This window comes from Urocampus carinirostris, chromosome 19 (assembly GCF_059441175.1).
Source record: "Urocampus carinirostris isolate Australia breed hairy pipefish chromosome 19, RoL_Ucar_1.0, whole genome shotgun sequence".
In the NCBI taxonomy this organism is placed as follows: domain Eukaryota; kingdom Metazoa; phylum Chordata; class Actinopteri; order Syngnathiformes; family Syngnathidae; genus Urocampus; species Urocampus carinirostris.
Window position 1 is genome coordinate 11,158,087 of NC_142367.1, and position 52,345 is coordinate 11,210,431.

General features: G+C 39.3%; 3 protein-coding genes, 1 long non-coding RNA gene and 1 other non-coding gene across 6 annotated transcripts; 2 read left to right on the top strand and 3 right to left on the bottom strand.

The window, feature by feature from the left end:
• The first annotated feature begins 8,539 nt into the window (after positions 1-8,539).
• LOC148347289 (plexin domain-containing protein 1-like) lies at positions 8,540-25,416 on the top strand. 2 transcript variants are annotated; one of them, XM_088322915.1, is made up of 13 exons: positions 8,540-8,804; positions 15,922-16,070; positions 19,018-19,161; positions 19,249-19,318; positions 19,385-19,507; positions 19,574-19,692; positions 19,751-19,850; positions 22,166-22,261; positions 22,322-22,403; positions 22,462-22,522; positions 22,578-22,722; positions 24,523-24,671; positions 24,738-25,412. In XM_088322915.1, the coding sequence occupies exons 1-13, from the start codon at positions 8,741-8,743 to the stop codon at positions 24,861-24,863; spliced, it is 1,428 nt and encodes a 475-aa protein (XP_088179041.1). In that variant the 5' UTR covers positions 8,540-8,740; the 3' UTR covers positions 24,864-25,412. The 2 variants fall into 2 exon arrangements, with proteins under 2 accessions (XP_088179041.1, XP_088179040.1); XM_088322914.1 differs by having other exon boundaries at positions 22,166-22,403; positions 24,738-25,416.
• Positions 15,004-28,902, bottom strand: LOC148347290 (uncharacterized). The gene is made up of 4 exons (XR_015847807.1): positions 28,858-28,902; positions 28,745-28,795; positions 24,715-24,859; positions 15,004-16,043 (listed from the first exon to the last, which is right to left on the bottom strand). It is a non-coding gene; the product is annotated as an uncharacterized LOC148347290 (long non-coding RNA).
• On the bottom strand, positions 28,427-28,498 carry trnac-gca (transfer RNA cysteine (anticodon GCA)). The gene has a single exon. It is a non-coding gene; the product is annotated as a tRNA-Cys (tRNA).
• On the top strand, positions 28,883-37,543 carry LOC148347292 (LIM and SH3 domain protein 1-like). The gene is made up of 7 exons (XM_088322917.1): positions 28,883-29,136; positions 31,962-32,056; positions 32,133-32,217; positions 33,518-33,625; positions 35,271-35,340; positions 35,443-35,516; positions 37,207-37,543. The coding sequence occupies exons 1-7, from the start codon at positions 29,068-29,070 to the stop codon at positions 37,378-37,380; spliced, it is 675 nt and encodes a 224-aa protein (XP_088179043.1). The 5' UTR covers positions 28,883-29,067; the 3' UTR covers positions 37,381-37,543.
• On the bottom strand, positions 37,439-50,384 carry LOC148347293 (kelch domain-containing protein 1-like). Its single transcript, XM_088322916.1, has 13 exons — positions 50,102-50,384; positions 48,845-48,915; positions 47,441-47,558; positions 47,254-47,366; positions 47,096-47,186; positions 46,178-46,276; positions 45,986-46,060; positions 45,187-45,245; positions 45,000-45,112; positions 42,858-42,924; positions 42,313-42,397; positions 40,078-40,157; positions 37,439-37,742 (listed from the first exon to the last, which is right to left on the bottom strand). The coding sequence occupies exons 1-13, from the start codon at positions 50,198-50,200 to the stop codon at positions 37,613-37,615; spliced, it is 1,200 nt and encodes a 399-aa protein (XP_088179042.1). The 5' UTR covers positions 50,201-50,384; the 3' UTR covers positions 37,439-37,612.
• Between the last annotated feature and the right edge of the window lie 1,961 nt (positions 50,385-52,345).

Consider the following 52,345-nt stretch of genomic DNA (forward strand, 5'->3'; position numbering starts at 1 on the left):
ACAATACACATATGTGGCTCTATTTATACTGAAAAATAAACTCAATTTAATATGATAAAGCCATAACAATTCAAGGTGCGCTTGTGTACATCACATCCTTTTACGTGGCCCGCGGGTGCTTAAAATATCCGAACGTTTAAAAATAAACGGGTCCAAAGAAAGCTTTGACGAAAAACTTCCCACAATGCCTGTTAATTACAATGTCAGTATTTCCGTATTGATGCAAATAAGTGAATTTCAGAAATAAATGATCTTAGAAATGTTCAAGAAGATTTTAATTTACATACAAGATTAACATGTTCCCGGATCCTGCTTGTATCTCAAGCTAATTTACCCTATACGAAATAACTGAAATGTTAAGTTTTGGTTGTGGTGATAATGAACCCATGTGAGGGAGACAGGTCCACAAAAAAGGACGGTATTTATTAACAAAATTCAGGACCGATCAAAGAAGCGGCTACTAAACAACCAACAAAATGTTCACACAAGAAACTAAAAACAAAAAATAAACTTGACAAAGTTCAAACTAGAAAAACTGAACTGGAAATGGAAACTGCAAGGAATAAAGTAACAAAGTAACAAACAAACATGGCGTGGAAGTGAAAATGACACAGAGGAAGAACTCAAAATGACCCGACAGTGCTGAACAAAAACGTCTTTTTAAAAGGTTCAGGATGACAGGGCACAGGTTTATGATGATTGGACACCCGTGTTGGGGCGCTGTAGTGGTGAGAGGTATGCCAGACCTTAGCATGAAAACCAATTAATTTGTTATTCGCCTCCTAAAATAATCCAAGAAAGGCTTCTCCTGCTACTGGTATCCAATCCATGGAAAGCAGAACAATCTGGATCATGTGGGGTGTTAGGAATTACCTGTTAAAATGTACCGTTTACCAAATTGTTCGAATTAGTTATCTGACTCCATTAACCGAACACAACCTATATTCTCCTAACAATGCGCGCTCGTTTCTTGATGGAAAAATGAACAAGAGACCGGCATTTCCACGCGGGGGCAGATTTAATTTCTTAAACAATTTAACTAAGTGAACTCCATCAAATTAGCCGAATTAGCCGAATTGGTGTTGCTCGAGTCTCCGTCAAGCATCCTCTCTCGATCTTTTTTTCTTCTCCCGGCCCACGGGTTTTTCCGCAAGCTGGTGTGCCGGCTCCTCCCATTGGCGCGCCAGCGAATCCCCACGTGGGCTCCACCTCCTCGCCTCGATGTCTGGAACCCGAGCGTTTCTGCGTCACCAGGGCCCCTTTTGCGTCGGGAAGTGCTGATTATCATATCAGCCCTTCGTCCCAGTTCCCGCTGTTTCTGTAGACATCATTCTTCACCAGGTTGCATTGACCTGACCCACAGCACAGCCAGTGAATATCTTTTGCATTAAATGTAATTTGTATTCGATCGTACAAAATCCTTTATAGTCAAATGTATGCAATCCTTCAGGGGGAACAAACCTATTCGCCAAAAAACTGGCGAGAGATAGACGCAGCCACTTGCCCAAGACGCACCACAGGAGGTGGCGCTCCAACAACCCTAGCGATTAAGGGATCCGTGGACCGTGGAGGTGGATTTTGCTTGTAAGACATCTTGCATCTCAAATTTCTCGTAGCTCGTATATTTAGGTACAGTATCACTGAATTTAATGTCTTACATATTACTATATACTGTATATGTCTAGTGACATTTGTTAAATGTAACTGTAATGTTTTCGTCTTGAGTAATGAAAAAAATGTATCAGTGGTGGCCCATGGGGGCCTGTAAGGCCTTCTCTGCTGGCCTCGAAATATCGGAATCACAGAATCATGTAATGTTAATTATATTTTATCCATCATTAATGATCAAATAATTCCAAAGTGTGCAAATTGCTTCTCCCTGGTTGTGCTACTTCCAATTGTATGCTTTTATATAGAAGCATTTAACCAAGCACATTTCAATCATTAGTTGTTTCTAGGCTAAGAAATAAACTCAGAGGTTTTCACAAAAAATCCTGAAGCCCGTATCCCGCAACACCAGTCTAGGAGGAAACATGATGTTTGACCAATCAGATTCCGAGTTGAGCGCCTGATAGCTAGCGTTAAGAAACGTTACCGGTTTTGCAAACTAGGGGACAGTAATACTCCAAGACAATCGTGCCAATAGACGTTAAGTATGAAGACACTGAGTTGTTGTTGAATTAAAAGCAAAAGGTAGGACAATTTTGAAGCGGGCAAAACTTTTCCAAGTGGGAAAAGGTTTTGGTCCGGCACTTTCAGCCTCAAGGTAAGCCCTACCCAATCCGAATTTCGAGCCGGATCGGGCTGAGCTTCTCTTTCGCTGACTTTTATTTTCATTATCCACCTGTCTGTCATGTCCTGCATGGTCGCCATGACACCCAGCTGGTCCCGCCCCTTGACACCGGCTGACACAGATTGACTTAATTGTGTGTGGGATTCCTAAGGGCTCGTTTTGGGACTGCCCGTTGCGATACCATTGTTTTGTTTGACTCGACGAAAAAACTGTTTATGCCCGTTTGTTCTGAGTTACTGCCTTTCTTTCTTGAAGACCTGTTCGTGCCCGTTTGTTCTGAGTGATTGCCTGTAAGTCTCTTTTTTTGTCTTTGGTCCCTGCGTGTTGGACAACTTTTAGATAAAAGTAACAGATCGTAACGCAAATGAGTTCACATTTCCTGCCTCCTGGTCCGTTCCTTGACAGAATGGTATGGTCAACTCTTGTGAACTCAGTGAACGATCCCAACCCAATTTGGGGAATACCGGGGAACGCCGTTTGCCTATCGCCTAGTGAGGTCCCCGCCTTTCAGCTGCTGATCGAGCGAGGTCAACGCATAGGACACCAGATGGAGCAATTCGCTCAGCGGGCTGAGCGTCTGTCGCGTTATCTGTATGAGTTGTCCGAGGCGCCTGTCGGCCTCAACGCCGCGCCTGTCGGCCGACCTTCCATTCCTACTTATCTGTCTGACTCTCCTACTTGCCTGACCGACCCCCCTGCTTGCCTGTCTGACCCCCCTGCTCGCCTGTCCGACCCCCCTGCTCGCCTGTCCGATCCCTCTGCTCGCCTGTCCGACCCCCCTGCTCGCCTGTCCCACCCCCCTGCTGCCAGTCCGACACCCTTGCTCGCCAGTCCGACTCCCTTGCTCACCAGTCCGACTCCCTTTCTCGCCAGTCCGACTCCCTTGCTCGCCAGTCCGACTCCCTTGCTCGCCAGTCCGACTCCCCTGCCTGCCTGTCCGACTCCCCTGCCTGCCTGTCAGACTCCCCTGCCTGCCTGTCCGACTCCCCTGCCTGCCTGTCCGACTCCCCTGCCTGCCTGTCCGACTCTCCTGCCTGCCTGTCCGACTCTCCTGCCTGCCTGTCCGACCCCCCTGATCGCCAGTCCGACCCCTCTGATCGCCAGTCCGACCCCCCTGCTCGCCTGTCTGACCCCACTTCTCGCCTGTCTGACCCCCCTGCTCGCCTTTCTGACCCCCCTGCTCGCCTGTCTGACCCCCCTGCTCGCCTGTCTGACCCCCTTGCTCGCCTGTCTGACCCCCCTGCTTGCCTGTCTGACCCCCTGCTCGCCTGTCCGACCCCCCTGCTCGCCTGTCCGACCCCCCTGCTCGCCACTCCGACTCCCTTGCTCGCCAGTCCGACTCCCTTGCTCGCCATTCCGACTCCCTTGCCAGTCCGACTCCCTTGCTCGCCAGTCCGACTCCCTTGCTTGCCAGTCCGACTCCCTTGCTTGCCTGTCCGACTCCCTTGCTTGCCTGTCCGACTCCCCAGCCTGCCTGTGCGACTCCCCTGCCTGCCTGTCCGACTCCCCTGCCTGCCTGTCCGACTACCCTGCCTGCCTGTCCGACCCCCCTGCCTGCCTGTCCGACTCTCCTGCCTGCCTGTCCGACTCTCCTGCCTGCCTGTCCGACCCCCCCTGCTCGCCTGTCCGACCCCACTTCTTGCCTGTCTGACCCCCTGCTCGCCTGTCCGACCCCCCTGCTCGCCTGTCCGACCCCCCTGCTCGCCAGTCCGACTCCCTTGCTCGCCAGTCCGACTCCCTTGCTCGCCATTCCGACTCCCTTGCCAGTCCAACTCCCTTGCTCGCCAGTCCGACTCCCTTACTTGCCAGTCCGACTCCCTTGCTTGCCTGTCCGACTCCCTTGCTTGCCTGTCCGATTCCCCTGCCTGCCTGTGCGACTCCCTGCCTGCCTGTCCGACTCCCCTGCCTGCCTGTCCGACTCCTCTGCCTGCCTGTCCGACTCCCCTGCCTGCCTGTCCGACCCCCCTGCCTGCTTGTCCGACTCTCCTGCCTGCCTGTCCGACTCTCCTGCCTGCCTGTCCGACCCCCCTGATCGCCAGTCCGACTCGTCCGACGACGACCGCCAGCCCGACTCGTCCGGCGACGACCGCACCCGCCTCTCCCCGTTCCTGCGTTTTCGGAGGAGGGAGCGGGGTTGTCCTCATCGGGAGCGTCGACCCATTCTGTGGTGCGAGGTATTTATTTTCTTTTGGGACCTCAGGAGCTGCCCCTTGAAGGGTGGGTTCTGTCATGTCCTGCATGGTCGCCATGACACCCAGCTGGTCCCGCCCCTTGACACCAGCTGACACAGATTGACTTAATTGCGATTCTTAAGGGCTCGTTTTGGGACTCCCCTTTGCGATACCATTGTTTTGTTTGACTCGAGGAAAAACCTGTTCATGGCCGTTTGTTCTGAGTTACTGCCTTTCTTTCTTGGAGACCTGTTCGTGCCTGTTTGTTCTGAGTGATTGCCTGTAAGCCTGTTTTTGTTTTGTTTTTGGTCCCTGCGTGTTGGACAACTTTTATTTTCCAAATAAAAGTAACAGATCGTAACGCAAATGAGTTCACATTTCCTGCCTCCCGGTCCGTTCCTTGACACTGTCATTGTTCTTTGTCTCTGTGTATACCGTCTTGTTTAACCTGTTACAATAGACAGGCTTTTTGTGTCACGCGACGTGGAGCACTTCGCGCCCACCCTTCGCCTCTCACGCAGGCTTATTGCCGGCTCCCGGAGCAGACCAAGGGTAAGCCATAATTACCTTTCCTCTACCCGAGTCCCCAAAAATAAAACAGGATATTTCATCCCAAGAGCCAAGAAGAGATCCGCAGGTTCGAGAGCTATCTCCATTTGGGCCCCGGTGCTGTGGAATGCTCTTTCCCCTGAAATTCGATCTGCAACCTCAGTGGAAATGTTTAAATCCAAGCTTTAAACATAATGCTATTCTATAGCATATGAATAACCTATATTTTATGTTGCCAATATCTGTATATTTTTTGTTATTGCAACATCCATTGCAGCCCAGTCTTCCTGGAAGGGGGATTATCTTATGCGCGGTCCCTTCTCAAGGTTCATGTTGAGGTTTTTGAGTTTTTCCTTGCCCTCGTGTAGGTTTTAGATCAGGGGATGTTGTAATAATAGTCTGTGGTTGGCAATAATCTGTGGTCTGTGCATCCCTTTGAGACTTTTTGTGATTAAGGCTATACCAATATGACTTGACTACAAAGAGCCAGCTCATAGAGCTGGTCTATCACAAGTGTCACTTTACATAAAGGAGTAGTTACATTTATTTTACTTACCAATTACATGTAGTTATATTTATATGTTATATCAGGCCCTGACGTGGCCCTCTGTAAAAATAAGTTTGCCAGCTTTGATGTTCACTGAAGATAATTGGATCAAAAATCTACCCCAAATCAAAAGATTTTTAGTTTTCTATAAACAAGAGACCTGGGTTTGGGTGGTTTTAAATAAATGGCTGATTTTAGGTTGGATTGTTTTTGCTAAAATTGGGCAGTTTTTACTCAACTGCTTTTCGAGTGTGATGCAGATTAAATCTAGTTTGACTCTAGAGACGTGTTTCTAAATGATTAGGGAACAAATTCTTTTCAGATGTGTCATTCAAGTGCAAACAAAACAAATCTGTTTGGGTTTTCTGAGCAAACATTATGTCACTGGTGCCGGTCTTGTTTTTGTAATCTACCAAAAGAACGGGAAGCAACTGCACAAAATATTCAAAGGTGTCAGCTCTCTTTGAAGGACATAACCTGTCTTTGATTTGATCCCCGGCATAGGAACGCCGTCTTTTGTCTCGGCCTGTTTCCAATCAGGGAAGGCCAGAGTCCCGCCGTAATGGGAAACAGTTCCCCGACTTTCAGACGGGAAAGGCGGCACGGGTGACGAAGACAAAAGAGGGCAAAGAGGAACGTCGCAAATCAATGAGGTCTTCCGTCAAATTTTTGGATGACGTTTGCCAAGAAATAAAAGACAGATTTGCCGCTTCATTAGCTCATTTGATGTTGCTAGGATCGTGGTGCTATCATCTTGATGTATGCCATTTTTTTCACCATGCGTTTGCCGATTTTAAACAAAGTCCCGAAAAAACTTTGGCATTGAGTCTCAAGTCCTGTCAAGTCATGTTTATGTGTATAGCCCTTTATCAAAAAGAGTCTCAAAGGGCTGTACAGACCACAGACTATTGCAAACCACTGACTATTATGACACCATCCCTTGATCTAAAACCTACACGAGGGCAGGGAAAAACTCAAAAACCGCAACATGAGGAAAATGAAGAAACCTTGTGAAGGAACCGCACATGAGGTAATCCCCCTTCCAGGATGACCAGGCTGCAATGGATGTTGCAATAACAAATAATACACAGATATTGTCAACATAAAATATAGGTTATTCATATGCTATACAGTAGAGGTGTGTTTTAAGCCTAGATTCAAACAGTTCCACTGAGGTTGCAGATCGAACCTCCTAGGTTGGGGCCCGAATGGAGAACGCTCTGGAACCTGCGGATCTCTTCTTGGCTCTTGGGATCACTAGTAAACCAGAATTTTCAGAGCCCCAGTGTGTGACCACTCGATGGCCCTGTAGGGTCTAATGCGATTGAAAATCAGTGGCACAGAGCACAGCGTAGCAGCAAGCTTCCAGACGAACATGGTATCAACCTGAGGTAGGGATTCCACTATCTAAAATGAATACAAACTTCTCGAACTATGACTTTTTAACACATATTAAAATTGGTATTATAGTTCATTAATTTCACCAAGTTTTCAAATCAATGTTTTTTTTTCCTAAATAAAAGTTTTTACCACTACTTGGAGGCAGTAAATTTTACACAATGCCCTTTAGAAAGTATATAGGGTTACGCTCAATTACATTTTTCTCTTTTATCAACGATTAGCCATTATGACCTTGTATGATCTACTGTGTACTGTTTAATGTTAAAAGAACAACAGAAAAAAACGGTAAATTCCGGTAAGACATTTTTGATATTTATAGCATAAAATAATAATAACTTTTACAAATTTAAAATACAATTACCTGTAAATAAAAGATTTTTAAATTACATATTTTTATTACCTTTTCTCCCCATTGATAAAGCTAAATTTGGATTTAAAAGTAAATAAAGAGTGAACAACCAATACTTTAAATTAGACAAAGTAATAGATACATATTTGAAAAATAAATTATGATAAATATAAAAAAATTGTAAATATTGAATATATAAAAAAATGATAATAAAATAATCTGTTATTTATTATCGACGATGCAAAAATAAAAACAAATGCAGAAACAAACAAATAAAACTACGATAAAATAATTTAAAAAGTAAAAACATTTCAAAAATACATATAATATTGAAAAAACGGGACTCAAATTCAAGACAAATACTGTAAGTTGTTTGAAAAATACAAATAAATGCATATAGATAAATACAAATAACATGTAATACATGTACTATCTAAAATAATTTTTAAAAAAAATCGCAATTATTGAAAAATACGGTAATGACTGTAAATGTGGTCTATTTCACAGACCAACTCAATAAAAATAAATACAAATAAAAAATAAAACTTTAATCAAATAAATTGAATTTGTCAATATATATATGGTATTTATAATATAATAAATAATAATAGAATAAGGACTCAAGTTCAAAAATAAAAATACTAATAAATGAATAAATTAAATTTACACACAAACAAAACAATCTTATTTTTATAGAATAGATCAATTATTGACTCCATTTCAGGACAAATGTTGTGCTTCATGAACTGTGTGTTGTTTGAAAAATATAAATTAAAAAAACAATAAAAAAAACTACCGGGAAACATTTGTTTAAACTCTAAAATATATGTATTGTATTTTAAAAAAAAAAGGAATAATGATAAAATAATGATTCCAATCCAGGACAGATGTGGTCCTTCATTAAATTTCTGTTGTTTTATAATAAAATAAAATATGAATAAACAAAAAACAAACTACTGGTATATGTAATGACAAAAAGAATAATTAAACTCTAAAATATATATATTTTATAAAATAACATAGAAATAATGATAAAATACTAATTCATCATTAATTAGGACAGATGTTGTCTTCATCACTTGAGCACACTTACATCCAAAACATCCTCACGTTTGTTTTGCTCCACACAAAGGGAGCTAGCCCCTCCTGAACTTCAGATTTTTTTGAGCCCAGGAAAAAAAAAAGTATAAATATTTCCCTCTTGCAAACAGCAGAGAGAAAGAAAGCGGTGCAGCGAGAGAGAAAAAAGAGAGAGAATCACCTCATTCACTCGCTCGTGCAGTTTTTTTCGACTCTCCTGCTGTCATGGAGCCGCCGTCCCAGATGTTCCCCTGAGGAAGCGGTGGGCGACGCTCAAAAGCGCTGAAAAGCCGGAGAACCGAGGAGAACCGAGGAGCGCCGATAGGGTTGCCACGACCAGGCGGCTGGAGATGAAGCTCGCCGGCTTCCTCCTCCTTTGTTTCCTCCGGGTTCAGCTAGGGAGAACTCAACAAGGTAAGACCGACTGTGCTCGTACATCTACGCATACTTCAAGAAATTAGGGTGAGAAAACCACGACATCCACTTTCTCTCAGCTTAAAGTTGACATTTTTAGATTATTTCATCTCCAAACCAGCTAATCAAACATTAAGCCATCAGAATAATCCAAATTCTAACTTCAAACCCCTTGAATCTTACCCATAGCTCTTCCCTAAATCAGTGTTTCTCAATCTGTGCCACGAGCACCAGGTATCAATGCAGATACTAGCCTTTTTTAAAGGTATCGCAACCAATAGCAGTCAACCTAAGCCAATTGCTCTTCTTATTATGATTGCAATTTCCCATACAAACCATATAAACACAACAGCGACCTATTTGTTCACAGCAAGATGTAGAATTAAAAACAAAGATAGATTGGGTAAACAAGTTTCTTAGTTCTTTCCGCACTTGCAGTGAATTAAGTGTTACTAATTGTACGTGGCAGTGCAGGGTTTGGCAGACTTCATCTTCTTTAGCAATCGATGATGTTGTCGTCTGCTTCCAGTGATCGAGACGATCTGGATTAGAGCCGAAATGGACAAGAAAAGATCAGTCTAATTTAGATATAAACTTTTTTTTCATTACAAGTATTTTATATTCTTCTTCTTATTATTATTATTTTCCATCTTCTTGTTTGTGTTGTTTTTGTTCTTGTTCCTCTTTTCTTTCTTGCTCTTGTTTTTCTTTTTTCTGTTCTTCTTTTTCTTCTTCTTTTTCTTGTTGTTGTTCTTCTTGTTTTTCTTCTTCTTCTTGTTTTTTTTTATTGTATATTGTTTCGGTATTAGGATGCTCAAGATTTGATGAGATTTGGCATAAGTATCAGGATGAGGAAAATTTGGTGGTATTGGACATTTCAAAAGCGCCGAAGAAATAAATAGTAAATAAAGTTACCTGTTGAAATATTTTACAAATATATTTAATTTTTTTAATACGAATTTAATTGGATGAAATATAAAAAAACATACAATTAAAGCAATCAAATACAAAAAAAATATATTTTAAGAAAAACAGATATAAATTGTTAAATCAAATATGATTAAAAAAAGCCTTTTTTAAACAATTTAAACATTGAAAAAAAATCGCAGAAGTGAATTGAAAAAAATAAATTTTATTCAATGTTTTAAAAAATGTTTTTGGACAATTTCAATGTTCCAAAAATAAAACAACAAAAACATTGAGAAACACTGCTTTAAATCTATAAGGGATCCACCCACCAGCCCCATATAAAAATAATGGGCAAATGAAACCTAAATAATGTGTGTATATTTATGTATTTATATATTTATATACATATATATATATATATATATATCCTGGCAAAGGTGCCCTGTGTACTACTTATGTGCATGTGGGTGCACGTCCAGCATGTATTTCTGTTCTCCTTAGAGATGGCGTATTTTTAGCCAGACCTCGTTCTTCTGCTCCTCCTTCAACAAATCACGGTTGCTCCACTTTTTTTTTTCCGGTCACCCGTCACATTTCCTGTGCATCAAAATGATAAATTGGCGATTAGAGATCGAAATCTGACGGCCAGGTTTATTTTTTGGTGTCAGATTTGTCCCTAAATTTATATATGGTCAGATGGATTCACTCATTTAATGCCAAAGGTTTCCCTCAAATGGGAATTTTTGCCATTTTGACTTCTTTTTGAAGGCCTACAGAAAATGTGGTTCTGTAACTATGAAGACATGGGACATAGCAAAAAAAGTATGTTTCTACTATAGTTGTTTACTTTTAGTTTAGTAAACAACAGTTGAACATTGCTTAGTTTCTTAAAAATACTCGGTTCTAAGAAAACGGCTTTTTGTGAAAAAGATGTTTCAAGTCAAGGAATGTTTATTTTTCAAGTCCTTAATCACAAAGAGTCTCAAAGGGCTGACCACAGATTATTGCAAACCACAGACTATTATTACAGCATCCCCTGATCTAAAACTTACATGAGGGCAAGGAAAAACTCAAAAACTTCAACATGAGGAAAATGAAGAAACCTTGAGAGGGGACCGCACATGAGGTATTCATTTGAAAGCAGAACTTTCACTTTGGTGCTTTTGTTTTTCGCATTTGTAATACTGCCAATATCTAAACAATGCTTTTCGTGAACACAAGAGCACATTTTATTGCAAGCACACTGAACTTGTGCATGAATGATGGGAGAACTTTTAAGCGCCCTATGTTTCCGGTGACATGTTCATACGATTTCCTTCACCACGGCGATAGCGTTTTTGCGTACTTGCACAAAATGCCATACCTCTCTGCCCACACGATGATGATAAGACTTTGCGTTATCTTTTTTAGAGAGTAAAAATATCTGTCTGTACTTTTCCAAATATTCGCTTCTCTCACACAATGTTTCAGTAATTATTCACCCTATGGGAGCACCTATACACTTCAATCGCTGGATACAAGAAGCAACACTAAGAAGTGGGGGCTCCCTCGATGCATGGACAAGATATGATCAAAGCCACTCCTGCCACACTAATGATGATTTTTCAAACCGAAATCATCAGACTTGATACTTATTGACTAGCTGTGTCAACTCCATTATAATAGTTTTCTTGAAAATAAAACAAAAAAAACATACTTTCACGTTTAAGCACATTATATATATATATATACATATATATATATATATATATATATATATATATATATATATATATATATATATATATATATATATATATATATATATATATATATATATATATATATATATACACACATTTAAAAAATCTTTAAGATGCAATTTTTTCATGGACATTTTAAACAAAACACTCCAAAATGTACGAATATGATTTCAATAGGAAATCAATTTTTATTGACGTATTCTTCACTTATTATTTTGTAAAATATTTACTTAGATTTTCAAGTTCTTGTTAAATGATATTCTTTTTTTCATGAGAGATGATTTATTTTAATTGTTTTTACCCTTTTACTTACTTTTTTACTTTACTATTGATTTTTCTCTTTTAATATATATTTTTCCTTCCTCTATCTATTTTTTTTCTTTTTTCTCTCCTTTTTTCCTTTTGGCCATATATACTGGTATATATATATATATTCAGATTCAGATTCAGATTCAGATTCAGATCTACTTTATTGTCATTCTAGTACACGTGTATACAGAACGAAATGTCGATGCATCTGACCCCCACAGTTTCCTTGAATGTACAGATATAAATAAAGTTGTATTGTATTTTGGCTAAGTATAGTATTTTACCATAGTGCCGATAGTGCAAGAAGAGTAGCTAACCAGATGTGCAAAATGGGCAGTCAGGTTAACAAGTCAGGTACACAGTAACATTAACACTGTAACAATAACGCTGTAATTACAATAGTGCAGAGAGCAATGTGCAAGGAGTGGCAAGCTATAAAAAACTGCCAGTAGTGCAAAAAGTCAGATTAGCAGCCGTTTAGATTTAAGTTAACTATATGTTAGATTGACCATTTAACAGTCTAATGGCCAGGGGGACTAGACTATTGCGGAGCCTGGTGGTCCTGCACCGCACACTGCAGTACCTCTTCCCAGAGGCTAGCAGAGTGAACAGTCCATGATGGGGGTGAGAGGGGTCCCCGGTAATGTTCTTAGCATGGGATAGGCAGCGCTTCTGGCCAATGTCCTGAATGGAGGGAAGTGTAGTCCCGATTATTTTCTCTGCTGTCCTCGTTACCCTCCTCACACTACCCCAGTCGGTAGCGCTGCAGCCTCCACACCACACAGAGATACAGCTGGTCAGGATACTCTCTATGGTGCCCCTGTAGAATGTGATGAGGGAGGGTGGGGGCAGGTGGGCTCTAAATATACATTATTATTTTATTTTTTGGGTTGTTATTTTTTTGTATAAAAAAACTGTTATGAATTTTAAAGATGGTCATTTCTCTATGAGCCAACAAATGTGCTAAATCTCCACCAAAATTGCATGACATTCCCATTTTTGTACCACCTGATTTCCTTTTCAGGGACCCCATTTTAGTTTAATATTTTAATGTTTTAAAATTTGGGGAGGAGATTAAAACAGGGTCCGTACAACTTTTTCATGGCCAAGTTCAAACACTTTTAAAAGGGACAGCGTGTAAAATTTAGTGCTTTTCGTGGTGCAAAAAAATCCTTCATTCAGTATGAAAAAACATCAATTGGAATAATAGGCAAAAGTATATGAACTATCATACCAATGTTGATTTTTCTAAATACTGATAGGTCAGGAAATGTGTATTACTTTTACATCGCGGAATCCATCATGTTTGCCTTGCATCTTGTTGCTACACTGTGCTCATTGGCCACTGGTTTTCATATGCATTAGACAATACATTGCCATCTAGTGGTCAAATATACAATGTACCTTTAAGCACTTTCAAAGCCAATTTCTCCAGAACATCTTAGTCTCCTCTTCTGTTCTCTTCGTCACGGCTCTCACGGGGCGATTATGTTTCACATGACAACTCCATACAAACTAATGCCAGCTGCTGTTCGTCACGGGGGAAGAGAAAATGCAATAGGCTTGTGAAGCTACCAGAGCAGGCGTGACGGCATCATTTTTAAGCAGACTTGATTTATTTTTCTTCATTAATGTGTGGTCCATCAAGTCAGACTGCCGAGAAACATGGCAAACATTTCAAGCATTTACAAGCAGTTCACAAAAATCCAAGCGCTTTTCAAACTTTGAAAACACAAAATTAAAATTCAAGTACTTTCAAGGATTTTAAGCACCCGTGCAAACCCAGTTAGGGTGATTATTTCATGTGCGGTCTCTACTCAAGGTTTTTTCATTTTCCTCATGTTGAGGTTTTTGAGTTTTTCCTTGCCCTCATGTAGGTTTTAGATCAGGGGATGGTGTCATAATAGTCTGTAGTTTGCAATAATCTGTGGTCTGTGAAGCCCTTTGAGACTCATTGTGATTAAGGGCTTTACAAATAAAGATGACTTGACTTTTTAAGCTTAATAACCCGTATTTGTTTTTTGTTTTTAAACAATATCACACCAATTTTTGAGTTTTTTATGTAAAACAAGGGAGGTAATAAAATCAAATTCCCCTATTACAAGACTAAAAATCAGAGCCCAAAATCATAACCATCAAAGTTTTGTGTTGATTCTAGCTTTCATTTAATAGTTTATTGTTGGCCCGACAGTCTAAACATTTTGTAATCCAGACAAAATGACATCCTGTTGCGAAACGTGCAAAACCAAACCCCAGCAATCCCCCAGTTATAAAAAGAAACGAAAACAGACAAATAAACGTGATCCACATTCCAGTTTGTCTCTGTTATGAATCAAGCTGCCAGTTCTCGTGGTTTCCGAGAGCACTTCTTGACATCTTGTAACAGATCACTCACTTTTTTATGACACAATATGACGCTAGCACACTAGTTGCTAGCACATTTTTCCCTTCCCCGCTTTCACCTCTTTTGAGTGGAAATGTATTTATCATGCTCTGATTTTCCTAACAGCCGGTGGGGACATCAGCTTTTGTTTCAGCACAGATGTTTGGCTACTCTTTTCTTCCCCGAAACACTTGTGAGGCCCTCTAAAGAAGGAAAATGTAATCTGTTCCAATAATAATTGTACTAATTCAAACTATTTTTGCCTTAAAATACGTTTGTTAAGTCCTAATTTGCCCCGGACAAAATAAAACCTACTCATAAACTTAAATTTGTGATCAAAAATTGAGAAAAAATGGCTTTAAAAAAATTAATTAGATGATTACGATTTTTTTTTTCTCGATTATGTCCAACCAAAATGTCGGCGACCCAAATTTGGTTCATAGGCTCATTTTTTAAACTTGTGTATGTGTATGTGTGTGTATGTGTGTGTGTGTTGTACTTTAGGCCTCCACAAAAGTATTTGGCGAGATTTCGTGTCAAGGCACCCCAATAAATATCAACAAAATCAATCAACATTTGCTTTCGTGGGGTCTCTAATGCTTTCTGGCGGTCAACTTGGGTACTGCAGCCCCCAACCACCAACACTCCAAGTATTTAAATCCAATCCTCTATCGTCTTGGCAACAATGGGCCATTTTGCATAATTTCCCGAATTTATGCACCCCACCAAAAAGATTAAATTGTAAAAAAAAAAAAAAAAGGGTTACTTTTCTTGACAAAAAATAGATAAATAAAAGAGGCTTTTTTAATTAAATCAAAACTTTTTTTCATTTTTGTTTATTTTTTTGATTGTTTTTTGTTTTTGTTTTTCAAAACCATCCCCCTCCAAAATGTACAAAAAATCCCCCGAAATGATTCTTTTTTTTTTTTTTTTTACTAAAAACGAGATGAATAAAACAAGCTTATTTTTGGGGGGGGGAAACAATTAAAAACAAGGTCATTTTCGTTTGTATTTAAAGAAAAAACTTGACTGATATTGTACAAATAATTCCCATCAAATGTTGCTATAAAAAAATTCTCGAACATCAACATCCTGATGACTAAATGCGGTCTTCTTCCAGAGGGTGGTGCTCTCCTTTAATTTCTTCTTAGACAAAACGATGGGCTAAGTTTCTTCAAAAAAAAATCCAAAAGTTGGTAAATGTTGTCATTTTAAAAATGGGGGGTAAATGAGTTATGTTGTAGAAAAGTTTGATTTTCTAAAAAGAAAAATAATTCATATTCTCCAACTTGGTGCAAAAAAATGTGTCTTTTGATGAAAAAAAATACTCACAATTTGAAAAAAAAAGCAGTTTTTGATGATATATTGAACACAAAAAAAAAAGCCTACTCCCGGTATTATGAAACAAGCTCTAGCTAATTTGTTGTTTACCACTCTTCCCAATAAGCCCTAAACCCCTCCTGAACTCCGCTTCGCCCCTCTTTTCACCGTACCTTCACCCCTGCCCCCGCTGGGGGGCGGATGAGCCTCGAGTGTCAACACGGAACGTTTATTATTCTTATTATTTCCGGGGATGGACCCAAAGTTGCAACAATGAAACTGTAAACTGATATTTTCTATTCCAAGTTCAGTTTCTGGTGCGCCCCATTGGCGGGGGTGGGTACTACCATCAAACTCATACAACCAAAAGAAAAAGCAAACCTATCAGATGCTGGGTGCTGATTCAAAAAAAAAAACAGACGACAAACTTGTTGGTTTATGGCCACTCATGCAGACGCCGAGAGCGAGATACCCCCGGAGATGTCGGCTTTGCTGAGGAGCGGTCCCCGGCAATCCAGAGTCATCCGAAATTCTCCACCGGCGCCACAGCAGGGGGGCAGACTGGACATCACCTTCCTGCCGGACAACATGACCCATGTAATGGTGAGGACATGATGATTGGGAACATGGAGCTTCCTGAAGCTTTGTAATGCACTTGCAATTATGTTTCACTCCTCTAGTTGGTTTAATTATAAAGGTTAGTGCTATGAGAACAATTTTTGCCCTCTAGGGGTGTCACAAAATATCACAAGTGCTTCGTGAAGCTTCGCATCTTCATTTGTATAACCCTTAAAGGGATACCCAAATTCTAAAACGTACAAAATGTGAGAAAAAAGTGCATGTTTTTTGCATGATTTCTATATACAGTATATGTCATTGCTATATTTCAAATATTTTCTGAGATAATGCATTTTAAAAACAGTCTGTCTCTTCTTTGACTTCCTGAGCTCTGTGAAGCACACCAGAATCCTAGCAAGCCAGTAACCATACTGGTTTAAATGTTAATTAGTCGAAAAGGTTTTAAATGTTTTAAGCCAAGTTTTGGTAGTTTTCGTGGAGAATGCCTGTCGCGGGTGGATGCAGCATTGGTACAACAAAGAGCAAGCAGCTAAAATGGGGCGAACTGGCAAAAATAGCACACAGAAAGCTAACAGGGGCTAAACAATCCGGGACACGGCAAGATAGCTGGCTGCTAAAAATGGCTAACCGGAACCGATCGGCAGAAAAACAAAAGGCTTGCCAACCACAGGCATGCAGAAGGCAGCCAGGGTGACAGAGAGCTAATGACAAAAATCAAACCCACCCGTCAATATACCAAATGATCATGGAAGGCTAGCCGGATCCTATAGATGCCTAACCGAAACCGATCGGCGGAAAAAAATCAGAGAGCTGGCTGACAGAAAACATGCAGTAAGGAACCCGGATACCCGCTTTGAGACTGGGAGGTTCGGGTTCGCGCCCCGGCCGAGTCATTCCTAAGACTTAAAAAGTGGTCGGCGGCGCCCTCTGTTGGCTGCGGCTGCATCGGCTCGCTACAACGGGTCAGGTGCAATCGACATTTCGTTCTGTGTACATTGTTACACAGAATGACAATACAAGGAAATTATTATTATTATTATTATAACCACAAGCCAACTACAAAAATCTACCACAGCAGCAACAAACACAAACTCAGCCGGGAGAAAATGAGCATGGCAGGTAGGCCATATAGCCTACAGCTAATGGGACTAGTCTGGACAAAAGAAAACCGGAAGCCTTCGGGAGCCTGCACCCTAACAGTGGAGCTCGCTGGACAATATGATTGTAATTGCAAGACAGGTGGCGAAAAACACAAAAGGAAAAGTCACAATCACATACCTAAAAGGAGGAAAAGGCAAAAAAGGAACGCACGCTGTTCAAAACGGCAGGTAAACCTACCGCATGCACCTTGTGATGATTAAATGATGCATGGAACATTTTGAAACGTATCTACACATTCTGTGCCTATCAATTTAATTACAAAAAGTCTTGAGGGGCTTTATTTTGTTTCACTCCTCTTGTTGGTTTAATTATAAATATTACTGCAATATACATTAAGAACAGTCTGTGCAATCTGGATAAGTAAGATAATATCAAAAAGCTGCAGAAAACGTCATGAAGCTTAATGAAGCTTTTCTGAAGCACTTAATATTTTTTGTGTGCCATCTAGTGTAGTGAGAAAATATTGCAAGTGCTTCATGAAGCTTCACAAAGCTAGCATTTATGACATTAATAGCTGTGGGCACAGTTGAGTAGTCTGGTATTTATGCTTTTTGTCCCACTTTTGTTTGATAATGCAAGTGGGTCTTTCGGCTACACTACTCGCAAATGCTATTTAGCAATGCTAACATCTAATACAGCTAGATGCCTTGCAATTAAAACTATGCCCTAGGGGATCTCCAACTCAATTGAGTAGGGAGCTGCTGAAGCTAGGGTGAGGTTGGCCCAGATGGGATTTTCCATAAAAACCGTGATTAAAACATTCTTTTGTTTTTAAAGGGACAGTGTTTTATATTTCCCCACCAGATGTCGCTTTAATGTGTAGTGCAAAACAAAATGAGTCCAAGGAAGACTTCAAACTAGGGAGGCTGAAAGTGTGCGAAATTTTTACCCAGCCTTTCACAAAGAAAGACAAAAAGAAGGGAATCTTTTAAAGGAACAAAATAAGGAAAAAGAAATAAGAAGTGGCAAAAAATGAAAATGGAAACAAAAAGAGAAGTAGGGGTAAAGAAACCAAAAAGAGGGAAAATGGGGGTAAAGAAACACTAAAGAAAATAAAGGAATTAAAAAGAAAAAGGACAAACTGGAAAAAAAAAATTTCCTATCATTTTTTATGTTTCTCATTTTTACATTTTTTTCATCTTTTTTTCATCTCTTTTTTTATTTTTGAGGTTTTAAATCATGCCCTCTCTCTTTTTTACTCAATTTTCTTTCATGTTTTGTTCCTTTTTCTTTTCCTTTTTCTTTTCTCATTTCTCTTCATTCCCAAAGTAATGAGGTGCGTTTTGGTCACATCGAGTCTCCATAATCTATCTACTTTCATTGTGCTTTTAGCACTCGTTTTCTGTGGCAAGATAGGATACATATATATCTTTTGGGTAAATAATACACACTGTCCCTTTAACTTTCATATTAAGGCAAGGGCCTCAAACTATCATCCTGGGGGCCGCAACTGGCCCCCAGGCTTTGAGTTTCAGACCCCTGCTCTAGGCGTTTTTTTGTTTTGTTTGTTTTTTTAATTTAAATCGTGTGAAAGTTTTTGACAATGTAATACCGCCCGCCCCTGTTAGTGTTAGCATCTAGAATTTGTGACACTAATGTTAGCAATGGACCAGTTGAGTACATCTGGTATGTATGCATCCTTGTCCCCTCCTGGTTGATAATGCTAGCGGCAGTGTCGGCTACACTGCCCGCTAATGCTAGCTGCCGTGCAATTGAAACTGCTCAAAATCAATACCGATGGTGCACAGAAAATGCTGATATTTGTTTACTGTCATTGATGTGCATAGACATAAATTATTTTTCATTACAGGATGACTCGCACCGCTACTATAGCTGGCAAAGTTTTGGCCCGGACGACGGTCGCACCCGGAACCTGTGGGTGGACCTGGACTCGCTGCACAGCAGCCAAGTCCGAATCCACGGCATTCTATCTAACGCGCACCGACAGGCGGCGGTAATAAATCTCCAAAGTTGGCGGTGATTAGCATCCGAAAGGACATCAAAACGAGAGTCCTGATGACTAAATGCCGTCTTCTTCCAGAGGGTGGCGCTCTCCTTTGATTTCCCGTTTTACGGACACAACTTGAGACAAATCATCGTGGCGACTGGAGGTAATAGTTTCGCCGGTGGTGTGGAACCTCAGCGACCAATTCCGAAAAAACTTTTTGTTTCCTGAGGTTTCATCTTCATGGGGGAGATCACCCACCGCATGCTAACCGCCACCCAGTATATTGCCCCCCTGATGGCTAATTTTGACCCCAGCTTCTCCATCAACTCCACTGTCAGGTATTCGGATAACGGTAAGCACGGATAACCGAGCGCCTCGGGAGTAAAACAACGTTAAGATGGAAAAATTCTGCGTCTAGGTCATCTCTTTGTAGTCCAGTGGGACAAAGTCCGATTAAAGGACCGAGAGGCCGAAGGAGCGTTTACGTTCCAGGCGGCGCTTCACCGAAACGGAACGGTTGTCTTCAACTACAAAGAGGTGCGTTTGTCGTACTACTCATCTTCTATTCAGAGATAACACTTTTAAGTGTGTCCAGGTCCCAGTGCCGGTCGAGAGGATTAACTCTACGGAGCATCCGGTAAAAGTGGGAATGTCTGACGCAATCATGGCGTACCTCCCGTCGGCGCAGATTGCAGGTAAATGCTAAGAGAAACTAGCATTAATGATTAGCTAGTAGAGTCAACAACAACAACAAAGTTAATACCAGTGGCTGTCAAGGGGCAAAAATACATACGAACCAGACATACTCAACCATGCCCAATGCTAATACAGTGGAACCTCGGTTTTCGAACGCCTCTCAGTTCGAACAAATCGGAGTCTGACCAAAAATTTCGAGAAATTCTTGCTTCGCTGTTCGGTCAAAAATTCGGAGTTCTAACGCCGGTAATGCGTGAGTGCGTACGCTAGAGTGCGATGCTGAGCCGCGTACGGGTGTAGATCGCCCCCACCCCTCGTGACCAACTGTTATCACGTGCGCACTTGCCTCTTTTTGCTTTCGCTTTTTATATCGGTGAACGGAGTGTTTTAGCCCCTAACTATGCCTCCGAAGAAGGTCGGTGCAAGCAGGACAGGTGAAAAAAGAAAAGTTGTTTGTACAACTATTGCCTTTAAGAAAGACATAATAGCCAAATATGAAAGAGGAGAAGAAAAAGTTGGAGGAAGAGATGTCTTCTGGGGAGGAGGAAGCAAGAAAGGATGCCCCGACGTCCGACATTAAACAAATGTGTAACAAATGGGCCGAGTTACAAAATTTTGTCGAACTCCACCACCCCGATGAAGCTGCAGCCACCAGGGTCATAAATGACTTTAATGACAATGTCATGAGTCACTTTAGAAAAGTGCTAAAAAGAAGGCAGAAGCAAGTTTCATTAGATCGGTATTTTAAGAGAAAAGAGAACAAACAATAATTTTCCTTCCTCCTTCATCCCTCTCCCCACCGTCAACCTGCGCCTTCTGCTGACCACCACAAAGGTAAGAAATCCTGTTCATAATTCTTTATCCATTTTATTTTTACACGTTCATGTTAGCGTAATGTTTCGTACGGAAGATTACAATAACGCATACGTACAATTAGCCTGGGTTAGCTTTATGATTACGTTGAACATTCAGGTAAACATTCAGGGTGTTGGAACTGAGCCCAAAATTCTGGGTGTTGGAATGGAGTCCCCTTTCCAATGAAGCGCTAGCCACTTGTTGTAGAGACCCGGGTGCTAAATGACTTGTAAACAACCTGATTTTTTTATTTTACACGTTCGTGTTAGCGTAATCTTTCGTACGGAAGATTACGATAACGCGAACGTACGATTAGCCTGGGTTAGCTTTATGATTACGTTGAACATTCAGGGTGTTGGAACTGAGCCCAAAATTCTGGGTGTTGGAATGGAGCCCCCTTTCCAATGAAGCGCTAGCCACTTGTTGTAGAGCCCCGGGTGCTAAATGACTTGTAAACGACCTAATTATTTTATTTTTACAAGTTCATGTTAGCGTAATCTTTCGTTCGGAAGATTACTATAACGCGAACGTACGATTAGCCTGGGTTAGCTTCATGTTTATGTTAAACATTCATGGTAAACATTCAGGGTGTTGGAACGGATTAAAACGATTTACATTATTTTTAATGGGAAAATTGGTTTCGGTGATTGAACAAATTAGTTCTCGAACAGGGTCCTGGAACGGATTATGGTCGAGAACCGAGGTTCTACTGTATCAGTGTTGAGGGTGTTAGCTGCTAATGCTAATAGACCTAATCAACTGTGCTCACAGCTAATATTATTGTCAAAAATGTCAGACACTAACTCTAATCAAAGGAAAAAAAGAAAGCTTGTGTTGCGAGCAGCCAATGCTATTGGCTAAATCTGGTTTGCTGGAAGCTAGCTGGTCATGTTAGTGTCGCAGACAGGGTGGGGGGTTACTTTAACTGGATTACTTTCAATTACTTTTGGATTACTCCGATACCAAATATGCTAATAAAAGACAAAAGAAACTAAATGTGAATAAAATTACTAAATTATGTGCAGGCTTGGGGAGTAACGGAATACATGGAACGGCAAAAATGATGTTGGCAAGCTGTTTGGATTTATTTTCATTTTGTTTCTGTCGCATTTTGTGTTAGTTTTGCCGGAGATCAAAGAGATCAAAGCCAGGAGAGAAAGCTTACCACGTGTTGAGAGTCATCATGTTATTCATATTTAGTTTCTTTTGTCTTTTATTAGCATATTTGGTATTGGAGTAATCCAAAAGTAATTGAAAGTAATCCAGTTAAAGTAACCCTACCCAACCCTGGTCGCAGAAGAGGCAGCTAATGTTAGCATTGGTGGCTAGCACAGCTTAGTACGTACGTAGTAAATATCTGCAAACAAATTAAGACCAGCCCAGATTTTTTGTGAGCAGAATTATCTATTACAGTAGTTTGTTAATGCTAGCTAACTGAAGTGATGCATTTGCCGAATAGACGCGAAGCAGAGGACCATCTACGAGTATCATCGCGTGGAAATCAACACCAGCACCATCGTTAGCGGCTCTGCGTTTGAGTTCACGCCACTACCGAGTAAGGACGCAAAAAAAATCTATGAAAAAAATACCACTATATCGTTTTCACACATTTTAGCTTGTCCTCAACACACCTCCTGCGAAATTTGCCTGGGTTCCAACCTGACCAAGGGTTGCGGTTGGTGCAACACGCTTCAAAGGTATGAGCAGATTCCCGGTAATTGGGCGATTTTCCCCAATAACTCACACCCGTTTCAGATGCTCAGATGGTATTGACCGTCTTCGGCAAGAGTGGCTGGATTATAATTGTCCCGAAGAGGTGAGACACTCGTGTGCTTCTTGAAATTCCGGGCCTAAATAAATTTGGCGCTCAGGCCCAGGCCACATGCGAGGACTTCTACCCGGCGTCGCCTGAAGATTCAACGTTCTCGGCGCTCTCAACGCCATCGGGTCTCTCTTTTTCCTCCACCGCAGTGCTTACCCCGTCACTGGTCATGTTCCACAACATGGTCACCGAAGGTGAGCTCAAATCTGCTAGCCGCTATTGGTATTGTTAGCTTCTGCATGTGTATAAAGCTTGCTTCGTCCTTCAGTGTCACTAGCCTTCCACAACTGAGTTTTGCAATTCAGGCATCCGTCTCTTTTTCTCCAGTTATTTTTCCCTAGCCACTCGTGTTAGCCACTCGCCTGCATGCTATGACTCACTTCTAGCCGCTATTGTTGTTGTTAGCTGCTTCTGCATTTTCCTTCAGTGTTACTCGCCTTCAACAGTTGGTAGTGCAAGTTAAGATTGCTGAGTCCTGTCAGCCAGGCATCTTCCACTCTTTTTCCTCTCTAGCCACTGTTAGGAATTAAATATTAAAATGTACCGTTTATCAAATTGTTCAAATTAGTTATCTGACACCAGCTCAGTAGCCTAGATGGTAGTGTGCCGGCTTTGAGACTGGGAGGTCGCTGGTTCGCGCCTCGACCGACACATACCTAATTGGTATAATGGCGGCGCCCTCTGGCTGCGGCTGCACCGACTCGCTACAACGGGTCAGGTGTATCGACATTTCGTTCTGTGTACATTGTTACAAAGAATGACAATACAAAGGAAATTATTATTATTATTATTATTATTACCCAAACACAACCTACATTCACCTAACAATGCGCGCTCGTTTCTTGATTGAAAAGATGACCAAGAAACCGGCATTTCCACACGGGGGCAGATTTCATTTCTTAAACAATTTAACTAGGTGAACTCCATCGAATATGGCCGAAGTAGCCGAATTAGTGTCGCTCGAGTCTGTCAAGCCTCTTCTCTCGTTCTTCCGCTTCTCCTCTCGGCCCATGTTTTTCCGCAAGCTGGTGTGCCGGCTCCTCCCATGGGCGTGCCAATGAAGCCCCCACGTGGGCTCCATCGAGCGTTTCCACGTCATCAGGGCCTTGTTCTCAAAACATCGCCTGCCGTCCCCCGTCAGAATTCCCCAGCCAAAACATTCCGCATTTAGAACAGTGTGACCTGAAGCCCACTCAGTGAAAATCTTCATTGCACTCAATAAATATAACTTGTATTCAATCGTATAAAATCCCTTACAGTCAAATGTATAAAATCCTTCACCATGCATGTCAGCCACTTAGCTGACGGCTATGGCTTGCCACTGTTGTTGTTAGCCGCGAATTGTATTTAAAGCTTGCTTCAAACTTTTTCGACTTTTGTGATTCAGGAATCCGTGTTTTTTTTTTTCTGTTTCCGTCTTCATCCACTAACGGTAGCCACTTGTCTGCGGGCTATGGCTCTCTGCTAAACACTATTGCTTTTGTTAGCTGCTCTGTTTAAATGAAGATTGCTTCGTCTCTTAGCGTCACTAAACCTTTTCAGCTGAGTTGTGGGATTCTGGGGTCTTCTACTTTTTTCTAAAGTTTCCTTTTCTAGTCCCTCATGTTAGCTACTTAGCTGTGGCTTACCGCTAGCTGCTTTTGTTATTATTACCTGCTCCGGGATAGTAAAGCTTGCTTCATCCTTCAGTTTCCCTCGACTTCTGTAGCTAAGTTCCGGGATTGAGGCGTCTTCTGCTTTTTTCCAGTTACCTTCTCTAAGCACTTAACTTAGGCAATTGGCCAGCTATCCGCTATTGTTATTGTTAGCTACTCTGTTTGAAGATAAGCTTGGTTCTCAATCGGCCCGCGCCTTCTAGAGCTGGTCGTAAACGTTAGTAGCTTCTCCCGCTAACCGTCCAAACCCGTCAATGGCATTGAATAAATCAACGCCCATGACGTCTATACCTGTCAATGGCACTCAATGAGTTCATGTCTAACCCTTAAAAAAAACAGAGCCTTCAGAGCACACACAGATGACTGAAACCGCAGTCATCATCGCCGGTGTGGTGGGCGGTCTGGTCCTGGTGGTGGCGCTCACCTTGCTGGCCGTTTACTACATCAACACGCACCCCACTTTAGCTCCGCCCTTCTACCTCATGCAGGTAAGGAAGTTCCGATCAAACACTTGAAAAAAAAAAAAATTACTGAAATGAGGTTACTGTTTGTAGCGACGGAGCAACAATTATTGGCCTGCCATGAAATTCCGCAACCAGGACTGTCCGTCGAGTTATGGCGAGGTGGAGCTGACAGCTCACGAGAAGGAAGGTTTCATGGAGGCGGAGCAATGCTGCTGAAGATGGACAGGAAAAAGAAAGAGGAAAAATATTCAAATTGAGAGTTAAAAAATGAAAGATTCTCCCTAACCCTACCCTTGCGCTACCCCAAACCTTAACCCAACCCCTAAACCTAACCCTAACATAACTCTACCCCTAGCTCTCCACCTACGCTCAACCTTACACTACCCCTAACCTTACCCTACCCCAATCCAAAATCCTAACCCTTACTCTGCCCTAAACGTCTTATCCTACTCTAAGCATAACCTTAACACTAGGCCTTAACCCTACCCCAAGCCTAAACCTACCCCAACATAGCAATAATGACTAAAGATCATCAAGAAACTGACATCCTTTTTGTGGTTTTATTTTTTATGTGTAAAAAACATTTTATTAAAAATTATTCCTGAAAGTTTGCTGCTGCCTTGTTTATGTGAAATACACGTGACTAACATGTATATGCTACCATCTAGTGGAGATTCATACACATATCCAGATCCCCTTTTGCAGACCCTAATCCTAAAATCACAGTAGTTTGGCTGATGAGGTGCTTAAATTGCTTGCACAGGGTTGTGAGTTAGATAGCCAGCTAATATAGTTGCTGTATTTCTCGGTCAATTATTTCATTTAACCTACTTAAACCCATAAACTTAATTTTCAAACACTAAATCTACTTTTGATTGTGCTACATCTCCATTTAGAGGAAACATTTTAAGCCCGAGCCTGACCGGATTTTCAGCCCGGGGTTGGGCCTAAAATGTCAATCAATACATTAAAGTCGGGGTAAGCTCCTTTCTGAAAATAGCTGACCATTGATGGGTCATTGTGATTTTCCAATAAATTTCAATTCTAACAGGCATGTTTTAGTGTTTGACTGACTGTATTTTAACCCCAAATTCGATGTTTACAACCTGACATAGTAAGAGCATAACGATAACATGAAAAGTTGTCATCGTAGAAATGCATATAGAACTGGTAGCCCTTGGTCCCAATCAGTGTTCCCTCTAAGCTGCGCACGTGCGCAATTGCGCACTGCTCGCACATTCTCAGCGCACAAGAATATCTAGCCAGCGCACAAAAATGAGGGCTCAAAATTACTAATTAAGAAGCGACTTAAGTCAAAGTTACAGCGCATGAAGGTAAAAATACACGGGTTCCCCTGACGTTGTGTCCTAAATGCGGTATTTTGAAGTCGAGTCGAAGTAGAACGAAGTTGAGTAAAGTTAGTAGAGTTTGTCAAGAACCGGCTTCTTCGGCTCGGCTCACTAAAAGGAACAGGCTCTTTCGGGTCCTAAACGGCTCTTCAGGTTGTTTTTGCTTCTTTAATCCCAACATGACCAAATATAATGTAAAATTATGGACAAAATGACTTAAAGGAAGGGGGGAATAAAACAAAAAGAAAAAAAATACCAAAATGAAAAAGTAGTGAAAAGCTGAGAAAAAAAGTAAATAGAGAACAAAAAGATGAAGTAACAGCTCGGAAAAAATAAACACAATGAGATTTTTTTTAAAGGAATTAAAAAAAAAATTAGAAAAAAATACGGAAAAAAGAATAAAAAGTTTGTGTTGCATTCAAATAATTTCCAATTACTGTATATCAAGTGAATCTTGTTGACGACATTGTATTTCCACTAAAAAAATGTGATTAAGTACAGTTCTGTATCTTACAACCGACTAAATAAGCCCCCACAAATGTTAATATTATGCGACAAAATATATCAGGAAATAAAAAGAAATGGATATCTTGTGAAAGAGTTCTAAGAACAAACGACGTTTGTAGGCCGTACAACCTTTGCAATAGTACATGAGTCAATTCATTCAAAAGAGAAAAATAATTTTGCATCGCTGGAAACTCAGCAAAATGTAACTTGATGTCAAGTTTTGGACATGTTTGATCATTAATTATCTTGCCACTTGGGATTATGAATGTTCACTGTTGTTTCAAGCGTTTCTCATCGACTTTGTGTGAACGCTCAGACCCGTGAAAAATTAGAGGGCACATTGGTCCCAATCAAGCAAGTTGAAAAGATGTAGTCGGCTAATAGAATGTTGGTTAGGTGCAATAACTATTAATGCTTCATGAAAAAAAAGACTTTTATTGGAGAAGATGGAGTGATACACAGAAGTACACTGGGGACAAGAGTTACACTAAAACAAAAAAAGTTGTTAATTAATAGTGCTTTATTGACCATTATTTATGTCATTATATTTATATTGTCACCACTCTTGCTTGGCAGGGCCCTGAATAAAAAGCCTGAAGGGCTGCTTGTGGCTCGCTGGCCGCAGTTTGCTCACACCTGCTCTAGGTGAACTTCTGACACAGTTCGTGTATTACAAGATATAGAAACTGGTCGAATCTATCTTTTGAAAGATTAAATGAATGAATGAATGAATGAACTTTATTCGAACATTAAAAGAAAAACAATACTCAACAAAAAACTAATGTTACCTAATATGTTCGAAAAGGGGTAGTAAGAAGCAAAATGCTTATATTCCCTACTCCTTCGTCACCCTTATTAAATACACCAATTATATAATAACAATTGTAATAATATTAATAATAACAGTTATGATATAGCAATAGCAACAATAATACAAAGTTAACCATAGTTCAAGCACGCACTATTCCCAATCTCTCGTATCACTCATACCCCATTTTCTTCATCTCTGTATTCCGCCAGGAATGTTTTTTTCTATTTAGATTCAAACAAGTGAATAGTTGGACATTGTCTGATCTCGTCTTGTAAATTGTTCCAAAGTTTGACTCCACACACAGACACACACATACTTTTCCTGGTGGTTCTCACCTTTGGGATTATGAATTTACTACAGCCCCTTAAGTTATAATTTCCCTCTTTCCGAATGAATAATTTATGTGTGTTTTCTGTCACTATGTTTTTGTTGACCTTAAATAGCAGTTGTGCAGTGAAAAATTTTACTAAATCATCTCATTTGAATCATTTGGACTGCAGGAATAAAATATTAGTATGATCTCGATATCCTACCCTGTGTATGGTTCTAATGGACGTGTTTGGAGGATAAAAAAGGGGCTGTAGTCAACTTTTGTAAATATTGCCCCAGACTTCTGCACAATATGTTAAGTATGGCAGAACTAGAGAACAATATAATAAATACATTGCATTATATTTAAAATAAATTTGACTTTATTATTTATTGAAATGCTTTTATATACTTTAGTTTGTATGTGTCTGATGTGTTTTCCAGCTTAATTTATTGTCTATTATGACCCCTAAAAACTTAATTTCTGATACAGCGTCCATTTTTACTTCTAAATCTTCATTTGCCTTGCGATTACCAAAAATATTACTTTGGTTTTATTTAAATGTAAAGATAATTTATTTATATCCATCCATACTTTTAGGTTAATTAATTCACGATTAAAACAGGTTACCAAATCAATATAGTTATCATTTGAGAAGAAACTGTGAGTGTCGTCTGCAAATATTACTATTTTCAATAGTTTTGAAGCATTAAAAATATCGTTAATATTGTTAAAGATTAATTACTACAAACGTTTATAAAACTACTTGATTTTTCCCAAATGATTATACGTTGAAAAAAAGAGGGGGCACCCGGATTTGAACCGGGGACCTCTTGATCTGCAGTCAAATGCTCTACCACTGAGCTATACCCCCAATATCAAACAATCCAGGACTATGTCAAAATAAGCAGTATATGGCGAGGGATACAAGGGGTAGGCTATATACAAAGGGGTGAACTCTACTACCAATATGATCCATATCTTAGACCAAGAGTGAAAAATCGATATCGTTTTTAAAAAACAAGCTAACAAAATGGCGGATGTGTAATTCCGAAAGCATCCAGCAAACGACGCCAAAACACCATCACTCGTTGAAACCAACGTGTGCACATTCACTTACAAACAAACTGACGACGTCTTTTATGTCTTCCTCTCCATCCTGGGAACGTTTCTGTAAATCAAAAGAGCTTCATCATCCTTTAATTGACACCAAAATTACGTCATTTGGCGTACGAGGTCTTGCCGGTTTTCCTTCAGGGTGATTGAATTGGGACCCGTTCCGACGTTGACCCCGCCTACAAGTGACGTCATAGGCGCGTATTAAACTGGCGTGTGACGAATTCAGCCCAGTTCGTCTCCAAAACACATTCGGACGTATTAGTTATTTTATTTCAACTTTTTATTTCACTTTTTTCCACCTTTTTGGGGGGATTGGGCAAGACGATGAATCCACCGTGTGGGAGATGCACGAAGCCGGTGTACCCCACCGAGAAAATCAACTGTCTCGACAAGGTAAAAGGTTTACCATTGATATTTTTGTATTCATTATTATTTGATGTAACTATTTATATTTCAGATGAAAAGTGGTGAATATCTTCGTTTGTTATCATTTTATTCCATTTATTCTCGTTTTGGGTAAATTGTGGTTTACCTTAGTCAATTGCTCTCCTTATTAACAGGGTTGGGTAGGGTTACTTTAACTTGATTACTTTCAATTACTTTTGAATTACTCCAATACCAAACATGCTAATGAAAGACAAAAGAAACTAAATTTGAATACAATTATGACTCACAAAACGTGGTAAGCTTTCTCTCCTGGCTTTGATCTCTTTGATCTCCGGCAAAACTAACATAAAATGCGACAGAAACAAAATGACAATAAATCCAAACAGCTTGCCAACATCATTTTTGCCATTCCATGTATTACGTTACTCCCCAAGCCCGCACAAAATGTAGTCATTTTATTCATATTTAGTTTTTTTTGTCTTTTATTAGCATATTTGGTATTGGAGTAATCCAAAAGTAATTGAAAGTAATCAAGTTAAAGTAACTCTACCCAATCCTGCTTATTAATGATAACAATTCCCCTTCAAGCGACAATAAACCTTGGAAACACAATGCGGCACCCATTTACTCATACCAAAACATCTCATTTCATCTCATCTCATTAGCTACACCACTTATCCTCAGTAGGGTCGCGGGGGTGCTGGAGCCCATCCCAGCAATCATTGGGCAGTGGGCAGGGGACACCCTGAACTGGTTGCCAGCCAATCACAGGGCACACGGGGACAGACAACTCGCTCACTCATTTACTCCTAGGGACAATTTGGAGCGGCCAATTCACCTGAAATGCATGTTTTTGGAATGTGGGAGGAAACCAGAGTGCCCGGAGGAAACCCACGCAAGCACGGGGAGAACATACAAACTCCGCACAGTATTATAAAATATATATTAGCATAAAAATATATTTTTTAGCAGAAGCTCACGTTATTTGTATTTCCATTATTTTTAAGTAATTTATATTGTTTTATAGTGTTGGTTTTTCACATTTTAATTCATACAGTATTAATTCATACAGTATCTCTGTTCTAATTTTATTTATTTTTAAAATCAAAGTTTTTTTATTAAAGAATAATAAAAAAAAAAAAAAAAAAACGTACTTTAAATATTTTAATACGATATAATATTATTTTTTCATTTTATATTTCTATTGTAGTATTTTTTAAATGGAATAAGAATGGATAACTATACTGTAAAAAAAAGTTAAAAAGAAAAATATTTAATATGAGCCAAATTATACTATAAAATAAATGTATGTAATAAAATATATTTAAAATGGGCCAAGTTATGCTTGAAATACAGCATAAATAAATTGAATTAAATGGGAAAATCCAAATAAAATGTGTGAAATCATACCAGTAAATTTTGATTTAAGAAAGGGAAAATAATTTGAACCAAATTATATTTTGAAAAACTTTGGATAAACTGAATGAGAAAAATACTAAAGAATAAGCAAAATTATACGTACTTGAAAAAATATCAATGGGAAAAAAACAATACAAAATTATACTCTAAATTATGGATGGAGTAAAAAATAAAAATACTTAAAATCGCCAAATTACACTCAAATAAGTATATAAACATGGAAAAAGAAAAATAATACTTAAAACTACCTTAAATATTTGTGTATAATACCCATTTTTTACCTCAAAAAACTCAGTATGATCTTTTACATTAGCTAAATTATACTAGACTTTTTTATGTCAATAGTAAAAAAATAAATAAGATAATACTGCTAGTAACTAAATAAAAATGATGGGCCTTATTAGGAAATAAAGTGAATATAAATGGAGTGATAAATAGGAAAAATAATACATACGTGAGCCAATATATATAAGCAAAAAAGATTTAAAACACGAAAAAATTATATATTACTTAAAATGAGGCAAAACATCCATATATATATATATATATATATATATATATATATATATATAAAATCGTATTTTTACAACCAACTCTCACGCAGTTGCTCGGTTTTCCTTTTCTTCCACGTAGTGTAGAAATCAACACACCATGGCTGACGAAAACACGGAGCGCATCCAATAGAGGGAAAGTGAGGTTTTAGATTTAACGAATATTTGGGGGGACTGCTCTGCCTCTAGTAGCACAATAACATTGAAATTGCTAGATACGTTATGGCGATAGCATCCATGAGCACTTCCGCTAACAATGCATTGCCTCACGCATCCGTTTCCACGCAAGAGATGCTTAAAAGTGACAGGAGACTGCATGTCGAAGGGCTGACAAAAGAGGCTAGATAAGGAAACAGTGGGAAAACGAGGCGCTGGACTCCTGAATCATATAACAAATGACACTTAAAGACAAAGCAAGCCTTATTAACTTGAAGCGGCTAGCACCAAAAAATAGTGGCAAGCCAAAGCCTGTAGCCAAATGGTTAATGCAAGTGGCTAGAGAAGAAAACTGTAGAAAAAGTGAGCGATGCATCAATCTTCGGTTTCTGTGACAACACATGCATACATTTGCATTTTTTGGGAAATGTGAACAATCTTACGAAAACATCGGATTCACCAAAAAGGTTGTCTTGGGTATGACTTGGCCACGTCTCAGCTTCCAGTCTCAGGGCGAGTGCCCAACCTTACATCCAGTGTTTTACATGACACACAGGCACAGCTTCAAGAAAATCTGAGACTTATGTTCGCCTTATGGTCTTGAAAATAAGACTCAAGCCGAAAAAAAGAGAAAAATACTTAAAATGAACATAATTATTCTTTAAAAAACTATGAATAAACGTCTGCATTTTTCATTGCGCATAGTACTGGCACAAAGGTTGTTTCAGCTGCGACGTGTGCAAGATGGCGCTGAGCATGAACAACTACAAGGGTTTCAACAAGAGGCCGTATTGCAGCATGTGAGTTTTTGATTTGTAAGTATTGTCGTCATGGGAAGTAATGCTTACTTTCTGAAAAAAATATATACATATACAGGCACTACCCCAAAACCTCCTTCACCACAGTAGCCGACACTCCTGAGAACCTCCGCCTCAAGCAGCTCAGCATGCTCAACAGCCAGGTGAAAAAAAAAAATACAAAGAAATTACTGGTCATTTCTCTGCCACTAGATGCATTAGTGCTTCATGTTTGATTTTGGGTGAGCAAACGTTGTCCCCTTTTCAAATTTTTATGAAATTGTGTTTTTTCTTTTACACTTTGCTAAATGACATGACTTTTGTAAGTGAAGAAAGAAGAGTGATTTAATGCTGGTCATCAGTTCTTTCTCACTGTAGTATGAAAATGGTGAAAGTAAGAAAAGGCCTGTCCAAACTATAACTAAACCCCCAAAAAGATTCAAACACATCTTAAAAATGTACATACTTGATGCATGAGCTGCAATCATGATTTTAAGCCAGAAAATGGCGGCTGAGAGTAATACATTTGTAAAATTTCAGACAGCACCTTAGAAGATCTTGAGATATAATTAATTTGAATCCAATTCAAGCAACATTAATGCTACATTCTTACACAAGCTAAGCTATGCTAACCAGTTGTGATGAAAAACAGACTGGAATTTTAAACCAATAAAAGAGGATTTGATGAGGTTGTTTTCTGCCACTGGTTCTATTTGTGCTCCATGTTGGATATTGGTGGGCAGCTTAAATGTTTCTTTACAAATTAAAAGCATTTAGAACGCTGTGGCTGACTTTGATATTTTAGGCCAGTATAAGAGTATTTGATGAGGTCATTTACAGTCACTAGATACAATAGTGCTTTATGATAGATTTACCATCATTTCAAAATAAAATTATTAGGAATGTGAAAAATATATATACACATTTCTTTACCAAGCTAGGCTACACTTAGTAGCTGTGGCTAATTTTGGAATTTTAGTCAGATGAAAAATTATTTAATTAGGTCATTTTCTGCCGCTTGATGCAACAGTGCTCCATGATGGATATTGTTGACCAAAATGTTTTTTTTTCCCCAAATTAAAAACATTTAGACTGTCAAATCGGATTGTTTTTCCCAAGCTAGGCTAGGCTAACTAGCTGTGGCTGGCCATGAAATTTGAAGATCATAGAAGAGACAGGAAGTAGTTTTGAACCATTAGATGGATTAGTACTTCATGTTGCAAATTAGTGACAGAAAGCATACATTTTCAAAGTAAATCAAGTTGGAAGTTGAAATAGTAATTTTTCCAAGGTAGGGTATGCTAGCCAGTTAGGCTCACTTTGGCATTTTAGGATTTCATGAAGTCGAGCCTAGTTGCATTAGAGCTCCATGTTGGGCAACTGTGACAAAAAATACATGTTTTTTCCAATCAAAAGCAATTCAAATTTTTCAATGGTTTATCTGTATTAAAATTGTAATTTAAGGCCCTCTACAAGGAGGAATTCGAGAAGAACCGGGGCAAAGGTTTCAGCGTGGTGGTGGACACGCCGGAGATGCAAAGACTGAAGAAAACGCAAGAGCAAATCAGTGACGTAAGCAAATGTTTTTCATATTTTAGGAACTCAAAACAATCCTTTTTAGGACGACTGCGTGTGTTTCTATACAATCCCATCATGCAACAGTCTTCTGCTGCAAAAGCCGAGCGGGAACATTTCAGTCATGTCATTGTGCGCCGACGCAGCCCCTATATGGGCAAAACATCTCGGCTGTGGACAACCAGAACATCCGCTCGGTCTCTCCTTTAAACACACGCACATTCCACGCTGCGATCCTCTTCGGAGACTATAAGCTGCAAATATATTTTTCTCCTGAAGGCAGTTTAATAGCCTATTATCAAGAAAAATACAGAAAGCGAGAATAGGTTACCACTCTTTGTACTGTTCCAAAAAATTAAAGGGACAGTGGAGCAAATGTAAGGACTATAGGAAATTTGCATTTTTTTTTTTTTAAATTTGACCCATACATCAAAAGAATACACACTCAAAGTGACAGTACTGTATATAATAATTCAGCACCAGAGGTCGTTGTAGCTTGGAACGGAGCTAAAGTTGTGCCTTCGAAAAAGACAGAAAAGCTATGGTTGGGCTATCCCTGTAAGCAACAACAGAAGAGAGATCGAGCTGGATATACTTGGAGCGGCTGAAAAGAGAAAATACCTGGTGTTGGTCAGAGCTGGTGGAAGCGGTCAACTTTATCATAGAGCGAGAGAAGCTACTAACAGGCATGATCAGGTGCTGAAGACACTGAAAGACCATTTTAAATGAGCTTTATTCATACAGTCCATTCGGTGTACCAAAATGCCTTAAAGTAGATAATGAAGTAGAAATAAGTTTAAAAAAAAAAGGCAGAAAATGAAAACAGTGACAGACTATAAATATAAGATACAACAGGATTGAATAAGCAAGCTTTTTTTACACAGAGCAACGAAACAATGACATCGATCCATAGTCTTAAGCCAAATGGCTAAAATGAGAGGCTAAAGAAGGAAACAGAAAAAAGCATCACATTCCTGCACCACGTAACCCGGCACTGAAAGGCGAGTGATACCGAAGGGTGTAGAAAGCTTTATTTATACGGAGCAGCCAACAATAATGACTACTATAGCGTGTAGCTGAATGCCTAACAAAAGAGGCTAGATATGGAAACAGCGGTAAAAAGGCACCGGATTCCTGAATCATGGAACTCAACTATGATAGGCAAATGACACTGAAAGACAATGCAAGCCTGATTAACCCAGAGCAGCTAGCAATAAAACTGGTGGCAAGCCATAACCTGTAGCCGATTGGTTAACATGAGTAGCTAGAGAAGGAAACTGTAGAAAAAAAAGTGGAAGATGCATCAAGCTTAGGTTTCTGTGACAGCACATGCAAGCCTCAGACGCATGCAGTAAGCGGCCATTAAGTGCTGGAGCCACCACCAGGACAAGGTACAGTCACAAAATGGGGGTCATCTGAACACATGCCCTTTTAAAATGGCGGCCAAGTATGTCAGCTTCTTTAAAGGACTTCAGAAGTTGTTTAACATAATTTGTAGAGTTAAAACCATAATTAGGAACTATTTACATGTTCTTGCTCATCAATTGAATCATGCGTGGTTCATTCAAATTACACCACTCAAGAACAAAGTCCCGCAATGTAAGCGCAAAAGGCAATGTCTCTGGCGCCCTCCTGTGTTCAGATTAAGTATCACGAGGATTTCGAGCGCAGCAAAGTACGAAGTGACGCGCCGCCTCCAGAAAACAGGCAAGGTAACTTGACATTTCATTCGAATTATTTGAGCGTAATAAAAAAAAAGTCTTAAAACTTAATAGCGGCTGTATTTTTTGTATCTTTATTTCCGTGTGAAAAAGAACCAACGAGTCAGGACATAATCGACGAAGCGGACGAATCGTTCAACACTGATATTGTGCCATCTTGTGTTGTGGTGAGGATACTACATCCACATTCTATTTACTTTCTCAATTGTTTCGATTTCACTTTATGCTCTCGGAATACATTTTACATTTCAAATTGTTGTGTTTGAAATAATAGTGACACTTATTCCCTTTTTACTTGAAGTACAATTCAATGCACGCTCATATTAGTTTATTTATTGGTAAACTCATTCTTATCCGAGTCAAAAGAGAAACCTGCGAATTGTTTAAAAAAAAAAAAAATGGCTGAATCTAGCCTCAGGTTTTGGTTTCATTCATCCTTTGCCACAAGCAGTTATCCTGTGTTTTAGCGATGGACCGCCCAAGAGGCTACTACTACACCCCCGCCTGCTCAAGCTACACTGATTTTAATTGACTTTTTGCAAAATATCACAATACCCTCTTCTCCCCCCCAATCCATTTTCTCCTCTACTCAATTAACCTAGGTCACCCTTTTTGACTTCATAATACTGCCGAGATATTTTCCTCAAGGATCAGCTGATATGGGTTTTAGTAATAGGAGGAAGCCAATAACATATTTAGAGCCGAAATTAATTTGCTGTAAATGCCTAAAACTTCACAAGAATTGTTGAATGCTGCAAAAAGTACATTTGTTACAAATTTAAATAAAATGAATAGTTCCCTGAAACCTTTTACTGTACAGTAAATTCATATTTCAACACAATTTACACGTAAAAACGAACAGTGCAGGAAATAAAATTAGGCTTAACAGCCATACAATAAAACGTCAGTACATCAAACATGACTTAACTTAAAACATTGAATTGAAAAGTGTTAACACTCCTGTTTTAGAGCCAGGTAGATGAAGTAATGTTATGGTAATAGCTAATGACTTGGCCTTCCACTTAAGCGTTCTTTTTATGCAGGGATCAGAATGGAGATTTTCATTTTCAGCTGAAATAGCCAGGGTCCTGGAATAAAGCAGGGCGGAGACAACCCCCCACCCCAAGCTCCTGGGTTTTAGGCAATTTACTTGTCCAAAACCATGCTTATATTTATCATTTAAGTAACATTTTTAGAAGATTAAAATAATTTGCCCACATAACTGATTTTTTTGTAAATACTGCAAGATAAGTTCAAATGCAGTTCAGTCCCTGCAGCTTGAGCAACAAGCCAATTTTTCTAACGGCCGCCAGGGTGCGCCAGAGCAATAAAGGAAAGAGTGAGACAGTCGGATTTTGAATTTGTTTGCTACGCAAGAGAAACAGTGAAAAAGTCGGAATGCCTTTGGGGTTCAAAAACAGCGGAAATCCGGATCCGCGGAAAATTCTGATCCCTGTTTATGCTCACACTCAAACACTAGATTGAGTAATGTTGTGTTAAGAGCGAATACATCAAAATTCTCCCAAACATGCTTCTCTAAAACAAGTTAAGTACACTTTGTATACTATCTCTTAATCCCACGCACACTTTTCTACCAGACTTTTTAACTTCTCAATATTATCAGTGGTCTTGATTCACAGGCATGTCATGACTCGGGTGTTAGAGCTACAGCTATTCACTCCGCTCTAACGTTATTCTTACTGCTTTAGTGGTTTAGCACTCTGTCACTTATCCAATCATGCCGATAATGAGCCCCCCTGCTAAACGATCGACCTCTAATTTTCATGCTTGCAAATCGTGTGGAAAAACCCAGAAACAAATCCAACCGGTCACTCTGTAACCTGTGCTCCGAGACAGAAGCGCTACCAGGCCATGTACAGCTACTCTGCGGCGGAGGCGGACGAGGTTTCCCTGAAGGAAGGAGACGTCATCGAGGACGTCGAGATCATCGACGAGGGTTGGATCTTCGGCAGTAACCAGCGCACGGGTCAGAGGGGGATGCTTCCCGCCAACTACGTGCGCCCCGTATAAACGAACGGAAAAAAAGAATGGCTTCTTCTGAAATCCCGTGCTTGAGAAAACATGAAAATTTTATAACAAAAATCCATAACTTTATTCCATAAACATTTCAAAATTACTCAACACATGCATGATAAAAAAATACTCTGACAATGACAATAAAAGATTTACAAGATTTGTGCGTGGTAAAAAAAATATAAACTCTCGTGTCACTCCCCCTACCTTTAAAAGAAAGCGGTGTTATTTAGGTGGGTGCAAGCGCCTTGGAGAAAAACAGAATTCTCTTCTCGATTTTGGCACGAAGCTTGACTGGCAGCCTGCTGAGGTGTTGAGAGAAAACCTCAGAGTTTTTTCCCACGAAGTCCTCGCATAACCTGGAGGACACCAGACATTAAAAATGTGGAGGGATCCTTTCGGGAAGTCATCCTTGAACTATTACAGTAATAAACTCTTAAAACACAAGACGTAGTCTCCAGTGACTCGTTCAAGGTTATAAAGTGTGATAACCACTGCGTTTCTGGGGCCATAAAATCAAATTACGATAGGAATATATGGTAATGGGTGCATATCATGTTTGGATGTTGTATTTATATTGAGTGTGGTGCCAAATCCTAGTACAATATGAGGGTTGAATACTTTATACATTAAAACCAAAGAACAAACCGTATTTAATAAAAGTACTGAACTTTTTTTAGCGGTACTGTCAAATTTAACAACAAAATCTTACCAATTGGGGCAGAATGGATTTCAGGACACTACGTTTTTACTTTACATAATACTTTGTCGCCATCATGTGGGCGTACTTGAAAACTTCATCAAGTTGCCACGCAGTGAGACAGTTTTTAGCACACGCCAGTAATTTATAAAAACTGAGAAGATTGAAAAAGATGGTACGGAAAAAAATTCTTATACGCTGCACATAGTGAAACACGCGGCCGAGAAAGTTTCTAAGGCTTGTGTAAGGCGCGTCATAATGACGTAAGCGTCGCGAGAGGCGAGCCCGCCCAAGGCATAACCGGCTGCTTGGGGCCCCGCAACCGCTAGGGGACCCCCCAAGAGTGGTCAAAATTCCCCCCCATTGTCACTGTGTGTCCACTCAAAAAAATACTTCTACAGAAATACAAAATACGCAATAATTACAAAACGAAACATCGAATCTAGTGCTTCAAAACGGAGTGCATATTTTGCTTTCTGAAGAAAAAAAAAGAAGAAAAAAAGTATAGAATTACTGCAAAAATACTACAGTAATACTACATTACAAACTATTACTACATAATCATTTACTACAAAAATACTACAAAAAGACAACTAAAGTAATATTGCAAAAATACTAAAGAAATGTGACAAAAATACTACAAGAATACTACTAATATACCACTTCGGAAATACATCAATTATTCTACTGAAATACTAAAAAAAAATACATAATACTATAATATAAAAAAAACTAATAGTTATACAAAATACTACTGTAAGAGGTTTACAACAAAACTACAAAAACTACAGCAACATTGTACTAGAAAAATACAACAAACATTCTTGTATGGAAATAATACAAAATACAAGAGATAAAAGAAAAAAATATATTTCAGTATGACTACAAAAATACAGTATAATCATAAAACTACTGTAAAACAAAAATACTACAGATATACAACATTCTTGTATGGAAATACTACAACACACAAGAGATAGTTCAAGAATACTAAAAAATAATACTACAGTATTACTACAAAATACTACAGTATAATCATAAAACTACTGCTGTACAAAAATACTACAGATAAACAAAAACTATGGCAAAAGTACTACAGAAATACTAAAAAAATCACTATGGAAATACATTAAAAATTCAAGAATATTAAAAATAGTGCAAAAACAAAACTACAGTAACACTACAAAAAACGACAGAAATTCCATAAATATCCGACTTAAAAACAAAAAAGCCTACAGTAATACTTTAAAACTAAATAACAAATGAAGTGCCTAAATCAGGGACCTAATATACTATTTTGGTCTAATTGTGGTAGTTTCAAAACCATTTTGATAAAACTAATCTATTTAAATAGAAGTATAACATGTCACATGCGGCCCCTGACTACAAATAGTTGCCCACCCCGGAGTAGGTATAGAAATGATCAAGTAATAGGGGGTCCCACATCTAATTTTGCTTAAGGCCCCATGAAGGCTTGGGCCGGTCCTGCACGAGACTGAATTGTGCATTTCATAGCTGGTGCCAGAAAATACGGTGCTTTTCCATAATCAAACATTTATAAAAAAGCACCGGGGAGCCATTCGGGACTGCAAAAGAACCGCAGGCGGCTCCAAAGAGTTTAGTGAGTCAAGAAGCCCAACTGTGTTGGCGATAGAAAGCACCTTCCTCTGCCTTTCTGTGCTTTTGTTGGTCCAGAACGTTTTGTTGACAGGGCTTTTAGAGAAACTTAAAATTATAAAAGATTTGCACATGTGTAATATAGGTTCGTCAAGCTGAAAGGGGGCGGGCGACTGTCAAGCCAATCAAATTACAATACAAAAATGCACAAAGCAGAGAAACTACGGAAAGTATACCGCGATACAGCGAGTCATTGCTGTACAGCACGACCTAAGAGGGCGGGGCTTATCATGGCGTGTCCTTGGAGGCATCTATCTTGGCAAGCTAATTAGCGAGAGAGCACAGATGTTTATAAATAGTCTGCCGCCTCACTTTACCTGAAGAGCGGGTATGGCTGAGTTTGGATGATCAACACGTCGCCGCTGTGAGTCTGCCGAGGACACGCCAGCACGGTGATCTGAGGAGGGCATAAGCCACGTAAGAGACGTGAGAGAAGGGTCCGGCATTAAATAAGCTATAAGGAAAATGATACACCCCATTTCTTTTTTCTGCCAAGAACGAGTGACAACATAATTTTTTCGTAATTTTCTCAAAGGTAGTTTCAATCATTTATTTTAACAAATCTTACAATATGTAACTTTTGTTCAAAAAAGGAAAAGGATACAGAACGAGCAATAATATGGTAGATAGCAAAGAATTATGAGCACGTTTCTTTTAGTGGAACATTTCTTATAAGCAAAAAATACCTGCTGTCTATTCCAGTTGTGGTCAAAAGTTTACATACACTTGTGAAGAACGCAATGAATACCATCAAATTCTTCAAGTTAACCTAAAGTCATCAGCCCGAAGATTAGGCCTTGGGCGCAGTTGGGTCTTCCAACAGGACAATGACCCCAAACACATCAAAAGTGGTAAGGGAATGGCTAAATCAGGGTGTTAGAATGGCCTCCCCAAGGTCCTGACTTAAACCCCATTTAGAATTTTGGGAAAATGCTAAAGAAAAACGGTCCATGTCAGAAAGGCATCATATTTAACTGAGCTGCACCAATTCTGTCAAGAGGAGTGGTCAAAGATTCAACCAGAAGCTTGTGGATGGCTACCAATAGCGCCTAATTGAAGTGAAAACAGATTTTGACTTTTTCTGTTAACCCATAATAAAGTAATCAAAGAACCAAACCTCATGAATGTTTTTGTGACAAAACTATCTGTTGCATTCAGAGAAAAATCAGTTGTAGAAACAACTGGAAACTCAAGAGCCATGACATTATGTTCTTCACAAATGTATGTAGACTTTTGACCAGAACTGTACATTAAGTCATGTTTATTTGTATAGCCCATCATAAAGAGTCTCAAAGGGATGCACAGACCACAGATTATTGCAAACCACGGACTATTATGACACCATACCCTGATCTAAAACCTACATGAGGGCAAGGAAAAACTCAAAACCTAAGCATAAGGAAAATGAAGAAACCTTGAGAAGGAACTGCACATGAGGTAATTCTCTTCCAGGATGACCAGGCTGCAATGGATGTTAAATAATACACAGCTCTTTTCAACATAAAATATATGTTATTACATCATAATTATGTTTCGGGCGGTGACTAGTCCCCTGGCTGCATGCATATGTCGCCAATCCTACTGTGCTCTGGCCCATCTCTACAAAAGTAAGCCCAATTGGAGTTTGGGCGTGGAAATTAGAATTGTGGTTATTTTAAAAAGATTAGTTTTCCTACTTTTCTAGTTAAACATTCTCATTAACTTTGTTCTTGGACTTGATTTTAAATAAGATATAATTGATGACATTCCACGTTTAGTAAGAAAATAATCCTTTTTATTCAAACGTAATTGTTGAGTAAGCAATAGAATTTACCAATTTAGAAATGAGCATATTTTAAATGGATTATTTTCTAATTAAAACTTTTGTTAAACTATTTTTTTATCTTACACTAAAAAAAATAAAGTATTAACCGTTGTGCTTTAGTGAAAGGAAAAGGTTAAATTTCTTAAAATAAGTAATACGACATGCCAGCTTTAAATGTAGCCGATTTTTAGTAAATATTTCCCCTTAAACAACACATTTATAATTTGCTTTCAATTTTAACAATTTCTTGTAAATAAATGTTTTTATGTACTCAACACAAATATTTTACAGATAATGTAGCTCATTTCAAGTTATTCTGTTGACTAAAATTCAAACTTATTTCACATTTCAAGCATTATTTGAATAAAAAAGAAAGGTGAGAACCACTGCAAAAAAATACCATCATTTGTTCTTCACATTCCAACGACTGTATTGTTACATAAGTTGCAATGATGCATGAGTGTGGGCATGCTGGTTGGGGGGGGTTAGGGTCAAGAAAATTTGGGGAAGGCCTTCTGTGTTTGTCCCATAGGAAACAGATCTAAATTAAGCTCCGTGGGGGTGATTTATTCAGGAGCACAAGATGACCCGGCTAGCAAAACAGGAGCTTCTTGGAGGACCACAGTGTTCTGACTTTGTCATCTAATTTTAGAAAGGAAGACCACGGCAGGAAGCTTTCAGATGGCTTCTGCACACAACTTGATTATTCAAGCTCAATTAAATAAAAAAACAACAAAACATGACCTACCGAATCCATAAGAATGGACAAGTTGCTACTCCCCCCAAATATGACGACATCATCATCCGTCCCAAGACAAGCGGTGTGGCACACCCTGCACGGAAGCAGATGTTAGATCCGATTTGGTAGTAGATCGTCGTTAGACAAGCAGGAAGTGGAGCTTTGGATTGTAAACAGCAGTTTAAAACAGTGAAAACATTTAGGGGTGGGGGCGGGGGGCTGAAGTGTGGGCAAGAAGATTGTTAGTCTTACAGTTTACTCGTATTGACTGACAGCAAACATTGGGGTAGGGGGGCGGGGGTGTCAAGTGTGGGCAAGAAGATTGTTAGTCTTATGGATTCCTCGAATTGACTGACAGCAAGTATTTGTCAGTACCTGGAGTGGGTGGGAGGTGTTGGAAAGGGTTCACGTCCTTTCAAAATATGACAAGAAACTCCAGCTAAAAACTTTGGGCCCCACCCCTTTTTTCAAGGTAACGGATGTGGAATGCACTGTGACTTTTTTTGTTTTCTGAAGTTTTTCTCCCAGTATTCCGAATCACATATTGTAGCTACCTGGGCTTGTGAGGGTGATTTATCTGGCGCCACTCTCTTGTCAGCGTGTCCAACTGCCAGGCATCATCTAGAATGACAAAATTGAGATTAAAGGCACAGTGTGTCATGTTTAGTGCCCCTAGTAGGGTTGCAGGATTTTGGGGGGGGAAAAAAAACTAATTGCGATCTTTTCTACCAGTTTTACAATCTTGATGCGATTTTCAATTTTTTTTCTGTGCTAGTTTTTTTGTGTGAGTACTTAACCCTCCTGTGGTTCTCAGGTCAGAATGACCAGCTACGGTGTTGTTAAAAACCCTGAAAACCCCAATTATATTTTATTCAATACAAGTCCCGTTTATTTGTATAGGCCTTAATCACAAAATCTCCCAAATAACTGCACAGGCCACTTATAGGATTTTTACAAAATTGGTCAGAAAAATAAAAATGTTTTTATTTACATTTCCATGTAACCTGTATAAAAAAAAAAAAAAAAGTACAAAAACGGTACTTAATCTGAAAACACTGGTGTTAATCATGTTGAGATCTTTTTAACTTAAGAAAACAGCACTCTATTCTGGGGAGCGTTTTAATGGTTGCCGTCTGCTCACACAAGGCTTAAACCGCAGTGTTTTGCAATTATACAATAGCATAACATCACGATATTGATTAGATTTTGGTTCATCGTGCAGCCCTACCTCCAAGTGATACAAAAAAAAAGGTAAATGTCTTCATTATAAACAGTCCATAAATTAGTATTAGTAGCATTTTGCCAACATTAAAAAAATAAAAAGTAAAAGCAATATTATCCACTTTACGAGACAGTTTTGCTAGTTAAGTTTTATTTTATTTATGTTGCCAGGAAACATAAATAAATCAGAGAACTACTTAAAATGAGCAAAATTATCACCTAATGTGGCGACATTTTTTAAATTAATTCCCTATTTGGGGTATTCATTTTTACTTTGGGCTCAATTTTTTCCACCTAAAAATATAACAAATTGGGTTCTATCATCTGAAAAATATAGCTAGAATCTGTCCATTTCAGGCAAACACAGAGGAGCTGATGCTTTTATATAATCTATATTATTTTAATGCCCTGCTCTCAGGTCCCCTCAAAAAGAACATTGCCAGCTAGCAGCTACTACAAAATTCAGCAGCATGTGTGCTTACGAAAGCCAAAAGGGATGAAGCACATGACACCAGTTTTAAAATCGCTGCGACTAGTGATCTCAAGCCAATGAGAGATCCTCAGGTTCGAGAGAGTTCTCCATTCGGGCCCCGGTGCTGTGGAATGCTCTGCCATATGTGCTTCGATCTGCAATTTCAGTGGAAGTGTTTATTTACTGCTAGGGCTGGCACTGTCTGCTGCCATCCTTATTAGTGTGGGATGAGCCTACCTCAGGTCTTTTTTCCTCGCAATGTTAGTCTGTGCCTTGCTACAAATAATTGTGATTTATATTGTTAATTTTTTGTTTTTATTTTAACCACTCTGCATGTGGATTAGGAGTTTCAGGTTGTTGGTTGGGGAAAAGGGATGTTATTGTCTCATTGTACACCAAATGTCTTTATACAGCACTTCGAGTTGCAGTTCATTGCCTGAAAAGTGCTTTATAAATAAATTTAATTTATCATTTGCAAACATGAAAAAAAAAGAAAAGCAGCAACAATATCTGCCATAAAACAATATTGTACTCATTTTAAGATTTATTTTCCAGGAAGCCGAATCAAGATAACTGCTAAAATTGAGCATAATTACCCAATTATCTCCTAAAGGGCCAAGATATTTTATTTATTATTTGCAATGTAACAGGAAATTTCAAAACAAACAATAAAAGCAGCAAAGTTATTTGGTATAAGATAATTTTGCCCAACTTAAGTATTATCTTCCTTATTTTGTCTAGAAAAAAATAAAAATATTTAAAGCAATCAACATTACCTGTTAATTGGGCAAGATATATATATATATTTTTTAGTTTATTTATAGCAGTATGAGGACATTTAATATTCATGTTTTTGTATCCAAAAGTTTTGCATATTCAAAATGTTATGGAATAAGTTAATGATATAAAATATCTTCTCAGGCTGTTTGGCTAAAAATATATTCCACGGGTTGTACAATAAAAACAAACATTACCCACTAGTAGAAACATGAACGCCACCTACTTAGCGTTTCCCCATTCAAGGCCAGGCCGCCAAACACGAAGAGGTTGTGATCCGTGACGGGCGTCATGGTGTGCATGGAGCGGCTAAGCGGAGCGCGGGCTGACAAGAACTCGCTGGTGCACCCGGGTCCAGAAAACATTCTCGTCAAAAGAGAATATCAAAAACATGACAATTGAGTGTGTCTTACATCTGAGTCCAGTTCCACAGGTCCAGATCCAAGCAGTACATGTCCAACTCGGCGCCTCCCTGCAACAGGGGGATAAATGTTAAAATGGCTAGTTCTCTTGGGATTGGTCCAAATGCATTTTTTCCCCAGAGATTCTGTGCAGTTGGCTTTATTTTATAAAAAAAAAAAGGTTAAAATTAGTTTATATTGTATGATATTCTTTATAGATTCAGAAATATTTTTATTTTTGTTCCCTGTGTTTTTCAGTGTTAATTTTACTTTACTCTTCCCCTTTTGAAGCCATTTATAATAGACAATAAATGGTAATATATAGATTAAAAAACAAAAATAACCTGAAGAGACATTTGGGAGCCGAAAGAGCAGTCTCTCTGGTGAGGCAAGTTGAAAAAAAACGGTTTTCTAAAAGAGTCGTACTCCCCATCTCTACAACTGATCAGTTGAGCTAGATTGAATTAAACTCACTTTGTATTGTTTACTGCAAATTGTTATTTTATTATATTGTGTACCGTTTATTTTTGTGCTACTTAGTGTAGGATGAGTTTGTAGCTGGTTCTCAGCAAGGTTTTACAAAAACAACTACCTCTCTGTTCTTCTCTATTCAAACGATTCAAATACTGCTCAGAACATTTCAAATATTTTGACATACAACAACTTATTTTTTAACAGAACATAACAGAAATAGTTACTTTCCCTGGCAACTAGTTATTTTTACGATAGACTAACTCGGTTACTTTTTGAAAGAAGTAGTGAGTAACGTTCCAAACACTGAAGTTGATTGCATGAAAAAATGGTTACTCACCACGCCGCCACAGACGTAACCTTTGTTGCCCACCACAGAACTGGCGTGGCAGCCTCGGGGAAGCGGGGGCATACCCTGGTCAGGAGATATGACAATTAAAAGGGATTACAGTCACATTTTGCCGAGTTTGGATATGTCTCCTTTTCTAATTCGTTCCCAAAGACAGGTTTGTGTTATTTGCGATTTTCAAACCTTGGTCTTAGGAACGCTCCAGGTGCTAGTAGACGTGTCAAAGACGTCGACTTCGTTGTGCCAGCCCCAGCAGCGAAACAACACGTCACCGATGGTGAGCTTGAGTTAAGGACACAGGAAAATACAGTGAATATTTTAATTATGATTTCCACTCGGATTTAACTGAGGTGAGAATGACTTTTCACCTGAATGTGAAAGTTGGGCTCACTACTTTTTTGGAAGTGATTTGCAAAAAAGGCCATTATCTTGATAGTAATTTCTAAAATAAAACTGATGTTATTACCAGGTTGCAATTAAAGTAGGGTTATAATAGGCTCAGTCAATCAATAAAAAAAAAATCTCTCGAATAGGGGCAATGATGTACAGTATTTACATGATCAACTAGGGGCCAATTCTAAAAATAATTTGGGAGGACTTTTTTTAGGTATTTAAAGACAATGATCATGTCAATGGTTTCTCGTGCAGGTTAAAAAAAAAAATCACAAGTACCCATCATTGGTGAGCTAATACTCAAAGCCGGTCCATGGGCCATTTGAGTGTTCTTAGGGGAATACCTGGTAAAATGAAGGGAGAGAAAAGGGAGAGTAAAATGTAAGGGGTAGGAAAAGGAACAGAAGAAAAAAAAGGGGGAGATGAAAAAAGAACAGAAAATAGAAAAGAAAAAGGGTAAGAAGTGGAAGAATGGGATAAAATAAAGGAAAAAGAGAGGAATAATAAGGAAAAAAATCGTTTCTAAATGACAGAATAAGAAAGACAGAAACGGGAGGAAAGAAATCCTAAGATAGATAGATACTTTATTCATTATAGATACTAAGTGAAAAAGGGATGAAAAAAAATCATTTCTGAATCACAGAAAATAAAATAAACTGAAAAAAATCCACTCACCAAACAAGAAAAAAAAAAGAAAAAGAACTTTACCCAGGTCATCTCTTCAACGACAAAGTTTGTGGACTTGAGGTCTCTCGCCTCGCTCAGCGTTTTGCATCCATAGCCTCCAAAGTACACCAACCTGGAGACAAAGACAATCATGAGTAAACACAACATACAACAGTTTCTCTAATTCAGTCATTTCGGACCGGTCTCCGTGCACCCAACAGCTGTGTTTGCTCCTCGGCGAGGGGGCGCTTCCTTTGGCGGGTGTCACCTTCTTCCACAAGTAGCAATGCTGTGTGAGGTCGACGCTGAACATCTGAGCGAGTAAGTATGCATTGCAGTTAGCACTCAGATTTATACTTGCAAATAAAGATGTTTTAATGGCCTCACTTGGTTGCTATAGGTTTGGTCGTTGTATCCCGCAAAGACGAAAAGAGAGCCATTGATGTAGGAGCCACAAAAGTCCACCAGCTGTGGGGGCGTGTCCCCGCCCATCTCCCGCCGATGCCTAGGGAGAGGAATATTTTTTCAAAAATTCATAAATGAGCTTTTGTAGAATGCCAGTATTGTTTAATGATATTTTCAGAATCAGATTAGACTTTAAAGAAGAATGGCTTTTACCTCTTCCACAAGTTTGTTTGGATTCAGGTAATAAAAGTTCTGGAGTTGAGCAGTTCCGTTATAAGTTTTTATTTATAATAAGTCATACATGTCTGAAAAAATTCATTTATACTAGCAAGGCTGGCGATGATAAAATCCAATTTTTTTAATTGGGAAAATCCCTACTTCACAACAGCCCTTTGTCTAAAACGGTTCTGACAAATACCGATGAGACCCAAGGCCATCTTCCTAAATGCAAACGTATACCACCACTTGAAACAATGTTGAAACTGAATACATTTGTATCAAGAGGTCAAATAATTACACCCAAAAAAAGAGTCATTAGTGAATTAATTTAGACGAAGTTTTTGGAGTAAAGAAATATTTCTGGCGGTAAAAATGTGGCAATTTTTAGATCAATTCTGAAAATATAGTCGAAAGGAGCTTCATTTCTCGCAGTGTCCATCTTGTTTTGGTCACACTAAACCAGTGTCTCAATGATTTTCTGTCATTGCCCCCGAGGAAGAAAACTTCTCAACTGCACATTATTCTAGGACAGTAAAAATAAAAAATACGAGGTCACACTCGCGCCCCACTATTTGAGAACCACTGCACTCAACCAAGGGTCACTAAGGCTCAGTCTGAGGAGCCCGCAGTTCTGAAAACAACTCAGAAGTGATGGGGGATTGGGACTTTTCTAAGTATGACAGTTGACATGATGAGTGTAAGCCTTGCGATTGGCTGGCAACCAGTTCAGGGTATCCCCTGCCCACTGCCCGATGATTGCTGGGATGGGCTCCAGCACCCCCGCGACACTACTGAGGATAAGCAGTGCAGCTGATGAGATGATGAGTGTAAATATATGAGCAATTCCTGCCATATAATTTATCAATATCGGCCTGTTATCTATATAAGTAAATAATTCAGTTCTCTTAACAGAAATAAATGTTTTAGAAGTTAACTGCAAAATTACAGCCTAACAGGATAACTTGTATCATTCATCAAAACTATGTATAGCTCCATGTTGAAAATGTGAACGTTAGCTTTTTAGTTTTGACGTGTTCCATAAATACAAGGTGAAGTGCCCCACTTCCTTCCATTTTTCCCAGGATGTGGTATGTATAGCTCTGCGCTCCAGTTTGTAATCATTAAAGGATCTATGCACGCCTTTTTATTCTCATTTAATTGTTTTACCATGTACCACTGTCCAAGTCACACAGCCAGATCTCGTCGCTGGGGAGCATGACTTCCTCACTGACAGAGGCCTGGGAAAATGACACGAACAGACACATTTTGAAAATCATTCATAGACATGAAAATACATAAAAATACAAATCTTGTGTCATTTTGATGAACCTTTAGACAATGATTGTTAAAAGGCGCCTGTGACATTTAAGTCGATGTTTTTCCCAGAGCTGCTTTCATTATCGGTCAAAGTGCAAACTATCAATCACACAATCAAGCTTGACGGAGGTATGCCGCCTGTCGAAAAATGTCAAACGAGACTAGGTAATGTGTCGAGAATGTAAATAATTTTGGGAACCAAAATAACAGGTTTCATGTGATAACGTAAGGAGTGTTTTGGTACATTGCCTGCAGGATGAATGGCACTCCTACATTCATCATCATCACACATTTCACATTAAGTCATACAAGAATTAGAAATGTATTCTCATTGATTAACAACGTAGCGGACATCAGTAACGATGAGATAACATGTGAATGACAATACAAGGAAATTATTATTATATTATTATGTGTTTCCCAAGATATATCTGTAACAAAAGACTTAAAGGGACAGTGTGTAATATTTAGTGCCTCCTAGTGGTACATAAAAAAATAAGTCGAGACTTTTTTTTATTTCTTTTACACAGCAGAATCCACTTAGGGTGCCGCCATGTTTGTCTGGCATCTAACCGCTACGCAGTGCTCTGTGCCACTGGCCTTCGCTCGCAACAGACAACACATTGCCATCTATTGGTCACATATCAAAGACTCTGGCTTTAAAAAGAGAAAAATAAGAAGGTGCACCAGGAATGTAGGGCAATGACATTTTGCAACAACACATTTCCAGAGTAGAGGAAGTCAAAATTCGATATGCATTTTTTTTCTACAAAAGATATTTTCTTCCTTTCTTGTGCGCTCGTTTAGGGTGATGATGGTCCTGGGGAAGAAAATCTGAGCCCGTTACTCTTTGTTTTTAAGAGATCTGTAAGGTTGAAAATTGCAAAAACAAATTAAGAAAAGCAGTAAAACCCACAATTTTCTTTACGCTAGTTCTGACAGTGACCCATTGGCGAGGGGGCGGGAATATAACAGTGTTGTGATCGACAGTTTTTAAACGCCTTTGCTTGGCTACAGCCTTTGAATAAACGAGTCTATAATCCTTAATAAATATTTGTATCCGTTTTTGGTACTCAAACTGTGGTCTTTAAACGCATGTTATCCTACCTGGAAGCCCCCCCACACGTAGAGCGTATTATCGCCGTGGATGAAGGCGGCGTGTGTGCTTCTTTCCAGCTGGCTCGTCGAAGCCCGAATGCCAGCCATCCCCTTTATTGATAAAATTCGGTTTAAAAAAAGTTTGAAATAAAAATTAGGGCGGCGAGGATAACGAATAAAAGTGTTTCCTTCGACTTCCAGGCTTTGTCTGCGCTTCTTCGTGTACTGTAGTTTGTAAAGCTTTTCACCTGTTGTGGCGTCCCACCTCTAAGCGCATGCGCACGCGGTCAAAGCATAATTAACTCGGTATTCAGCTGGCGTTTATCACGTGGTTGGAGAACAAAACAGGGAGTAATGAGTCATAAAATATGTTGGTTTATGACGTTATTTTTAAATAACCCTATAATAGTTTGTTTTGTTTTTCATTTGAAATGTATAATTGTTTGGTGGTTGTCAAATATATTTGTGTAGTAAATTTGTAAAATGTACATCATAATGTATTAGGTACTGTATGCCATTATTTTGCTTATTGTGTTCACATTTTTGCTTGCACATAATTTAATTTAATTATTTTGAAAGTGCATTTTGGTGGGTGATTAAATGTACATACTTCAATGAAGGACATTTAATGAAGGACGACTCGGCTGCTTAAAGTATAGTAGTTATTTGTTTAAAAAATAGTGTCGCCTGCTGTGATTTTTGGACTGTGTACTTCAATGAAGGACATTTTTGGACTGTGTACTTCTATGAAAGACATTTAGTTTCAATCGCTGAAGGACCAACATCACCTAGCGGTCATGGCCAGGCGGCTGAGACCTCACAGCGTGCGCTTCCTTTTTAAAGATGTGGGAGCTGATTCCATCAAAATGTCAAGGTTGGACTTTTCGAGAAAGTTTATTCGAAAGTGTCTGAAATTTGAAACAGAGGATTTAAACGCAGTTATAACCATGCCATTTAACAAAGGCTTTGATGTGAGTTTCACATCGGCGGCCCTTGGGATCGCTTTGAGGGAGTGAGGCCCCAGTTTTCTGCTTTTACGGTGGAGAAGCTGACTGACAATGCTAACAAGATAGTCTTTGTCATAATGTTCAATGAAGCGGTGATTGCAGAGGACATCTGTTTTTGGTTGAGCAAGTACTGCATGATAAAAGGCCAAGCTATAAAGGTGAGGGATGAGGACGGCGTCTGGAATGGTGCCTTGAGGGTACCCATCCAACAATGGCAAGACCCTCAGGGTTTCCAGGGACTGAAACACCTCCCGTCGATGATAGTCCTGGGGGATGACCGAGTTTATATCCACTATCAAGGACAACCCAAACTTTGCCACAAATGTGGTGAGCATGGACATCTGGCTGAGGCATGTGATCAAATCTTTTGTGGAAAGTGTAGGACAATTGATTGATTGATTGATTGATAGATACTTTATTCATCCCCGAAGGGAAATTCACATTTCCAGCAGCATCCCTGAGCTGAGAACAGTACAATAATAAAGCCAAAAGAATGCAATATGCAAATACCCAGTATGACGTGCAAATGCCCACTGTAGCGTGTTATATAGAGTAACTAAATAGTGCTACACAGAATACATATTGCAGTAAGATTCGGTAATATCCAATGTAGGTGGTGTGGTTTAATGTGGGTCTTTACTCTGCCGGGTGGAGTTAAAGAGCCTCATGGCATGAGGAAGAAAAGATCTCTTCAGTCTGTCCGTAGTACAAGACAGTGACAGCAGTCTGTCGCTGAAACTGCTCTTCTGTCTGGAGATAATGCTGTGTAGTGGATGCGATGGATTGTCCATGATTGACCTCAGCTTTTTCAGTGCTCGTCTCTCAGCTACTGTTGTTAGGCTGTCCAGCTCTTTGCCCACAACAGAGCTCGCTTTCCTAGCCAGTTTATTGAGACGAGAGGCATCCTTCTTCTTGACGCTGCCTCCCCAACACGCTGCCGCATAGAAGAGGGCGCTTGCCACTACTGTCTCGTAGAATATTTTCAGGAGCTTTTTGCAGATGTTGAAGGAGGCCAGCCTTCTGAGGAAGTAAAGTCGGCTTTGCCCTTTCCTACATAGAGCTTCTGTGTTGGCAGACCAGTCCAGTTTGTTGTCCAGCTGCACACCCAGGTATTTGTAGGTCTGGACAAATTCTACACATTCTCCCTTGATGGTTACAGGAACCGGGTGAGTTCTGGTTCTCCTGAAGTCCACCACCATCTCTATGGTCTTGGTGGTGTTTAGGTGCAGGTGGTTTGCGTCGCTCC

What these genes read in the sequence shown, in the direction of transcription:
- LOC148347289 (XM_088322914.1), top strand. Translation starts at nt 8,741, where the DNA reads ATGAAGCTCGCCGGCTTCCTCCTCCTTTGTTTCCTCCGGGTTCAGCTA. An exon ending in TGTCAGGTATTCGGATAACG is followed by an intron (nt 19,508 to 19,573) that starts GTAAGCACGGAT and finishes TTCTGCGTCTAG; the next exon opens with GTCATCTCTTTGTAGTCCAG. An exon ending in CGCCCTTCTACCTCATGCAG is followed by an intron (nt 24,672 to 24,737) that starts GTAAGGAAGTTC and finishes TACTGTTTGTAG; the next exon opens with CGACGGAGCAACAATTATTG.
- LOC148347292 (XM_088322917.1), top strand. Translation starts at nt 29,068, where the DNA reads ATGAATCCACCGTGTGGGAGATGCACGAAGCCGGTGTACCCCACCGAG. An exon ending in TCAGCATGCTCAACAGCCAG is followed by an intron (nt 32,218 to 33,517) that starts GTGAAAAAAAAA and finishes TTGTAATTTAAG; the next exon opens with GCCCTCTACAAGGAGGAATT. An exon ending in CGCAAGAGCAAATCAGTGAC is followed by an intron (nt 33,626 to 35,270) that starts GTAAGCAAATGT and finishes TCCTGTGTTCAG; the next exon opens with ATTAAGTATCACGAGGATTT.
- LOC148347293 (XM_088322916.1), bottom strand. Translation starts at nt 50,200, where the DNA reads ATGGCTGGCATTCGGGCTTCGACGAGCCAGCTGGAAAGAAGCACACAC. An exon ending in GACTTGGACAGTGGTACATG is followed by an intron (nt 47,559 to 48,844) that starts GTAAAACAATTA and finishes TCCTCTCCCTAG; the next exon opens with GCATCGGCGGGAGATGGGCG. An exon ending in GTTACGTCTGTGGCGGCGTG is followed by an intron (nt 45,246 to 45,985) that starts GTGAGTAACCAT and finishes CCCCTGTTGCAG; the next exon opens with GGAGGCGCCGAGTTGGACAT.